Genomic DNA, 72,089 nt, shown 5'->3' on the forward strand with positions numbered 1-72,089 from the left:
ATCATCTTTTATAGGGAGAAAATGCCCAAAAACCACTCAAAAAACATCTTTCTGCCTCGTTTTTGGAGGCCATGCTACGCTTTTTGACCAGTCTTGGGAGAATTGATGTTTTAGGAGAAATATTTGGTCTGTTTTAGTGCTTGAGGACTCCATTGTGTAACAGACAGAAATAACATTCCAATGAGCTATCATGAGATCAATTTGAAGTTCAGGAAGACCTCCAAAAGTTGCCTTCAAGATCACGCCGCACTTTTTGCAGCCCACGATGCGCTTTTCACAGATTTTGCTACGCTTTTTCCAGGAGGCTGAATTTCATCTACAGTTTGACCAGTTTTGACTTTTCACCTATGTAAAGATGTAATTGAGCTTCTAATCATGTAACTAAGATCTAATTATGTTATATGAAAGCAAAATGAGGTATATTGTTACAAGGAAAAGTGTCTATATAGAACTGCTCTATCCCACTAAGGTGTGACAGCTACCTTAGAAACAAACAGAGAAAAGCTACTTATGTTTTTCCTTTATGAATTATAGATAGAGAGGAATAGAAAGACCAACCTCTGTCTTGCGCTAATCCCTTGATTCGATCCCTCTCTTCTTTGATAGTCCCCAGCTACCTGCTCCCTTGCACGCCCAGCTTCACAAAGTACCTATAAGATCACAGAAGCATAGAACTATACAAAGACATGGATCTATATTCATAAACAATCTAGGATCAGATGTAAATTGACCATACAAATGTAACAAGCATCAATGATACAAAAGCATGGAGGAAAACTCAAATAGCTTTTATTGATAAACAAGAAAAGATCCAAGAGGAGTTACAACCAGTTGTTCCGACCCAGCATCAACCTCCCAACAAAGAAGCCCCTCTTCACCTCAAACAAAGCTTAGATCACCCAACAATCTGATGTTTGTCTCTAGAAACCAACATCAAATCCTTACAATATGCAAAATTCTAGCCTCTGGATCTCTGGGATGAGGGATCCATATATAGATATCTGTAAGGGGGATGAGTCAGCTTCTGATTTGATTAGTGTCTTCTCTCTGACAATTCTGGCTTCCACTTGGAGACTGAGGGTCTCTTACTCATCCTTGGTCGAATTCAGTGAGGCAAGTGTCACAGGAGAAGATTCTGGAAGCTTCCATTGCCTCTCCACCTCGCGGAATGACACTGCCATTTGTCATTTCTCGCCCATCGCACCCCATAGAAGGGACTTTTGAAATGCAACACACTCTCACAATGCATTTGGGTGAGATGCAACGCACCTAGCCAGTGGAGCAGCTGCAATGCTCCTGTTTTGACCAATTCTGAGTAGTTTCTCATGGAGAACTTCTGGGAGAAGCTGTAATCTGTTGACCTTGTTCCTTTAGGGGTTAGAACAAAACTTTTAGGGACTTAGGAGCCCTTGGTTTATGGAAATTTCATGCTTGGGGTTGTAGGGCACAAAAATGTCTATAACAGTTGCCCCCTAAAGTATGAGGCCGTTAACCTTTTGGCGTCGGGTGAAATGCTTTATTATGAGGATCCGAAGTTCTTTCAATGCTGGGAGGAGACTTGTAATAAGATACAATACAATACATTATCTTCATAATATTTTCATGATATAGCTGAGGCGAGCATTCCCACGCTCAACTTTATAAATTCATTTTCATGTACATAGGACAGACAATCGTCTGAGTGTAGACTGATGATTCTGGTAGAGCCATCATCCTTTTGGTAGGATGATTATCTGTGCTGCAATGATGTACATTTAATGTCTTTATTTCCCTGAATATATATCGCAGCCCGGATGGATGAAACTAGATCCGGGGTCTTCAATCTCGTCTGATCTTCACTCGAAGTACAAGTCGATCCATGTGAGAAATGTTCTGAAGTCGAACATGGAAAGACATCGCTTGATTACCAGTGAATGATGTAAACTGTTAACAAGCGCGAGAGGAATCACCGATAATGATAATGACCCTCAAGGTACTGCAGTATAATTCACGTGGTGTGAATAAAGGGCTTGGCGTCGAACACCACGCAAAATCTTTCGGTCGAAGGCCATTGATGTAAACCTGTCGCCAGAAGTGAGAAACTTGCCATTGAGGCATGCAAGCTTCAAAGTACTGAATGGGGTGTTCCTAGATCATCTTCTTGGATAATGACCTGATGTCGACAAGAAGTGATCCATCACAAGAGGGCCTTAATGAATCCCACATCAATGACACATAACGGAGCAAATGATTTTAATGGAGGTGAAAACGATCTGATGATATAAGGTTCAGGGTGGTGGTCATGAAAGAATGGAGTATAATGTATGGTAGTGGGTGAGACACAGGTGAATTCTCTGAATGACTTCTCTTGAACATATCGGCGACACTGATGTGATGGATTGGAAGCATTAACCCCAAATGTGGATGGTATGGCGTGACCATGGTGATGTGACCGGTGAATGAAACAACCCAACCCGACACGGACACGGAACGGAAGTGTCATGTTCAAGAGAAACTTGCTACCAACAAAGTTTCTTTAAGTTTTCTTCCCAATTTTTCCCCAGTCATTGCTGACCAGTACCTCTTTATTTTTGTCAAGCTTGGGGAGGATAACATATGCTTGTTCTATAATTTACCCTTCGGGCAAACCCATCGCTATGTTTTAACGAGCCTAGCGATAGTGAAACTCGTTCTCGTCTATAGACAAGTTTGTCGCTATTAATCTTTTTAACGAGTTTAACGACAAACATAACTCGGTCCTTTTCAATTTTAGAGAGTCTGAAAAGGAACGTAAAGGTAACTCCAAAATTCCTTTTTCGTCATCTAATCCCTTAAGTCCGAAAAAGTATAAAACAATACAGAAGGGATGAATTTTCGATACTTTTAACAAGCCGAACAAAACAAGCGCTCGATATTTTTGTGTAATAATCCCTCAGGTCCAAAAAGATTAAAATCTAGAGGAGGGATAGCACTTCCTGTCCCTTTAACAAGATGGAGAGGCCAATGGCTCGGCAATATTTTCATATTTTACGAGTCAGTTGAAAAGAGCTTAAAGGAGACTCGTCTTTTGAGGAACGAGTGATAAAACGGGTAGCAGCTGATTCCAGGTAAGGTTTGGAATTTTCCAATCACAGCAGTGTCACAAGGATGGCTAGTGAAATCACTCTTCGCAACTGTTCCTCAAAATGGGTAAACAATCAAATGAAGGTGAATGATCGGCTAATGGAAAAAGTGGAGGTGACGGTGCAAACACGACCAAGGCTTTAATGGCTGAAGTACTACATTCATGATGGTTATTTACCAGGGAATAGTTCATTTTTGAACGAGCTTAAATGCGGGTGGAAACATTTGATCATGTCTTATGTTTATTTTTAAACGAGCTTGAACTATGTGCTAAAACTGCTCGATCAATCCAGTCGTGTGATAAGAATGTCTCATATAAAATGGAAACTTTTAGAGTTTTTCCCCACATCCTTTCTTTATGCAAGTTAGGAAACAACCAATCCTACGAGTTTAAAGGGTTAGAGGTCCTAAAAATTCAAAAAATAAATAGTCGCTCTTTGCTTGCACTCCAAAAGGTTTGCATGCCCCCAGGTATAAAACAGAGTTTCAAGGTTACCCCTTCTTTAGTCCGTTAAGTTTTTTTTTTTACCGAGAGAGGCCTACCTCTTACAGGTTACCAAAGATAGTTCTATTTACGGCATAAACAAAACACCTCTACGACGATGTCTACCGAGATAAACAAAGACGAGCGGCGATGCCCGCCAACTCACATAACTTTGACAAGAGAATATTGTTCCAGTGCAACTCCCTCTTCCAATCACGGACGGGAGTATGGAGGTCATATTCTCTCGCGGAAACCTACCCTATACCAGAAGTTTTCCTGCCGAAGCAGGCCAGGGTGCTTGCCCCCTGGGTTTCAGTCATGTCCCCCCGAATCACTCGCACTCATCGGGTGGACGGACTGGAGATTGAGACATTTCTTGCGTGAAAAGACCATTTAGGGATGGTATATGACTATTTGCTATGCGTGATCTGGGAAATGAAAGCTGGTCTACGAGCTTGACCACTCTTCCTTCGTGCAGAAAACACATCACTCTAAAGAGTGATGAGACAATAGCTCTCATGCAATAAATATAGTCTCGTCCAAGGAGTAGATTGTAATCCAGGGGTCCTTGAACTACCATTGCGTTCATGTGAACGGTTTTCCCTCTCAATGTTATGGGCACATTGGGAAGGATCCCTAACGGTCGACTGGTTCCTTTATCAAAGCCTGTTAGATTTCTCATCTCAGGCAAAAGCGATGGCAAACCAAGCGCTTTCCAAGCAGTTGAGGAAAGGATACTCACAGAAGCCCCCTCATTTATGATGGTACCAGCCATAACCATTCTATATATCTGGACAATGATTCGGAATGGTACACTAGCTGGTAGACGAGGTCTGCCTAGTTGATTCCAGTCGAAGGAGACAAATAGGTTGCTTGGAGGTGGGACCGAATAGACGGCCGGGTACGACTCTGACGAACTTCCTTCCTGCGGTAAAGGAGCGGGTAAATTGCCCCCATGTTCATTGGAGTCTGTGCTTATGAAAAGAATTTGGACGGTGTCATCCTTGTTCTCTTCAGTGACTGTATCATCTGAAGATGGAACCTCTGAAGGCAAGACCGGGTCAACTGCTGCCTCGACCTTTTGACTTTCGCCTGGTATGGATTCATATGGTTTATCTTCAATGATAGGTGCTTCGGCTGACCACCTGAGCGGGCCAGCCGGATTTTCAACTAGTGACAGACTTGGCAAGAGTTTTTTATATCCAGGAGGAAGTCGTAACGGTGAAACTGGACGATCGTCCAAAACTCTTTTAGCTTCGTCTAAGAAGGGACAACGGTGGACGGCATGATCACCTTCACACAGTTTAAAAGGAAATCTATATTTTCCTTTTTGTCCTGGGGCTTCACTTTCACTAGTTGACGGTGTGTTTTCAACATGATCATCAGAGGTTGACGACACCAGGTTGTGCAAACAAGGAGACCAGTCCCTTAAGATCCGAGGGATGCAAGGACAATCTCTGTGATAGTGGTCTCCTTTGCAAATGAAACATGGCGATTTAGGCCTGGTTGGTGCAGTGTGGGGATTTTTGCTAGACAACACTTGTTTTCCCCCATTCGCTTTTGGCTCCTTCTTCTTCTTTTCCTTCTTCTCCTTAGGTACTTGACTTTTGGATTTACCAGCCCCATGAAGTGAAGAGGAAGGAGGAGAGGAAGAATTGGCGGAAGTAGAAGGTTGGTGGGAAAATCTGGACTCGTCTAATTGCTGACTCGATTGTTCAGGAATTGTGGTGTTCTGAACGATAGAGGTTGAGAAGAGCCATACAGGCAAACCAATTGTCAATCCTGGAAGCGACAATGTGGCCATATGGGGTGCACCAACATCTCCCCAAGAGGAGAAGGGACTAGGATTTCCTCCAAGGGGAATTCCTTGGTTGGTGGATTCCATTTTCTCAACCCAAGACCAACGTAGGAAAGGGGTAATGAATATTCCGTTTAAAATAAATTTTAGACGCTTTGACACAACTTGTTTTTTCAGTTTTTAAGAGTCGAGAAAAAACAAAAGATGAATCTAGTCGCCTTCGATTTTTAATGAGCGTGAAGTGACAAGTGCTCAGATGGACCTTTTCCGTTAAGGAGTCTGAAAAGGAATGAAAGGGACTGCTCTGGAAATCTAGGTAGAGGGAGTACCAAACCAATCGTAAAACTGCAGAATACTTTTTACAGTACGGCAGTCAATCTTCCCGAATGTTGTGTTAAGTGCATTGCGATCGATAGGGCGGCAAACACAGCTTCCTATGGATAAAGGATTTAAGCCTATAGGGGTATCCCAAAATATACTCGACGGTACGTGGGAGCACAAGTTCGTACTGGCACTTATCGTCTCAAAGTGGAGGAATCACCCAACCATCAGTGAGAACAACAGTTACCAGGATTTACGACGCCGGAATACGTCTCTAGCCTAGACTTCTAAATGTTGTGCGTTAAGTTCCAAAGCGTTGTTAGATTCATTGAATTTATTTTAAGTTGATCTTGTTTATGAAGTTTTCCTTTCGGGTTCACCACGAGATGTAGATGTAATTCCTAAAATGCAATATAAGATGATAAACAAACTTTTTATCTTCTTTATGCAATGAAAATCCTAGCTACTAAGGAAAAGAAAGACAGAATCTTTTCACAAAGAGCAAAGAGCACACTGTAAATGCACTTTCCTAAATCAAGCCAAACAGACTGTCTATATGCAAATGCACATGCATGTATTTGTTTTTGACTTTCTTAGTATATAGATGCTAAAAAGAAATCTGATGCACAAATCTAAATTTCTTTTCAAGCGACAAATACAAACAAGCTTCTTTTCGAAATAAAAAATGGAGACGATTACGACACCTTACGATTTTGAAATGGATACTTGTTTTTGACACTAGAAAATTACAAATTCAGACCAAAAGCAACAGTAACAGGATAATCGACCATCAACAGCAATCAAACTCTCTCCTAGGACTGAAATTGACACTTGCGACAGTTTCAAATCAAAGGGCGACAATATGATTATGTTACTTTTGCAAAGGAGAACTGTAAACGACTCAACAAACACACAAAAACATCTACAGTTCTTTTGTACAAAGGAGGCGAATAAAAACAAGGAAAAGGGGTTTCAAACAGACATATACTGATCACAGGCAGCAAAATTCAGGATAGAACTGGAAAGAATGATCCACAGAAATCACAACTGCACAGAGCTAGTCTGATCAGCGCACCTGTAACACAGAGAATCTGAAATGCAACACAGGTTGTCCACTCGGGAAGTGCGCTGAAATTCAGAATCTCTGAACAGTACCTGCGCTGGGCTAGAAACAAGACTCTGTTCGGTCTCCGGGTCACAGTTTGCAGTTCAGTTCTTGGTTTTTGGCTGAGTAAAAAGCAATCAGTAATGCAACAATCAGGGGTAGATCTAAGGAGGATCTAAGAGCTATCACAAGGGCAATCAGATAATTTTTGAATCAGTTGTTTAAATCATAAACAGATCCAGTGGATGGATTGAAGCAGCAGTTACCTACTTTGCATTTGTTATGGAAAATTCAGTTCGAATGCTACTTATAAGTTTATGAAACAAACAAAAAAGAATGATAAACAAACAAACTAATTATCTCCCCAGCGGAGTCGCCATTTTGTTACAGGGAAAAGTGTCTATATAGAACTGCTCTATCCCACTAAGGTGTGACAGCTGCCTTAGAAACAAACAGAGAAAATCTACTTATGTTTTTCCTTTATGAATTATAGATAGAGAGGAATAGAAAGACCAACCTCTGTCTTGCGCTAATCCCATGATTCGATCCCTCTCTTCTTTGATAGTCCCCAGCTACCTGCTCCCTTGCACGCCCAGCTTCACAAAGTACCTGTAAGATCATAGAAGCATAGAACTATACAAAGACATGGATCTATATTCATAAACAATCTAGGATCAGATGTAAATTGACCATACAAATGTAACAAGCATCAATGATACAAAAGCATGGAGGAAAACTCAAATAGCTTTTATTGATAAACAAGAAAGATCCAGGAGGAGTTACAACCAGTTGTTCCGACCCAGCATCAACCTCCCAGCAAAGAAGCCCCTCTTCACCTCAAACAAAGCTTAGATCACCCAACAATCTAATGTATGTCTCTAGAAACCAACAACAATTCCTTACAATATGCAAAATTCCAGCCTCTGGATCTCTGGGATGAGGGATCCATATATAGATATCTGTAAGGGGGATGAGTCAGCTTGTGATTTTATTAGTGTCTTCTCTCTGACAGTTCTGGATTCCACTTGGAGACTGAGGGTCTCTTACTCATCCTTGGTCGAATTCAGTGAGGCAAGTGTCACAGGAGAAGATTCTGGAAGCTTCCATTGCCTCTCCACCTCGCGGAATGACACTGCCATTTGTCATTTCTCGCCCATCACACCCCACAGAAGGGACTTTTGAAATGCAATGCACCCTCATAGTGCATTTGGTTGAGATGCAACCCACCTAGCCAGTGGAGCAGCTGCAATGATCCTGTTTTGACCAATTCTGAGTAGTTTCTCATGGAGAACTTCTGGGAGAAGCTGTAATCTGTTGACCTTGTTCCTTTAGGGGTTAGAACAACACTTTTAGGGACTTAGGAGCCCTTGGTTTATGGAAATTTCATGCTTGGGGTTGTAGGGCACAAAAATGCCTATAACCTATATGCATGCTAGTAAGTCTTTTGTTTTGGTCAAATGAATCAGTTTTACTATATGGAGGGTTTGTTTAAACCTCCCTAAACATTAGGGTTTTGGTTGAGATATTTGAGGAACATCTCCAAAAGGCATGGATTCGACCCCTGAGAGTAGGGAATTGATGTTTCAGTCTATATGTATCATTTTCTAAGTCATTTGAATGGTTGGACTTGAGAGGAGAGAACTATTGTAGCTTGTACTTGGACATTTTATGGAAATCAAAGGATACAATTTGCAACTATTATCTAGGAATTCATGTGCAGTAAGTTTGTGGTGTTTTTTTTCCTAATTTATTACTTTATATGAATGATATTTATCTTCCCTTTCCTTTCATAATCTCTTCAATAGTTTTCCTTATAGTTTATAAACATAATTATTTTCACTAAGCTCTGTTTTGGTGGAAAATTATTATATGTTACTTTCACTCATGCTTAATGGATTCATGTTTTATGCTTATTAAGACCCTTATGCTTCATCTGAACACCATACTACACTGAAAAAACCTAAGATTCATCACAAAAGTGCTGCTACCTTGCTCCTTCATATCTTTGCTGCTGTAACCCTTTGACCCTCTAATCTAGCTACTTGGTTTTTCTCCCTTATCCAGCAACAAAACTCTAAATTTTCCAAAACCTACCTGAGCCTAGATATCTAGCCTAAAATCCTTTATATTCCAGTCATTGCTTGGTTGTGATTTCATAGAGAGAGCCCTCTCTTGTTTGGTAAGGCTAGCTACCAAACTAAAATCTTGGTTTGTGGTTACCTCCATCGATTCCTGTTAGCCTGGGACATTGTGGAGGATAACAAAGGCAAATATTTCAGATGCAAGCAATGATAAGAAATATATAGAGTTTTGCATCTGGATGTTTAAGTAGTCATCATGAATGTTAGAAAAAACAAGAAGCCATCATAGTCCCAGGGGGAGTATACAACAACATCCTAAGTCACATGAAGAATGTAATAATTATTGAAGATGAGTTACAACATAAAAAATGTGTGTTAAAAATCTTGAAAGTAAAGATAGGTTCGTAGGAATAGCTCTCAAGGAGAAGTAAAGAAGAAAGATATCAAGTAATGTTAAAGTAGGAAGACCAAAGTAAGAAGGATAATGTATAAGCTCATGCGGAGATGCATAAGATTTTAATGCTTAAGAAAAACAAGAAATGAAAGTGTAAAGTGTTTAAGAAGAGAATGATCAAAGAAGAAGATTAGTCAATTATTAGCTTCCTAATCCATGCACCATAGAAGCAACCATGGAGAGTGAAACTTCCAGGGGGAGAAGATCCCAAACTCTAGAGTCAATGGAGAATTTTATCTTCAAGAAATGGAAGTTATAGTAAGTAGATAGGGGGAGTGTGAACAATCATGTGAGAAACAACAATAGTAGCAAACGAATTTGTAGTTTGGTTATTGGTTCAAAGAGGAATTGAAAAATGAAAAGTGATTAGAAATTGACTTCTTACAAGCAAAGGAGGAGAATGAGTTTACAACAAAAGTGAAAAATAAGCAACCTATTATATCCTCTTACAAGGAGGATGCCTAAAGGAAAATTTAAGCAAGAGAGAATACAAGCCCTTTTCCATTGATGTAAAAGGGAGATAATTAGCAAACATTAGAGAATATCATATAGACAAAGATTAGAGAATGAGAAACCAATAGTAGCATGTCAGGAGGAGTGTTGTGAAGCATTATTGCCATTAATGACCATCAATGTTTGGTTTTGTTTCCATCAATGCCAAAGGGGAAGATTATTGATTGATGTCAAAGGAGTAGTCATGGATGTCGAGGAGTATCAAGTTTAGGGGGAGCTAGTTGAAGATTTTTGAGTAGGATGAAAATTTGTTGTCATTGACGTAAAAAAGTCTTGTAGTAGCTACAGATTGTTGGATGAAGGATCTAACCCTTGACCTCCTAGAACTGCTAAGACTTCGCTGGAATCCGCTCACCGGTCGAGCTACAGAGGTTCTTGTTAACGGATTTGTTGATTTTATATTTATTTTTGCGGGATTGAAGGCGCCAGAAAAAAGGGCTGACGGCCGGGGTCAACCCCAAGGCCGCGGGACCCCTTATTTGGTTATAGAATTATCCCACATCCACTGCAATAGATAACCATATATGGTATATATTACCATATATCCAATGTATAAGCCAACAGAGCATGGAGATACATGTCACCCAAAGTTTAATGCAGATAAATGTTACTATATATGTATATCAATCCATATCAAAACGCCAAAGTATCGGGCGGGGGTTTCGACTCGCCGACCTCCAACATTGTAATATATACCACACCTTTACACCTTCGGGCTAACCAATATGCCCATATGTTCAGACTTGAAATAGAGTCGAACTAAAGTCATTTTAACCTGTTGTTGAGCCGAACCGGCCAAATCCAGGGCGCGTAGACCGAGGTGGTTTCCACAACATAGAGGGCAGTTTTTGTCAGCAGAAAGTGGTTTTGCAGAAGGCAGAGGTGGTTTTTCACATTCCAGGGGGTCTGGAGGGCACAAAGGCCAAATACGGGTAAGTTTATACTCGTTTGACTTGAAATTTCGAGCTAAACGCAATCGTGAGATCCTTTTTCTCATTTGAGTCTCTGTTTTTGAGTTCATGTCTGTAAAAGATTTGAAGACTAATAAAGCGGTCACACTGGAAGCTAAGGACCCGGAGAGGTAGCCAAGAAGTCTGGTGAACTCCATTATCAAATTATCACTATGTTGATGCATATGTTTATGTTTCAATTTGCTTCTATGTTTATGTTATTCACAATCTTTTTGATCCGTTGCACTAAGTAACATAAGCAAACTTCACATAAAGTCTATAATACCCTTTTACATTTTCGGATCAGGGGTGCTGCTATTATCCTATAATTATTAAAAAACTTATGATAATACCCTGTCAACTTGAGAAATCCTCGCATATGCTTTATGGATGTGGGGATTTTCCATTCATTAATGGCTTTAATTTTGATAGGGTCTACCTTAACACCTTCATGAGATACAATATGACCCAGATATTCTACCTCTTGTAATCCAAAGAAACATTTGGAGGTTTTTTCATCTAATTGTTTCTCCTCCAATAGTTTGAGCACCCTGTCAACATGTTGAACATGATCCTTCCAAGACTTGTTGTAGATTAGTATATCATCAAAAAATATTAACACAAATTTTCTAAAGAAGGGTTTGAAAATGGAATTCATCAAACCTTGAAATGTAGAAGGTGCATTGGTAAGGCCAAAAAGCATGACCAAAAATTCATAATGACCCTAAAGATTTCTAAATGTTTTTTCTGGAATGTCTTCAATCTTCATTATGATTTGATGATACCTTGAGTGAAGATCGAACTTGGTGAAGTAAACTTTTCCATGTAATTCATCCATAATTCATCAATGACAGGAATGGGAAATTTATCTTTAATAGTGAGCTTGCTGAGATCCCTATAATATGGACACATGTGCCATGATCCATCCTTTTTGTGTACCAATACTACTAGATTAGAGAAAGAACTTTGACTAGGTTGAATTATACCAGCCTATGTCATTTTTGCAACCATATGTTCAATTTCACTCTTTTGGGCATATGGATATCTGTAAGGCCTGATGTTTGGGGGGACACTTCCTGGAATCAAATGAATAGCATGATCATGATCACGAATAGGTGGGAAGCCTTTGGGAGTCTGAAATACCTTTGAATGTGTTATCACCATAATATGACCTTGATAGGCTACTGATCAGACTATCTCAGTGTAACTATTTCAAACCAACTTTTGGCTGAGGCTTAGCCTCCTCAACCTGAGAGGGCTCTCTAACTGGATTAAAGATTTTGATAAAGATTAGATGGCTAACTCTATGAAACAAGTGAAAAATATGAATGGTTGAACATGATCAGTAAACATCCATTGGGCTATGGAGTCAAGAAATGCTTCCGTACAACAACAAGATTAATTTCACATGGAAGTCAGGGCATAGAGGGTTTTAACATCAAGCAAAATAGAGATATAATATAGAGAACACAACCTACAAACACATGAAGGAAGTTAGAGCATCATCAAATGAATTCTAAGTAACATGTGTCTATACCACTGCAAGTAAGTATATGAAGGAAGCCATGAGGAAAATCAAACATTGAAACCCTTTCTGAATCCTGAGTAGTGAAAGCGACTCTTTGTATTAACTTGAAAACATACAGTCACATACAATAGCACGATGTGCTTGTTTCTTTGAAAATTTCCAACCTTTTGTACATTAGATCTTCTTCTATATATAGAGATCTTTACATGACTGAGATTCCTCATCCAGCATGAGGGGATTTCAAATTCATCCTACTATGACACCTATTGATACTTAAAACTAACTATTAAATGCAAATGACACCTAACTAGCAGTCCTAGAGACCTAATACAACTAAGAGTGTAACTCCTTATCATGATTACAACAACCTTATCTAAGCTTTTAAAGTATTCTTTGACAACTTGCAACCTCAAGAAGTCGAATTTGATGAAGCCTCCCACGTGGTCATTTGACTACTGAAGACAAACCCTAGAAATTAGGGAACATGTTTCCCTATTTTTAGGTTTAGGATCCCTGAAAATTGGCACGTGGGACAGAGCCATTATCTCCTCATCCATGACACATTTTATGAAACTTAAGGAGGTTTTTGTATTCCATGCTGTCTAGAACAAAAAACTCTATTGTTTTTTTTAAATACTTTTCCAGCTGTCCAACATCTATCCTTGAAAAACACGTGTCAAATAGGAAAAATCCGTTCTCTGAATTTTGGGTTTCAAATAAAGCTTATTATCTCCCAACTGAAAACACTTATGAATAAAGTGAGATAGGTTATTGTAGATAGAGAGTTTATGAAGAGAAACCTCCTTAATAATTCCAAAATTCCTTTTCATGTGACCAAAAACTGATCTTGAAAAAGACTGATAAAACCAAAAGACCAAGCTTGACTTTCAACAGTTTCGTAGCGCAAGTTTAACCATAAATTCCTCCCACCTCAGAACGGATTTGAAGAAACTGAAAGAGGTTTTTTTAGTTTGGTATGTTAGGAAGAAAAGTATCTTTCCGTTTTCAAAATTGAGTTCTCAGATGCTCAGGACCCCTTCTGGAAGTTGACTAGTAAATGCAGAAAGCAGAGTTTTTTATGCTGAAACATGCTTTTTCAGGGATTTCGTAGCGTGCTATGAAAACTCCTAGTTCAGTGATTTCGTAGCTAGTTTCAAAATTTTTCCAACATGATGTGAGATATGACTTATAAACACCTGGTAAGGCTTCTAGGACATGGAATGAGGCTGTCAAACTTTATTTGGAAAAGAGATATGACCTTAAAAGACTTCTAACTTTATGACCTAACCCTTAAAGCATGAAATGACCTAGAGACCCTTTAACACCATGACTAGAAGAAGGGTTTGTAAATGAGAATGACACTAATTGCGATGAGATGACTCAAAACTTATAAGACTATGACTAAAAACAAGGCAACTTTCCAAAGCTTAGAGACAAAGATTTTAGGGTGATAATAGTGGCTCCACTAGGGATAGTGTGCCCTTGTGGTATACTAAGAACTTGTAGCTCCAGTGCCACTGTCCATCCTCTAGAATAAAACTCTGAACCTCTGCCCAATTTGCTCCTCAAGCCTTTAATGATTTCTAAACGAAAAATTCAAACTGCACCTACTGAAACAGATGCTCAGTCAACCTACCCTGAGCTTATTTTCACATTCCTACCTACCCTATCAGCTGCAATCTCTACTTGTAGCTCAAGGAACATAAAAATTCCAATGAAGCCAATCGTTGATCTGATCTGACACTTGAATCTCTTGACTGTGCTTGAAGTAAAAATAAACCAGATACTGAAATAACCAAGGCAACATGAGGTGTAACTATTCTTCAAGATGAACATATAATTGGAGGCTTGAACAGTAAATCGTTTCCATGTAGTCAGCTATAGGGTCAAAAAACACATGGTTAGTTTGATGATTCTTATAACATTCTATATCTTCAAACAACTGATCCTCAGCCACACAAAATTTATTTGATATGCTATCCAACTGCCTTTCTGAATGATGCCCACAAACAATGTAATTTTCTTCATTATAAATATCATTCTTTGATGCAAGCTGCTGCAAGGAATTACAAAAATGAACAACCTTTTCCTCTGCCTGAGGGTTATAAAAAATTTCTTCCAGTATTTCTTCTTGGTGTTTGCAATCAATTTCATACTCTTTATGATCAAAAGACTGGAAAGTTTGCTACATCTTCTCATTCATATCAGAGGATTGAACATGGTTTTCATAAGTAAACCCCTGCTGGCTTTCATATTGCATTTCATGGGATGTTATACTTTCTTCTTGGTGTTGAAATGTATTGTTATGAAGAGCTTCTAAAATTTCTTCATCCATAAATTCATCATCATCATAACAATCCTCCAAATATTGAATAAGACTCGAAGAATGTTTACAACAATCTTGGACCAGCAACAAGGAGGGATGACACTCTTTATACATCTCATAGAATTCATCATGAAAACTAGCAAGTGAATATATTGAACCATTTTCCAAACTTTTATACCAAGACCATGCTTTTCCTTCTAAAGTGGTCATAAACATCCTCATGAGACAATCTTCAGGGATCTGAACCTTAAGACTGCGTACATGCATATGAAACCTAACCAAATGAAGAGCAACATTGTCTTTCTTTTCATCTTTGAATATTCGAAGATCCTCTAACCAATCAACCTTTGGCATATGATTTGGAAAACTAGGGATATGAGACTGATTCATAGGAGCATACCTGGCATTCATTCTTGCAGTGGAAATCATCTTGAAACTTCATCAAGCTACTGATCTTCTAGCAGTGGAGTCACCTTCCAATCTCTTATTCGATGGTGGAGTCGCCAAGGTAGTTTTGCAGCCTCAAAAAGATGTCTGAGCTCCTGCTACCTTCAGAAGTTCAACCTCTTAATTTTGGGAATGAATAGACTTCAGGATCCCGGAAGACGCACCAAAATGTTATCACCAAAATAGGACCCTGATAGGCTGCTGATCAGACTATCTCAGTGTAACTATTTCAAACCAACTTTTGGCTGAGGCTTAGCCTCCTCAACCTGAGAGGGCTCTCTCACTGGATTACAGATTTTGATAAAGATTAGATGGCTAACTCTATGAAACAACTGAAAAATATGAATGGTTGAACATGATCAGTAAACATCCATTGGGCTATGGAGTCAAGAAATGCTTCAGTACAACAGCAAGATTAATTTCACATGGAAGTCAGGGCATAGAGGGTTTTAACATCTAGCAAAACAGAGATATGATATATAGAACACAGTCTACAAACACATGAAGGAAGTTAGAGCATCATCAAATGAATTCTAAGTAACATGTGTCTATACCACTGCAAGTAAGTATATGAAGGAAGCCATGAGGAAAATCAAACATTGAAACCCTTTCTGAATCCTGAGTAGTGAAAGCAACTCTTTGTATTAACTTGAAAACATACAGTCACATACAATAGCACAATGTGCTTGTTTCTTTGAAAATTGCAAACCTTTTGTACATTAGATCTTCTTCTATATATAGAGCTCTTTACATGACTGATATTCCTCCTCCAGCATGAGGGGAATTCGAATTCATCCTACTACGACACCTATTGATACTTAAAACTAACTATTAAATGCAAATGACACCTAACTAGCAGTCCTAGACACCTAATACAACTAAGAGTGTAACTCCTTATCATGATTACAAAAACCTTATCTAAGCATTTAAAGTATTCTTTGACAACTTGCAACCTCAAGAAGTCGAATTTGATGAAGCCTCCCACGTGGTCATCTACTGAAGACAAACCCTAGAAATTAGGGAACATGTTTCCCTGTTTTTAGGTTTAGGATCCTTGAAAATTAGCACGTGGGACAGAGCCTTTATCTCCTTATCAATGACACATTTTATGAAACTAAAGGATTTTTTGTAGTCCATGCTGTCTAGAACAAAAACCTCACTTGGTTTTTTAAAATACTTCTCCAGCTGTCCAGAATCTATCCTTGAAAAACACATGTCAAACAGGAAAAATCTGTTCTCTGAATTTTGGGTTTCAAAGAAAGCTTATTATCTCCCAGCTGAAAACACTTATGAAGAAAGTGAGATAGGTTATTGTAGCTGGAGAGTTTATGAAGAGAAATGCCATTAAGAATTCCAAAATACCTTTTCATGTGACCAGAAATTGATCATGAAAAAGACTGCTAAAACCAGAAGACCAAGCTTGACTTTCAACAGTTTCGTAGCGCAAGTTTAACCATAAATTCCTCCCACTGCAGAATGGATTTGAAGAAACGGAAAGAGGTTTTTGTAGTTTGGTATGTTAGAAAGAAAATAATCTTTCAGTTTTCAAAATTGAGTTCTCAGTTGCTCAGGACCCCTTTTGGAAGTTGACTAGTAAACGCAGAAAGCAGAGTTTTTTATGCTGAAACAGGTTTTTTCATGGATTTCGTAGCGCGCTACGAAAACTCCTAGTTCAGTGGTTTCGTAGCTAGTTTCAAAATTTTTCCAACATGATGTGAGATATGACTTATAAACACATGGTAAGGCTTCTAGGACATGGAATGAGGCTGTCAAACTTTATTTGGAAAAGAGATATGACCTTAAAAGACTTCTAACCTTATGACCTAACCCTTAAAGCATGAAATGACCTAGAGACCCTTTAACAACATGACTAGAAGAAGGGTTTGTAAATGAGAATGACACTAATTGTGATGAGATGACTCAAAACTTATAATACTATGACTAAAAACAAGGCAACTTTCCAAAGCTTAGAGACAAAGATTTTAGGGTGATAACAGAATGATTGTCCAAAACTTTTTGGAGATCTGGAGAAATAGATGATTTCAATGTGGGAACCTCTAGTGAACATAATTGTGCAATTACACACTGTTGTTATTTCTTTATAATAATTGTCATGCTGTTAGAGCTGGTTAACTTTCTCGGTTTCCCTACGATACCCTTTAATTCAACTTCCTTTCCTTCCTAAAAAAATTCAAGAAAATTTATTGAAAATTAAAATCTATCGTAACCAAAGATTGTAGCCATTCGACTCCTAGCACAACATCAGCACCACCCATCGGAATGGAAATCATCGAGCTATTCAATACATATTATCCTATGGATAAATTGATATTATGTCACTTTCCAGAGGAATTTATGGTTCCTCCATTTGCAACCATCACTTGAAACTCTAGTGCTGGAAATTGGAAGCAATTCAATTCCTTGGCTATCTTACAATGAATAAAATTATGGGTACTACCTGAATCAATCAACATTATTACCTTTTTCTTCTTGATATGTCCTTCTATCTTGAAAGTTTGAGGAGTGGTAATTCCTGCCAATGCATTACAAGATATGGTAGGATTCATTTATTCTTTCTCTAGGGTTGGTTCCTGGTGTATATCCTCTTCTTTTGATGTTTATTGTTCCTTTTCTTCCTCATGTTCACAATCTATGTAAAATAATTTCTTGTTAGCACATTTATGACCTTTAGTGTATTTTCTATCACAACTGTAACAAATCCATTTTGCTCTTTTTTCTTCCAATTGTTGTGGTGTCAGCTGTTAGAAAATTATAAATTACAGAGCAATGGAACACATAGAATATAGCAAAAATATAAACACAGAAAACACATAAAACTAGAGAGACACATATATACGTGGTTCACCCAGTTTGGGCTACTTCCACCTTGAACAACCAATCCTTCCTCTTTATTATCCAGCAAAATGAAGAGACACAACCTATAGCAGATCCGCTGTAATATCCTCTATTTTCTCTCACAGTCTCGCCTCTCTGTTTCTCTCTCGGAGAATACAAATCTATTACACAACCTCAATACAATGCCCTCATACAAAGAGAGGGGTTGCCTTCTAGGGCAAAAAACCCTAAACTAAACATAAGTTCTACTGTCATATCATTCGCCTAATAAACGGCCTAAATTTACTAGAAATTACTATATTTTTACAAGGCAATTTTACATCTGTTTTTAGCTTCGAGGGTGCTGCCCCCTAAACCCCCATCGAGGGACCACTGGCCCCTGGACCCCCCATCCGGGGGGGATGAGTCCCCCCGAAGACAAGTCCCTCCCGCACCCCCCCGTGTGGAGGGGTGTACAAACTTCCTGGGGTATACATCCAGCTGAAACAAAGACCTCTAAATAATCATGCTCCACACCCAACATCAAACTTGTAGGTTGTGGAAGGATAGGGAAACACCACTTCCATATTTATAGTTTTGAGTGGTAGGCTTCCTTGTTGCCATACTTTTTCTTTCAATTTTTCTTGCCAACCTGAATGTCTTCTCCAATGAATCAGGTTCCCAAAGGCGAACCTCATGTTGGATGTTATCCTTTAAATTCCCCATGAACACATCAATTTTATGCTCCTCTAGAATATCCTTTACCCTTATATTAAATTTTTGGAATTCCTTAATGTGCTCCACCATTGAACCCTTTCGTTTGAGATTTATCAATTAGCTAAAGAAGGTGTTGTTTTTGTATCCTCATAATGTGTTATCTTTTCTTCCATAAAAATTGACCAAGTGACAATTTGTTTATGACAGAAAAGCCATCGATATCATACAAATTTATTGGGTTCTAAATATGAAGTTGAAATGTGTACCTCTTGTGTGTTTTGACCATTATGGAGATCGAAATATTGCTCCATCTGTAGTATCCATGTTACGAGAACCTTGCCATCAAACTTCCTCATATCGATATTTGGAACATGGTGGGTCTTCAAACAAACATTAGATTCTATGGAATCATGATTAACATTTTTTTTTCTCATCATGAGTTTCTGCTACTACCTTTTCGCCATTAGGAAGCATTTCTTGAAGCAACTTTGCCAAACCTCCTTTCAAACCTTCCATGTCTTTCTTCAAATCTTTAATGTTTACTTATAAACCATCCATCTTAGATTCCACGACTTCCATCTTAGTTTCCATTCCATCCATCTTAGCTTCCATGCCTTTCCTTAAAGCATCCATCTTAGCTTTTGTTAATTTTTGTGAGAGTGAAATTTGTTGCACTTGGTCTCATAATTTTGATATATCATGTTTCGTTTCTTCCTCTTCTTCATGAGTCATGGTAGAGCTTTCTAGTTTCTTACTAGGTGTTTCCATTTTCTTTCTCCAGGGCATCAATTAATAATAATTATGCTTCACTATGCCCTTTGAATTACTTCAAACTAATGTTTCAAACCAAAGTTATGCAAATTTAAAAAAAACTACAAACCTTTTTTCACTTTGTAGGAGCTCAATATTGAATCTGTTGTATCTCTGTAATTTTGGATCTCTAAGGTCTGAAATTTCATTTTGTGGTGGCCCTCTTAGTCCTCGTTCCAACCCCACAAGTTTGATCAATATTATATTCTCCAACAAAGAGTTATTCCAAGTCTCCCATGATGACTTGATTATATATTGGTTCAGTAGAGCGAACTTATACGAAGTGCCACATTTCACTGTTTCAACCTTCAATATTGGAAAACTGATGTCCTTCCTCTTTCTATAATTTTTTATTAAATTTCAATATGATGCTCAGAGAGAAAGTTATGAAGATTTTCCCATGGTCAACTATTTGAGATATAATTCGGGAGCCTGCAAAAACCCTAACTTCCTTGGATCATATCTCCGAAAATATAACAATAAATGATCTTAAATTTGGACCCGAGGTTCAAAAATCTTTCGGTTCAAATGGGTTTTAATTTCAGCTTCTGAAAATGCATAGAAAAAAATTATAGTGAAAATACCACGATGACCTATTTGAAGTAGAAAAACCCTAGAATCCAAAGCTCTGATACCAAATGTTATGCAACCAGCTCACAAAAAGATAGAAAATATAGATCATCGACTTCAAAATCAACCTCTTTAAGGGGGGAAAATCCGTTACATTACATAAATGAACAATTCTTGGATGATACAAATGACAAGACCTCCTTACTATATATAGGAGTCTAAGGGGTCCCAATACAATCAGAGTCTACATAACAATAATATTGTAGGGGCACAATAATAACAATAGTGAGCTTCTATGGGGCACAATAATAATAACATGGGGACTACATGGGCACAATAATGCAATAAGGCAGTTGCAAACCTGATTATCTTCTTTATTCAAAGGTATCACCGCATTGGATCCCAGTTTGTAATGTGGCGGCAACGCCGCTCATAAATGATTGCCACCAGGGGGGAGACGACTAAAAATAGATGTAAAATTGCCTTGTAAAATTCTGTAACTTCATAGTCAATCTGGGCCATTCATTAGGTGGAAATTTGATGGTAGAAATTATGTTTAATTTACGGTTTTTTTCCCTAGAAGGCAACCCCTGACTATATATGAGGGAATTGTATTGTGTCTATGTAGATGTCTATTTTGAGCGAGAAGGAGAGAGGATATTGTGTGAGAGCAAAGAGGGAATTACAACAGATCTGTTGTAGGTTGTATCACTTTAGTTTGTTGGATAATATAAAAGGAAGGATTGACTGCTTCTCCATGGACATATCCCAAACTGGATGAACCACGCATATCTGTGTCTCTCTTGTTTTATGTGTTTTTTATGTTTGTATTTTTGCAATATATTTTATGTCTTCCATTGCTTTGTAATATATAATTTTCTAACACTAATAGAAATAAGGGATTACACTAGTAGTATAGGGACCTAAGAGGTTCCTTGGGCTTCTTACCTTTCTCCTCACCTCCTTGAGAGTCATCTAGCATGTCAGCCTTCTTCGTGGCCCCTAAGAGACCAATGCACAGTTCCAGTGGGCAGTGACAGTTGCAGGATGAGGCCCTTGGAGGAAACATCTGCACAGTTTTAGGATGCAAGGCAGACTTGGCAGCTGAGGGATAAAAATGCGCAGTTCTAGGATGCAAGGCACTATTACGGGATGAGGCCCTAGGAGGACACATCTGCGTATTTTCAGGATGCAAGGTGAACTGGGCTGCTGAAACGCTTGAGGGACAAAACTGTGTAGTTTCTGGAGATAGTGGGTTCCAACTGAGGGAAGGACACTAGAGGAAAACACTGTGCAGTTTTGAATGCTAAGTGAGGCTAGGATTTATGTGCATTGTGAAGTTCTTACAGGGAATGGAAAATCTTGAGGGTTACATATGCGAAGTGCGTGGTTCAAGAAAGATGGATGAGGCTAGGTTGCTAGGGAAACTCTGAAATTTGGCTAAGTGTGGGATCAGTGAAACAGTTGTGAACAGTGACAAAAATTGACTATGATCACACACTTTAACACTTAGTGATACAACATAGACCATCCAGAACATATAACACATACTTCACTTAATGTAACAACCTTTGTGGAAACTTACATCAAGTGCAGCTCCGGTTATAGACTTTGAGAGGATAATGGTGACACTTGTGCAAAGGTGTGTGAAATGAGTGTGAAACATGTCTATGTGGGGAGGTGTTGAGGCCCCGAAAATCGAGTCGACAACAAGGGGGATACCCACCTGGTCCGGACCTTGGTTGGCAGCTCCTTATTCGTTTGGTATAGCGGGTCTGACTGGGGATAATGGGACCAGTTTCCCAATCTAAGGGTGTGTGTATGCAGAGTTGGATTATGCTGATCTAAGAGTTCTGACCTAAGCTACTTTAATCTAATTCTATGCTATTGTAATCTAATGAAAACAACACATCTAATCTATGCTAACCCGGGGTGTATTTCTTCTATTATGCGATCTAAAGAGATTTCAAACAATAACTGGTAATAAAGATCATTCAGCTATCATAAGAATGGAAATCAATTAAGATGAACCACTTTGCATAAAAAGTTAGGCAAAACAGTTGTGAACAACATATCGCATAATAAGTTATTCATATATCAAACATAAATAAATGACTCCACCGTACAAAAGTGCCAAATGGTAACTCACACATTCATGCAATAACATATAAACAACTAAAAACTGTATATCACTTTAAGAATATAAGCAGAAATGATCAAGAGATAAAAGTACCATTTATGACTGGTTCTACTCATAAGCTTCAGGTAATAATGATTTATCTCTCCTTGTTCTGATATCTACTAAGAGTACAGAAGTGCAACATCAGTAGCAGACATCAAATGCAAAAATTTAATAAACCTTGATCCATTCATTCATCAAAACCTCCTTTGAGGGTGCAGAAGTGCATGTTCTGAGGACAAGTTTTTGAAAAATTTCCGGACCCTTCTCCAAATGCATGAGAAGGGTTTAAATACTGCTAACTAAATAACTTAATTCATGAATTTCGGATACGGTTCAAAATGACCGCCCTTTATCTAAGTAAACTTATTTCTAAAAATTGAATCTAATTTCTAACTCTTTCTGCATTCGCTCCTTAGTGTTGTGAGTATGCAACATTTGCCTGGGAAGAGTCGGCTGGTCGTCTTCTACTTTTGTTTGAGCTACGAAAATAGAAATGACAAGCGCTGGCACCTCTTTTTAGTAAACTGGAAGATATTTTTGAGAATTATCTCCTGGCTGAGCGAATTTACTGCGTGTATGCTTGGTAACAAACCAGATTCCTCTTAGCTGCCTCTGCTTTTGCTATTTAGGCTTTCCGGACTCGTGGATGACTAAGCAAGTTAGGGACTTTGCTTTCTGAACAATTTTCTTAGCGATGCGCGATTAGCGCTAGGTGCTAATCGCGCATCAAAAACTGCCTCCATTCTTTGATCCGGGCCTTTCTGGTGCGTTTTCCGTCTTTAGCGCTTTTTCCTTTACCGGGCATGAGCTTCAAAATTTTGTAAACATGCTGCTTTTGTGAGTTTCTTGACCTTGAGTTTCGAATCGCCTATTGATATCAATATTTGTTCAGTAACACTCTGAAATCTGCGTTTCTGTTGTATGCGGCATCCGTGTATGAGAGCATCTCTTCTCTGTTCTCCGAGCATTGGCGCTTTCCCCTTTTTCCTTAGATGTTTCCTGCAGTTCACGCAAAGGAAAAAGTAATGATAATAAATTTTGACATGAAAGCTTCAAGTTCTACGAATGTGTAAAATTATGACACCCACAGTGAACTGACTGTTTGAAAAACACAAAACTGTCCTCCATGAATACCTTGGCGTACATTCATTAATTTTCTTTAAGCCGTGCGCTTAATTTTTGGTTTAGGGACAACTTTTCTTGGGTGCTGAGCCGAGGAAATTTGCGATGGGTGATTTCTGCGACTCGCAGATCGTAGATCGCATTGATCACAGATCGTAGTTATCACAGTGTCGTGGCATCGCAGATCGCAGATTGCTACAATTTCTCAAGTTATTCATGTACTGCTTATGCGACGCTGCGATATGCGATATTGCATATCGGCCATCGGAGATTTTCTTAAGATTAGTCATTTATGGGCACTTCTCAATGTATGCGATGTGATGAATTTCGTGCCGCTTCTTCGCAGTTGCTTTAATGTGCTCATCAAGGAATGCTTGACTCTTCTCCGTGCGATGTATCTTTGAGGAGTATAATACAAATTTTTTTTATAAAATCTTTTTTGGATTTTTATTACTAAGGGTCCCCACTTCTTTAGCGTTATTGCTAATACTGAAAAGAAGTAGGGGGTTGTTGGTGGCCACCAGTTATCTCTGCTTTTCTATTGAATTCTTTAAACTTCCAAAACAGAAAAATTTTCATAAACCTAAACTTTGTTATGGACAGATAGAGTACATTATGCCTTATTCTATCAATGATATTTTGTTTCAACTTCTTTCTTTTCTAATTGTTTGCTTCCTCAGTCTTGTCCTTGTATCTACTTCAGCCATTACTTGGTCATGTAAAGAAAAAAAAAAGTTTTCTCTGTGTGCTAGCCTTAAAATATGCTTGTTTGCCATAGGTAGAGCCTCTGCTGCCAACAGGCGTCCATAGCCTCGACAGGGTTACCTATTACCCAGCAATGATCCTTTATCCTGTTTAAGGTTACCTACAACCCTCAAAGGAAAATCCATTTTGACACTTTTTCCTTTTTTATTCTTAAAGAACAATGTCTTGGTTTGGTAGCCAAATTATGACACAGTCATTCACTTGATTTACACTTTTGCTGAACAAGCTGGCTCGTGATGAGACCCCTTGTCTTTTGATTTTCAATAATCTTGAGTCATTGCCCTGTTTTGATGGACAGTGTTTGGCAAAGTCAGCAAAGTTATAATATCTGTGATCATGATAAGCCGGCTCGTGATGAGACCTCTTATTCTTTGAGATATAGTGTTTCTTGGATTGTCCCTCTGAATGCTGCAATTTTCTTTAACAAGGAGGATATCATTGTTTTCCTTAAGAAAGCTCTGGACGACAACAATAGAGTTTGCAAATAACAGTTTTACTGATACCTTTCATTGTGCTGATATAAAACAATTCCTTCACTAAAGGTTGCTTTCATCGAATTTTTTGAAGTTGAAACTAATATCATATCTAGGTTAAAGTTTTTAACTGTGTCTGTCAATAATAAAGATCAGATTTTCAAAAAAATTTCTGTTTATACAAGCGAAAAGCTCAAAATCTGAAAGAGAATTGGTGTCTTTTTTGCGAATACCGATAGTAACCATTAACAGTCGGTTTTATTATGAAGGAAAGAAAGAAACTATTCTACAAAATAGAAGAATAATCTTCTATGGAAAATATATTTTAAGGATTTGACCATTCACAGGCAAAGAATCCCTTCTACCTGCTAGATCCTGTAAGACAAACGTTGATGGACCTATGACTTCAACAATCTGAAAAGGACCAAGCCACATCTTTTGAAATTTTGTATGTTTGCCCTTTTCTTCATGAGATTTATCCCATTTTAAAACTAAATCTCCCATCTAAAAAATTTTTCTGGTCATTTTGTTTGAATCAAAAGAGGATTTTATTAGAGCTTGATGATGAGCATGGGTTCTTTTAGCTTGTTCTCGCTGTTCTTCTAATTTGATTATTTCCATTTGTCTTAGCTGTATGGAGGAAGTAGGTACTTCATCAATGTACTGTATTAAAGACAAAGAGGGAATGACTAAGTGAGTTGGAAGAACCGCTTCTTTCCCATAAACTAAATTAAAGGGGGAAGTGCCGATCGAAGATTTTTTTGTTATTCTATCTGCCCATAAAGCGTTTATCAAAGCTTTATGCTCAACTGTTATTTTAATAATCCTGATTAGGTTTTTATTTGTTGACTCAGCTAACCCATTACCTTGCGGATAGTAATTGGCCGAATATTTTAGTTTGAATCCCCTTTTAAGTGTGAACTCAGTCATTGCATTTCCAAAAAAGTATGATGCATTATCAAATATTAAAGACGTTGGCAATCCAAACCTAGTGATTATAAATTGATCTATGAATTCGATAATATTTTCAGAATTAGCTGTCTTGAGAGGAACTGCCTCTACCCATTTAGTAAAATAATCTGTTGCCGTGAGGATGTACCTATGCTGCTTAGAAGAGTGAGGAACGATCTCACCTATTATGTCCAAGCCCCACTGGCTGAATGGTTGCTCGATGTTTACCGGTTGTAGTGGCAGGGACAGCTTCTTTTGTTTTCCAGCAGTAGTTTGGCAGACTTGACATTTCCTCACGTAACCGTGTGAATCTTTGAACAGCGTAGGCCAGTAATATCCTGCACGTAAAATTTTATGTGCAGTAGCATCTCCAGCATAGTGTCCGCCTGCTGGTCCATCGTGGAGTTCCTGCAAAACTTTTTCGGCTTCAGTTTTTTCAAGACATCTAAGAAGAACAGAATCATAATTCTTTCTAAAGAGAATATCATTTATGAGATGATATTGTTTAGCTTTCAATCTCAGAGTTATTTTCTTAGTGTGATCCAGGTGTGATGGAGCATACCCATTCTTAAGATAATAAATGATATCAACATACAATGATTCTGCATCGTTCAGGCTTACCTCATACATTTGTACCTCTTCGGATGGCATTTCAGGGATTTGCGATGCTCCAACTAACATCTTGCAGAAGCCTTGACCTCTTACAATGTTTGCTGGTTTGATCTCAAGATCATATTCCTGTAAAGCAGTGATCCAATTCGCTCTTTTCTCGCCCATATCCTTTTGTACTAGAAGATTTCTTACCACTGGAAACGATACTATGATCTTAATATTGGTTTTGAGTAAGAAAGGTCTAAAATATTTAACCGCTTTGAAAACAGCATAGGCCTGTTTCTCTACGTTTGAATAATTGAGTTCAGCACCTTGTAGATTCGAGCTAAAAAACGCAATTGGAGCTTCTGTTTTTTCTTGATTGTCTTAGGTTAGAATCGCAGCATATGATTTTTCTGAGGCAAATGTGTATAAAACAAAAGATTCTGAAAAATTCGGGGTTGCTAAAGATGGAGCATTAATAATAGCTTGTTTGATCAGGTTGAATGCTTCATGTTCATCTTTACCCCATTTGAAAGTTGAATTCTTTTTAATCATGGTTTGTAAAGGAGACACAATTCGTGAAAAATCTGGGACAAATCTTTTTACAAAATTGATTTGACCAAGGAAAGATTGCATGGCTTTTTTATTATGAGGTAGGGATATTTCTGAGATTTCTTTGATTCTGTCAGGATCAATGTGAATACCAGACTTTGACACTATGAATCCTAGAAGTTTTCCTTCACTTAATGCGAAAAAAAGATTTCTTCGGGTTAAGTGAAATCCCATACCTTAAACATCGTTGAAAATTTTTCTTTAAATCTCTGAGATGGTCGCTTCGCTTCTTGGAATACACTGTTATATCGTCCAAATAAATCACTACAGATTTGTTGACTAAACCCTTAAATGCGATGTCCATGGCTCTTTGAAATGTAGCGCCGGCATTAATCAAACCAAATGGCATTTTCTGATATGCGTATGTGCCCCATTTAGTTCTGAATGTGGTTTTCAACTGATCATTGGGATGCACCAGCACTTGATTATATCCTGAAAATCCATCCAAGAAAGACATTAGTTCTGAGCCTGCTACTGCCTGTAATATCTGTTCCATAGGTGGAAGAGGAAAATTGTCTTTTTGACAGGCTTTGTTAAGATTCCGAAAATCGATACAGATTCTGATATCTCCATTTTTCTTTCTAACAGGTACCATATTGGAGACCCATTTGGAATGTCTGACGGGGAAAATTATTCTGGCTTTTAATAACTTATTTAGCTCAGTCTTTATCTGATTTTCTAAATTGGGGTGGATCTTCCTCAGTTTCTGTTGGACAGGTTTTTCGTTGTCAATCATAGGAATAGTGTGTTGAATGATAGAAGTGCCGTATGTCTTCAGCTCATTGTAATTCCAAGAAAAAACATTTTTATATTGTCTCAAAAGACGAATATACGCTAGTTTTTCTTCAGGGGTCAGGCCTATGCCTAGATTAATGTTTTGTGGTTTATCATCGGTTCCTAGGTTTACTAATTCGTAGTTCAGAGTTGAACTGTAGAGCTTTGAATTGGTAGACCTTTTAAACCGATTTTTCAAATCGTACAAGTCTTCTAACTTAACCACCGATTTAGGTATAGCATTATCAGTGCTATTTTGTTGTGTTTGTCGATCGTGATGGTCTTCGTCAATTATCTGATTGGAGTAGGATCCTTCAGAAGTGAGGAAATTTACAATATCAGGATCATCATTGAATACTCTCCAATTTGTAATGTTGTCAGGGATGGATGGTCTAAAGATTAATTCTATTGAGAATCTATCTGGACTAAAATCTTTGGAGGGAATAAGCCTAGAGGCTACGTTAGCCAAAAGGTCTGCACTCGTGTTTTGGAGTCTCGGGATTGAAGAGATATTAAATGCTATGAAATGCTCAGTCAGATCTTGTACTAAAGATTGATAGTGTTTTAAATGACCTGATAGGCAATGTATAGTGTTACGTACCTGTTTGATGATAATCTCAGAGTCCCCAAAGACCTGAAGATACTTGACGTTTATCCCAATTGTTTTGTATAGGCCTTGCACCAAGGCCTCATATTATGCTGTGTTGTTTGTGCAATTGAATTCGAGCCTGCATGTAAGCATGGTCTTGTTTCCTTCTGGACTAATCAGAACGCATCCTACTCCTGCTCCTTCGTTAGATTTAGAGCCATCGAAATATAATTTCCAAAACAAAGATGTATTTACAGGTTTGTCTACAAAATTAACACACTTTGAACTATCAGTTTGGGAAAAAATTTAGACTTGGGACAAAACTGGATTTTCTAAGTAAGGTGATGGGTGAGCATTGAAATTACCGAGAAAAGAATCTACCGATTAATTGCCTATGATACTGCTGTTATACGATATTGCTTCATTTTCTCCTTCTAATTCCGTTACTATGTACTTCTGGTGTAATTCTCGTTCAACCTTTATCTGATTCGGTTTACCGTTATAGGGTAAGCACATGTGCAACCAGTCAGTTGCAAAGTATCCATGGAGTTTCTTGGACCAATCCCTGCTAAGAGTTAATCCATAGAATTCTAAGATATCGACCACTAGAATGTCAATAACCTGACATACCTTCGGGTTAGATGACAATCTTATGGTTACTTGATTAATTTCACCAATCACTTCGACTTGAGATCGATTAAGCTGAACTATACGCACTGCGGATTTTTGTGGTTGAACATTTAGCTTAGCACATATTGATTTGGGTAAAATATTCGAAGAAGCACCGGAATCTACCAAACAATTGTGCACATTTTTGTTGAAAATCTCGTAAGTGAGAAGAAACGCGGGAGTGTGAGATCTTGATCTTCCTCCAATTAAGGCGATATCATTTGGATCAATCTTATTGATCGCGTTAGTTGGAGGTCTTCCCATGTTATGGGAAGCTTGAGAGAGTACAACGGCAGGCAAAGGTACAATAGGCACAACGTGTAATTCTTTCATCATTATCTTCTGTTGATGCTTCAATTTGCTCAATTCATAAAGGGTAATATTAGACCTAGTCTTTTTCATGTCATAAACAATATTGTACTCCATTTCATCCGACACTATCAGTGTTTTTGATGGAGTTGTTTGATCTGCTTGGACTGGGCTAGGCTGAGTCGCTTTAGTTGTTGCTTTCTTTGTTGCGAATTTATCTTTTGTTGTAGGGCTTGCGCCCTTCTGCTTAGGGGTAGTTTGGGGAGGATCAAGATGATTTTTGCTTCGTGTGCTAACCGGAAATATTTCTTGATCCTCTTCTTGTGGGAGGATGAAATCCCACATTCCTTGTAATTCCACGACTTCTTCGTCATCGGTTTTCCCTTCAGTGGCACTTTCTTCTTCTTCCTCTTCCTCAGTTTTAGCATTGGAGATGGCATTGGGTGGTTTTGTATCCGTTGAAGGACCTCTTTTAAAAGTTCTGTAGGGCTTTTTTAAAGAAGTTTCTGCTACTTGTTTTTTTATGTCAATCATCTCATTAGACATGGTCTTTAATACTTTCTGCAATCCTTCCAAATCGAAAGGGTCTTTTGTTTGTTTCTTCTTGGGATCTTCCTTGAAGGTGACTTTTTTGGACTTTCGTTCCTCTATCGCGGATCTCTTTTCCAGGGATATTACGCATTTCTCTACTGCTATCGCCTCTGTCATATTTTTAACTAAAGTTGTTTTATTTGCTCTATCCACGAAGATTGCTATGTTTTATGGTAAAGCAGTAATATACCATTCACATCGTACTTCTTCGCTGGGTTGGGAAGCAGTAGGAATTTTGTTGAGAAAATTATTGAACCGTAAATCAAATCTTTGATAGGTTCTTTAGCTTGGGCCTTGAGATTGGATAGGTCATTGATTAATGTTGTTGTTGATCTGTCATCACCAAACTTGATAAGGAATTGATTGTGGAAGATATCCCAACTTATGATAGACCCGGAAGGTAATGAAAAATACCATGACTCGGCTGTTCCTTGCAGTGTGTAGGGGAAAAGCCAAACGACAACATCTTCATTAGTAACTCCGTTGAAATTGATAGAAAGCATGAAATTGTTTATGTGTTCTTATGCTAGCATGCCTGTTTCTGGATTGAATTTAGGCAGCCATTTCTCAGGATGGGCCGGTATTGGGCTCAAGGGTGCAGGCATCAAGACTGCCCCAGGGTTGTTCCATGGAGATTGGGCCATCGTTGAGCTGCTAGTAGAGAAAAGTGCAGGAGATGATCTCTGTGATTGGGAAGATGAGGATACTATGATCGTGGATGATTGAAGAGGGATTATGGTAGACGAATGAATGATGGTTGGGAATGGAGGTGTGGGTGGTTGACTTCGCAGTGGAGTAGTTGAAATGGGTGATGAAGACGAAAGAGTCTCACTGTCAGACTCTTGTGGTGATTTCCTCACTCTTTTCCTGGGGGGAAGAGGCAACTCAGTTGGCTGGATGCCAAATTTTTCGCTTTTCAATCTAGTTAGGGGATGAGAAGGATTGTACTACGAAGTCACACTGCTTTGAGAGTTATCAGACCTCTGAGGAGAAATGGAAAATCCCTGAAGTTTGTGAATTAGAGATTCGACTTCGGGAGGTTTTATGGTAAATTGGTCTGAAATATCAAGGTGTGCAGCAGCTATTGATGCTCGAGTGACTTCCGACTCTGGATTTAAATATACTGGAGAAGTTGGGGGAGATGATAAGGGCGATTTACTCTCAGAATGGTATTTAGATTTTGATTTAAGTGCCATTCATAGTTCGGGCCCTCCTTCTAGCGCCAAATATGTTGAGGCCTCGAAAATCGGGTCGACAACAAGGGGGATAACCACCCGGTCCGGACCTTGGTTGGCAGCTCCTTATCCGTTTGGTATAGCGGGTCCGATTGGGGATAATGGGACCAGTTTCCCAATCTAAGGGTGTGTGTGTGCAGAGTTGGATTATGCTGATCTAAGAGTTCTGACCTAAGCTACTTTAATCTAATTCTATGCTATTGTAATCTAATGAAAACAACACATCTAATCTATGCTAACCTGGGGTGTATTTCTTCTATTATGAGATCTAAAGAGATTTCAAACAATAACTAGTAATAAAGATCATTCAGCTATCATAAGAATGGAAATCAATTAAGATGAACCACTTTGCATAAAAAGTTAGGCAAAACAGTTGTGAACAGCATATCGCATAATAAGTTATTCATATATCAAACATAAATAAATGACTCCACCATACAAAAGTGCCAAATGGTAACTCACACATTCATGCAATAACATATAAACAACTAAAAAATGTATATCACTTTAAGAATATAAGCAGAAATGGTCAAGAGATAAAAGTACCATTTATGACTGGTTCTACTCATAAGCTTCAAGTAATAATTATTTATCTCTCCTTGTTCTGATATCTACTAAGAGTACAGAAGTGCAACATCAGTAGCAGACATCAAATGCAAAAATTTAATAAACCTTGATCCATTCATTCATCAAAACCTCCTCTGAGGGTGCAGAAGTGCATGTTCTGAGGACAAGTTTTTGACAAATTTTTGGACCCTTCTCCAAATGCATGAGAAGGGTTTAAATACTGCTAACTAAATAACTTAATTACATGAATTTCGGATACGGTTCAAAATGACCGCCCTTTATCTAAGTAAACTTATTTCTAAAAATTGAATCTAATTTCTAACTCTTTCTGCATTCGCTCCTTAGTGCTGTGAGTATGAAAAATTTGCCTGGGAAGAGTCGGCTGGTCATCTTCTGCTTTCGTTTGAGCTACGAAAATAGAAATGACAAGCGCTGGCACCTCTTTTTAGTAAACTGGAAGATATTTTTGAGAATTATCTCCTGGCTGAGCGAATTTACTGCGTGTATGCTTGGTAACAAACCAGATTCCTCTTAGCTGCCTCTGCTTTTGCTATTTAGGCTTTCCGAACTCGTGGATGACTAAGCAAGTTAGGGACTTTGCATCAAAAACTGCCTCCATTCTTTGATCCGGGCCTTTCTGGTGCGTTTTCCGTCTTTAGCGCTTTTTCCTTTACCGGGCATGAGCTTCAGAATTTTGTAAGCATGCTACTTTTGTGAGTTTCTTGACCTTGAGTGTCGAATCGCCTATTGATATCAGTATCTGTTCAGTAACACTCTGAAATCTGCGTTTCTGTTGTATGCGGCATCCGTGTATGAGAGCATCTCTTCTCCGTTCTCCGAGCATTGGCGCTTTCCCCTTTTTCCTTAGATGTTTCCTGCGGTTCACGCAAAGGAAAACGTAATGATAATAAATTTTGACATGAAAGCTTCAAGTTCTACGAATGTGTAAAATTATGACACCCACAGTGAACTGACTCTTTGAAAAACACAAAACTGTCCTCCATGAATACCTTGGCGTACATTCATTAATTTTCTTTAAGCCGTGCGCTCAATTTTTGGTTTAGGGACAACTTTTCTTGGGTGCTGAGCCGAGGAAATTTGTGATGGGTGATTTCTGTGACTCGCAGATCGCATTGATCGCATATCGTAGTTATCGCAGTGTCGTGGCATCACAGATCGCAGATCGCAGATTGCTTCAATTTGTCAAGTTATTCGTGTGCTCCTTATGCGACACTGCGATATGCGACATCGCATATCGGTCATTGGAGATTTTCTTAAGATTAGTCATTTATGGGCGCTTCTCAATGTATGCGATGTGATGAATTTCGCGCCGCTTCTTCGCAGTTGCTTTAATGTGCTCATCAAGGAATGCTTGACTCTTCTCCGTGCGATGTATCTTTGAGGAGTATAATACAATTTTTTTTTATAAAATCTTTTTTGGATTTTTATTACTAAGGGTCCCCACTTCTTTAGCGTTATTGCTAATACTGAAAAGAAGTAGGGGGGTTGTTGGTGGCCACAACAGGAGGACAACCCATTCTCAGAAATATTTCCCCTTGAAGCAAAACAAACTTCCCTTTGCAAGACAAGCGATAATCCCCATGCCCAAAGATGACACATACTATATAAAGATAAAAGTGTGAACGAATCTTAAGATTAAAGAGGGAATCTCAAGATCATCATCTTACCAAATAAATGACCAAGGAATGACCAATCACAAGATCCACAGTAGGCTCTGAAATTTAAGTATAGGCCAAAATTTTGGAGGGTATTGTAGTCGCTACAACACTTGGTGACACACTGGTTGAATACCATCTTATCTGTCTTGGTTCGTTTTGGTGCAGGGCCTTGGTCTTCAAGGAGTATTGATTCATCGTGCAGATTACTTTGGCTCCCCCACTTACCCCATGGGAAGACATGGTCCCCTTTGTACCTTCTTAGATGAATACAACATAAGATTCAGCCAGATCATAGTATTTCAAATTGGGAATGGTAGTTTAGCTTGTGATCTTAAGATTTTCAGGGTATATTTTTTTCATCTCTATTGTTGCTCCGCTGCCAGCAGACCTGGACAGTACCTCGATGGAGTCACGCAGGAACACAAGCATTGCTCCACTGTGAGCAAGCCTAGACAATACCCTGGTGGAGTTGCCTGCTTCACCTCTCTACGTAGGAAGCCTTTCTCTTATTTTTCCTTTGTTATTTTTTAAAGAGAACTGTGCATAGGCACTTACCTATTTTTCGAGTGGAAGAGGGATCCCGACTTATTGATAAAAGGAGAGGTTGTTTCTTCAGAGAAATTTATAAATACCTCTAATTTAGGTTTGCTCATTTATATTTTTCCCATTCTCCATTCCTACTAGTTGGATAAGCTTGAACACACCAAAGAAGAAAACTGAGTACATGCATGAGGTTCCCAGACTGGACACAGGTTCATGGTTAGACCAAAGCTCTCCTTACGGATGGATCATATTTTCTGTCAAGACTTCATCAGCCAAAAGTTACAACCAAACACAAAGAAGACAGACACAAGACTAGCCAAGGGATGCAGTGTCACAAGACTCTTTGAACTTTAGCCACATACACATTCAGAAGCCAGGACGCAGGTCTAGGCACAACACTTATTCACGTAGTGAAAACAAAAAGAAAACTTAACAAGGAAGAAAACAAAGAAACAAGAAGGAAGACACAGAACCAGGGAAAAAAATCAAAAGACAAGAGAACACAATGACTAAAGCAAACATGATGTGAAACCAGAATAAGAAAACCAGAACAAACCATCACGAATGAGTTCAAGATGAGTTCAAGGAAAGGAAATATAAGATGCAATTAATCCTACTCCTATCCTAATAACTAAACAGTCGGGTTTACATGAAATGGAATTTCCAGTGAAGCCACCATAGTCATTCTTGACCTACATCCACAAATATATGAACAATTAAAACAGATAAAAAGTGATATGCAACAGAAAATACAAAAACTTAAAAAACTTGCACATGGGAAGGAAGGTCTTGCCTGTGGGTAGAAAGACGTGTCATAACCACTACTTTTACCCAATTCAAATGCTTACCTCTTTGATGGATACCACTTTTCAACAAACCTCAGAAGCCTCTTGCAGGTGCGTCCTCGTCTGCACCGAGCTTCTTAGCAAGCGTGAGGAAGGATTGAAACATGTTGCCTACAACAGAGCTTGTTAAGTAAGATTGTTCCAACCATTCAACGATTGTATCATAAAATTCATGATGGCTGTCTAGAAAGCCTTGTGATTTTTGAAAAGAGGAATTTTCGATTTGAGAGGCAGGATTATGATGGGAATCTTGTAAAAAAAAATAGATCTGATCAGCCTTGGCAGTCATGCCAAGACAGTGAGGACCTACCATAAGAATCAATGAAGGCTGAAGTGCCTCACATGCTTGATGGAAATATGAAGATAGAGATGTTAATAAATGAAGATCAGAGAGCGTGAAGAAACTATCATCAGATGTTCTGATGGGAAAATGATAAGATGAATGATAGTCACCCAAGGTAGAGAAATGATCAGATGAGCTAGTTGAGACATCAGATTCCTAGTTTGCAATGAAAAAAGAGAAATCCATTTGAGCAATCTTGCAAAATGCTCTGAACAATCAAACCAAGTTTGCTATGAGCTAGATATGATGGACCACCTTCCTGCAATGGGTGACCAATTGTGGAAGCATCATAGTCATCACAAGAATTTAAAAGGGATGCTAGCACTGCGAATGCGTAAAACCAATTGAGGCATGGTGAATGGAGGGGAACTTGATTTGTGTGATAGCTTGTGCGTTCATCATCACCCAGGGATATTTTTGGTGTAATGAGAGGTTAGATTTGCAGTGTAAGATTCACAAAAAGACCAAGGAGTTGACCATTAAGGGAGAAATTTGATAAGTATGATTGTGGGCAAAGATATTCTTTGAGATGATCAACTTCACAATTCCATGACTTCGTGAGAGACATACATGCCCAACCTGAGTTTGACGTGAGAGATTTGCATGAAGACGGATGTGCCGTAATGGATTCATGAATTCGGTCATAAGTGAAATTTTGAAAATTTGGGAGATCACACCTAGAATACCAACTTTTTTTTACACAAGATTCACACCAAATGAAACCATGCAGAGAGACAGATTATGCGTGAGAAAATAGATCTTATTTGGTTTAGGGGTCTTACCAAAGTCGTGAAGTCCAGACATAACCATCAACAGATGTTGAAGTTCCTCAAATCCCTGACACATCCCAAAACTTTCCAGAATTGTAGAATCACATTTTGAAGCTTGAACCAGAACATGCATGGTTTGAGGGTGTCTCTTGTTGCTAATTTCGAAACTGCTCTCCGGATGGCAGCCATCTCTATCACAGATTTCACCAAATTTTTTAGCCTCAAAAACAATGAGATTACTCAATTGAAGAGGCTCTTCTGATGGTATGTCCAAATATAAATGAATTGGTGAGCTCGAATGAGCAAGATGAATTGACGAGTTGTCTTCATGAAAAAGAAGGGATGATGGGGAATGGGAAGGACACTCTATGATTAGACTGTTTTCAATTTTATCATGGACAACCTCACCGTATTGTGTTAATCGAGGACATAATTCATCGAATGGAGAAACAAAAGAGCATGGAGTATCTCTGTCACATGTAGATGCGTTGCAAATGGTAAGACACAAGAGAAAGTGAGGTGAATAGGAAGTTTCAATATGGACATCTACTTTGACTAGAGCACATTCTAGATCTGAGTTAGAGTCTTCATGAGAAAACCAAAGATCACATGATGTGCTTGGGCGTTTGTCACGACATATGGAAGCATCGGAGTGATGGCTGCCCAAGACTAGGTTATCAAATTGAGAATCGTTCAAGAATGGAAGCTCATGATTTTGATGTAGACAATTTTGAAACAGAGAGGGAAGATTGATAGTGTCCTTACCTTTCTTCTCCTCTACTTGTGTAATGTGACTGCCTTGCACCTAATCATAATTTGAGCTAGAAACTTGAGAATCAAGAAAATACGAACAAATGGCTGGTGAAGCAGATTGATCAAGTGAGTCATGGTACAAGGAGTAATGGCTTGTAGATGATAGAGAATGGAAGAGATGTAGATTAGATTCTAGACTTGAGTTATGAATGGTGATGTCCTCTTATAGAATGGAGGAGTGATTCTTCGTTGTAGGCTTCCTGAGCCATTTTGGAATGTCCTCCATTGAAGCGGGAGACAGATGAATTTGGGACTTGACATGCAGATTTATTAGCTTCATGATCACCACAAGGGGGTACCCACATTAGGACCCGAAAAGGAGGGTGACAATGAATAAACGGGATGGTGGGATCCTCCTTTGCAATCTGCAGTGCCTCATGATCCGCAAGAGTTGGGGAGGAAGGGAAATCAGGATGTTCACCGTGTTGGGAAACATGAACCAAGCATTTAAACTATTATCTCAAGAAATCCGAGTTCAAAAGTTGGTCAGAAATTTCACAGTAGAGGTGAAGGAACCAATCAGCAAAGTCCTCAACTGATTCATTAGGATCCATTCTTAAATAGTATATTCTTTCATAGACATCTTGGTGGCTATACTTATGGAAAGTTTTAATATCATCTCGGCAAGCTGATCAAATAAACCGATAGAAGCAATGGGTAATGTATGACATCATTTTCTAACAAAAACTTCGAATGTGAGGGTGAGTAATATAGCCTAGACATCTTCAGACTTTATTTGGTGATGAAGACAAAGAGACATGAATTGAAGCAGATGTATATGAAAAGGTTATTCACCCTCACCATTGAAATTCAACTCGGATAGGTCATGAATAACTTCCGCAGGGATGGTACAATTAAGATTTAAAAAAAAAATCTCGGGATTATGATTTCGAGAAGAGGCATTTTAAATAAGAGATTCAAATGGAACTCTACGGGCATAGCCTATCGTCTGGCCCTCCTTCTAGCACCATTTTGTTGACGATGCCATAAATGCATCAACCAAGGGGATCTCCCCGATTGAAGTCCCAACTAGACCTCACACAATTTGGTGTAGGAGTCCCATCCAATATAAAGTATCAGTTTCTACTCAAAGATCTGCCTTGGCTCTAGCTGTCAGTACATGAGAGTGTTACACTAGTATCTTCAAACAACAAGGTAAGTGTTCTTGGTGAGTGTGTAATGTAACTGTGTCAAGGTTCTCTTACTGTAAAAGGGGGATAAAAGTGAGCCTCTAAGTGAGAGGTAATAGTACCACCTAGGAAGAGACACACGCGAACCAAGAATTGTCTGTCAAACATCCAGCAGAATAGTCCATAACAGAGGCAGTAGTCGTTAAAACCAAAGTACAAGGGAAGACCCATCCACCATCCAGCGGAGTAGCCCACAACAGATGTGACGATCATTATAACCAATAAGCAAGGAAGATATGTCTAGTATCCTATAGAGTAGTCCACGAGGATGAGATAACAATGATAACCAATAAAACACATTCCAAACAAGGTTAGTACTAAAACAACTGAAATAGTTAAACTATCTTAGTACATGTGAAACAAAAATGAATTAAAAAAGCCGAAAAAATAGTCTTACAAACATCTACAAGACATGCACGAAAATGTGCTAGCCTAAACAAGCTTCTGTATTAAGTAAAAGTTCTAAGACACATATGTACATCATACATCACTAGCGCTTGTAGTGGGACATTGGAGCCACTCCTTGCTCCTCAAAGAACAGACTGAAAACTCTCTATGCTTCATGGGAGAAGCCAAGGTGAAAAGTCGTTGCTCATACAATGGGAGGGGTATATATAGATAAGGGTGATTCTTGACCCTTGCGACTCTTGGACTACCCTCATGACCATTTAAATTCCTATGACTTGTAGGTTTTAACCCTGTACAGAAATTACCTGCATACGAATTCTAAAACACATAAAATAAACAATGTGAGAGCATACCACATAAAACACATATACACAGAGATTTTCCCATGGATCCCAAAATCGGGACTACCAGCTTGATTTTTCATTATGTTCCTTTCAATGTTACAACACATATTTATACATGTCGAAGCATCCAATACCATGGACCGAAAAACCATTGCGTCCAAAACCATGGACCGAAAACCATCGCGTCCAAAAAACATATGCGAAAATCATGCACAAAACCATAGGTGGGTCTGCCCAACCTAACATAGGGTCCAAAACCAAAATTTTTGGGGCGCTGCCCGGAGCCCCATAAAGTGGGGTTACGAGTACGCCTCAAACCCCCTGTGACCCCCCCCGGCTACACAATCGGCACAACAAAGGGGGGGCTCCGCCCCCCCTCTAACCCCCCAGTTAACTACGTGGGCTAGTCGTGGAAAGAATATAACACAACCCAACATTCTCCCACTTGTTGTTTTCTTTCCACAGTGGGCCACAAGAGAGCTTAGTCATTTTTCTAGCCCTCCAACGGCCATTGTTTCTCTACACCAAGAGAACTTCTCAGAGCTCACAGATTTTGTAAATGCATCTACAATATTCTTCAAAGTGTCCACCTTTACCAGCAACACCTTTTTGTCTTCTATCATATCCCTCACAAAGTGATATTGAACATCAATGTTCTTTTTCTTTGAATGATATGCATGGTTCTTTGCCAAGAAAATTGCACTTTCGCTATTACAGTCTATCCTTATAGCTCCCTATACTAACCCCATACTTGAACACAATCTCTGCAACCAAACTGCTTCCTTGCTTGCATGAGTGGCTGCCATGTATTCTGCCTCTGTAGTTGATAGCACCACTATAGATTGTTTCTTACTCATCCAACTGACTGCACCTCCAAATAAGTTAAACACATACCCAATTGTAGGTCTTCTCTGATCCAAATCTCCAACCCAGTCTACATCAAAAAAGCCACAAATATCCAACATTTTGTCCAATCCTGGTCTTCCTTGGTAGCACAAACCATAATCACTAGTGCCACACAAATACCTGAAAACCAGCTTCACTGTTGTCCAGTGCTCCTTCCCTGGTTTTGACATAAACCTGCTCAATACTCCCACTGTATGTGCAATGTCTGGTCTAGTACAGACCTTTGCATGCATCAGGCTACCTACTGCAATTGCATATGGAACATGGGACATGTCCTCTTCCTCTTCTTGTGTCTTGGGACACTATTCAGTAGATAACCTCACACCTACAGGAATAGGAACCTTCACCGGTTTACTATCCTGCATATTAAACCTCTACAGTGTTGTCTCGACATACTTCCTCTGGTTTAATTAAAGCTTCCTCTTTGCCCGATCTCTTTTAATTTCCATGCGCAAAATATACTTTGCAACACCAAGGTCTTTCATGTCGAATTTGGAGGACAATTGGGTCTTCAAATCCTGGATAATTTCTTTGTCATTTCCAACCAACAACATATCATCCACATACAAGACCAAGTAAATAACACAGTCGCCAATTAATTTAAAATCCACATAGTGATCTGCTTTGCTTCTGGTGAAGCCAAGTCCCCGTATAAATGTATCAAATTTCTGATACCACATCCTTTGTGACTGTTTTAACCCATACAGAGACTTCTTTAACTTGCATACCGGTTCTTTCTTACCCTTCACCGCAAAGCCTTCAGGTTGCTTCATGTAGATTTCCTCTTCCAGATCCCCATGAAGAAATGTTGTCTTCACATCCATCTGCTCTACCTCAAAATCAAAAGCAGCATCAATATATAAAAGTAATCTAATAGAAGTTACCTTGGCAACAGGAGAAAAAATATCACCAAAATCAATTCCCGGCACCTGGGAATAACATTTTGCTACCAACCGAGCTTTGTATTTCTCCACCTTTCCTTCTGCATTTGTCTTCTTCTTGAAAACCCATTTGCTGCCAATGGGTTTCCTCCCAACCAGTAACTCCACCAGATCCCAAGCCTCATTTTTGTACACAGATTCCATTGCATCAACCATGGCCTCTTTCTAGAGTTTTCCATCCTCTAAATCTATTGCTTCTTTCACAGTTCTGGGATCATCATCAGTAATAGATAAAGCAAAATTTGAACAAAAAGCAAATGGACTATACCTTTCTGGTTGCCTTCTTTCTCGAACTGATCTTCTCACACCCGAAGTTTGTGGCTCTTCATCTTTTGATTCCTCCTCTGCTATAGAGTCTGATTCTTCCTCCTTTAGCTCAAACTCTATCTTCTCAGGTTCCTTTGGTTGGACTTCATGTTTAATAACATCTTTCACCTCTCTGAACACCACATCTCGGCTGTACACAACCTTCCTTGTTACTGGGTTCCAAAGCTTATAACCCTTTAAACCATCCGTATACCCAATAGAGATGCATTTTTCAGATTTACTATCCAACTTGGTTCATTTCTCCTTTGGAACATGTACATATGCATCACATCCAAATACCCTCAGATGTGAAAGAGAGGGTTTCTTACTAGTCCATACCTCTTATGGAGTCTTATCCTCCAACGTTGATGAAGGTGACCTGTTGACCAGGCAACATGCAATATCCACTGCCTTTGCCTAGAATTCCTGTCCTAACCCAGCACCACTAAGTATGCTTCTTGCCCTTTCCATCAACGTCTTGTTCATTTTTTCTGCAACTCCATTTTGCTGAGGTGTATATGGAGTAGTCTTCTGCCGTGCTATACCAAACTTCTTACAAAATTCTTCAAATTCCTTGCTACAAAACTCTCCACCATTATCTGTCCTCAACACCTTTATCTTCTTCTCTATCTGATTTTCCACGAGAGGCTTAAATTCTTTAAACTTGTCAAAGACTTCAGATTTCTTCTTAAGGAAATATATCCATGTATTCCTTGAGAAGTCATCTATAAATGATACATAGTACACAGAATTACCTAATGATGGAACTTTCACAGGTCCAAACACATCATTGTGCACAAGCTCTAATATCTGTTTCGCCCTCTTACTACCAGAGGGGAGACTCACCCGATTCTTCTTCCCATATACACAATTTTCACAGAAATCAAAATCCAAATAGCTATTACTCATACCTTCTACCATACCTTTACCATGAAGTATTTGAAGGCCCTTCTCTCCAATATGTCCAAGCCTTTGATGCCACAACATGGTCTTCTCTCCAGAGACCACTAGATTTTCTCTTCCACTTTCAGGAACCACAGAACTGTTGCACCCATCAATAACAGTGCTACCTTGCAGCTTGTACATAGTTCCAATCCGAACTCCCCGCATCAATACCAGTGCTCCCCGAATCATCTTGCAGGTATCCTTCTCGAACACTGTTTTTACACTTGCATCATCCAGCTTGCTTACAGAAATCAGATTTCTGGCTAATGTAGGAATATGTAGAACATTGGGAAGTGTTCTAACCCTTCCACCTTGCAACTTCAACTTTACTTTCCTGTGACCAATGATTCTAGCCTTCCTGTCATCCCCCAAGAAGATATCACCACCATCATATTTCTCATACTCGCAGAACCACTCTCTATGGGGAGTGAAGTGAAAGGATGCACCTGAGTGAATCAACCATGCTTCATGATCTACATGTGTACTTGAAGAAGCCAAGTACACATCCCCACCTTCATCTAAGGTGGTTTTCACCTCTGTAGAAGGAGGATCATCAGATCCCTTCCTTTATCAGGAGCTTTAGATTTACAGTCCCTTTTGTAGTGCCCTTCCTTTCCGCGTTTCCAGCACACCACCTTTACAGGTTTTCCTGGAGACTTAGATCTCCCTCTAGATTTAGATCTCCCACTTGATGACTTATTTTTGTTTCTGTTCTGGGACCATCCTCGTATAGATAAGGCATCACCATTCTGGCTCTCCATATTTTTCCGTCTCATCTCCTCCGTCAGCAAGGATGAGACTATTTCATCAAACTGCAAGGCAGTTGCATTGCTACCTATTGCAATAACCAGACTATCCCACGAATCTGGTAGAGAACACAACAAACTGATGCACTTATCTTCATCTGAAATTTTAATATCAACAGATACTAACTGACTTACCACAGTATTAAATGCATTTAGATGCTCTGTCACCGAGTCTCCATCTTTCATCCTCAGGTTATACAACCTTTTTTGCAAGAATAGCTTATTCACCAGAGACTTAGACTGGTCCAATGTCCCTAACTTGTCCCACAAAGCCTTCGCTGTAGCTACGCACAATACATTCAACAATATTGAATCTAAGACACACAATCTTATTGTGCTCTTTGCCTTCCGATCCAACTTCTTCCATTCTTCATCGAACACTCCCGTTAGTTTAGTACCCGGATCTACCACGATCCACTGATCTTTATCCACCAACAAATCCTCCTTCTTGAGTTTCCACAACTCAAAGCTTTGACCATTAAATTTCTTGATCTCTATCTTTCCACTGCTCGCTAACTTCTTTCACCACCAGAATCGATCTCGTAGATCTCCCACTGAACAGGGTCTACCACAGGCCTGAGTGAAACCCCTCAGTAATAAAGGCGTCCCCTTAAAGCCAAAACAACTCTGATACCAAATGTAGGTTTTAACCCCGTATAGAAATTACCTGCATATGAATTCTAAAACACAAAATAAACAATGCGAGAGCATAACACATAAAACACATATACACAGAGATTTTCCCCTGGATCCAAAAACCGGAACTACTAGCTTGATTTTTCATTATGTTCCTTTCAATGTTACAATACATATTTATACATGCTGAAGCATCCAATACCATGGACCAAAAAATCATCGCGTCCAAAACCATGGATAAAAAACCATCACGTCCAAGAAACATGTGCAAAAATCATGCACAAAACCATAGGTGGGTCCGCCCAACCTAACATAGGGTCCAAAACCAAAATTTTCTGAGCCGCTGCCCCGGGCCCCATAAAGTGGGGTTACGGGTACACCTCAAACCCCCTGTGACCTCGCCCACTACACAATCGGCACAACGAAGGGGAGGCTCTATCCCCCCTCTAACCCCCCAGTTAACTATGTGGGCTAGTCGTGGAAAGAATATAACACAACCCAACATGACTTTTCAACTGATAGGACTCTTCATCTTCATGTGTGCATCCATTGGACTTTCACTTTAAATTACATTCGGTTCCAATAGGTATGGCCCATAGTAGTGATGTGGTCTTTACAACTCATGACACAAATTCAAATGACACTTATGACATGGGATGGCTGGTTGGTGTGGAAATGTCAAGCTGTTGTTATTGCTAAGTGATGGAAGTGATCTTGGATGTGCTTTGTCTTCATCTCCGCATGGCTTGATGTTGTTAGGTCTTCAATGGTCTTGGTCTTGTAAGATGGTTACATGAATTTGTTCCTTTTTCTTGGGCTTCTTTCGTCCATCCAACTGAAAATAATTCTTCTAGCATGTTCCGTCCTTCTTCATCCCGTTTGTCGTCTCACCATGATCTCTCAGTGTACCTATTCTTGCAATTCACTCATTATGGGACGACATCAAATAAAAAACTCCTAGTCCAAGATGATGCATTTTTTTCCATGGTCTGGGCCCAGGACAGATGATAGGCTGAGAAGAGGGCCCAACAACTACGCACTATTCATTTCTAGGTGATAGGGAGGGAGATTGGTCACTCAGACTATGTAGAGCACAACTTAGGCTTGGATGAGGAAATTCGAGGCACAGTCTTCACAGTTGGGGAAAATTGCGCAGAGGCCGCTGGGAGGCAGGATTGCGTAGTTGAAGTCACCAGTGGCAACAACAATTTGGGATCCTGAGGGACACCTATGCTCATTTTTTTGAGAGAAGACAAGACAGGGAAGAAAAGGGAGCAAAGGGGACAGTTCTACGTAGTTTTTGGGAGAAGTGAGTCCTGGATGAGGGAGATCATTGGGAGGACACCTATGCACAGTTTCTGGGATCAGTGAGTCCTGGATGAGGGACATCACTGTGAGGACACCTATGCATAGTTTCTGAGAGAAATTTAGGCTCAAATCTTTGTTCATTATAGGGTTCTTGCAGGAAGGGAGGAGGCTTGATGACTGATTTTGCGAAGCGCGTAGTTCAAGTTAGGCTTTGGGGTATTTTTTGTACAATTCTTGGAAGGAAGGTAGGTTGCTCACCTCTGGGATTGCATAGTGCAAATGTCCTAAAAGAAAACCTTAAGTACTGCATAGTTCCAGGTGGCAGATCAACACCACTAAGGGATGAGATTGTGTAGTGTAGCTCAGTCGGGGTCCGGTGAGAGGGGGTTGTCCAATAGGAAGCATTTTAAGAAAAATGGCTAAGTTTGGGAGGCAAGTCAACTTGTGAGGACTTGACATTGTAATCACACACTTAGAAAAATTTGAAAACATGACAACATAGACCATTGGGAAAACAAGAAAAGGCATTCCCTTTGTGAGATTCTTTAGAGTTAAAAGTGACAAGTTCGACACTTGGGATAAACCTTTGGATGACCGGGACGACACTTGTGCGATAGTTCTTACAACTTTGTGTATGAGTGTGATAAGTGTTTACATGGCTAGGACAACTTGTATACATAAATAACAACCTTCAAGGTCACTAGAATGGTTCACAAACATGGCATAACAACCAAACATGTGAAAAGATGACAATTGATCCAACAAGCGAAAGGGAGCAAGACACGTAGAGGAAACACATGGGATGAATTTCAGTTCTTGCAACCATGCATGTCATTTAAGACAAAATGATATGAAAATGATAAGAAGTCCTTCAAGCTACACTAAGAGATGTATTTCAAAATATGTGCTTTGTTTTCCATACCTACCCTCCAGAGGGTTATGCATCAAATTGAGTCTTCATGCAGTCCCGATCTTCTATCGTACTTTACATTCCTTGGTCTACGTATATTTCTCCTCGACTCCTTGAGAGCCATCGAGCATGTCATCCTTGTTTGTGGCCCCTGAGAGACACAATTGCATAGTTTCATCAGGTAGTGACTACTGCGAGATGAGGGTCTGGGAGGACACATTTGCGCAGTTTCAGCATGCAAGGCAGAATGGGAAGCTGAGGGACAAAATTGAGTAGTTTTAGGATGCAAGGCACTGTTGCAAGATGAGGCCTTGGGAGGACACATTTGTGCAGTTTCAGGATGTAAGGCGAACTACGCAGCTGAAATGGATGAGGGACAAAAGTGCACAGGTTCTAGAGACAATGGGTTCCAACTGAGGGAAGGACATTGGACGGTGAATGATATCCATAAAGTGCCATAAATGGGGTCATTTTTGCTGTGGTATGGAAGTGTTACACCACCATTCTACCAGATGTAAACACTTGACCCATTGTGTTTGTTTATCAGAAAAAAAGCAACAAATATATCCTTCCAAACATTTTTTGACTATCTCAGTTTTCCCTTTAGATTGAGGATGATAAGATGAGTTGTAAGCTAATTGAGTACCAACAAAAGAAAATAATTCTATCAAAAAAATTCCAGTGAAAATGGGATCTTTGTCACTTACAATAATCTTTGGGTTTCAATGTAGCTTTTGAATTGTTTCCATAAATGCAGTAGTGACTGTACTGGATTTGAAAGGATGAGATAGTGCACAAAAATGTGCATACTTGGTAATTCTATCAACTACCACCATGATGACACTCTTTCCTTTGGACTTGGGTAAACCTGTGATAAAATATACTGAGACCTCCTCCAAATGTTGACTTGGAATGGCTAGAGGTTATAACATACTTGGGGTCTTAATTATCTCAAATATGTTTGGATGGAAAACCAAACATTCTACAACAAAATTCTGGAATATCATATTTAACTCCATCCCAAAAAAAATCCTTCTTAACCCTATGTTGGGCATGGAATCCCCCCACAGCATATTTTGGGGCTCAAAGCCCAAGTTTTGGTCAAAGGTTTTGTAAGACTCTGCGAGTTGTGGGGGCATAGCGTGAAGTATATGTTAGGTCATAGGGTTGTCCACCCTAAAGTAATGTAATGTAATGTAAAGTCATGTCGGCCTACCCATGGTATGCGAACCATGGGATTGTATAAATAGAGTGAGGCTCTAAGTTGTAAAGATAGAGAAGAAATAAAAGATAAGAGTACGAATGGTTCAAGCTTAGAGTAGGATTCTAAGTGTATTGGGTCGTAGTAGTAGGAAGAGGCTCTGCAGCTGAGTGCATAGAGGCCTAGTAGAGTCCACAGTTGAGTGCGTGGACCCCTACAGCTGAGTGTGTGGACCCCTACAACTGAGTGCGCAGGGCAATGTCAAGTCTGTAATCTGGATTGAAGATTAATAAAGAGAAGTTGATTCCTACTTCTGTGTATCTGCTGTGCATTGCCTTCTTTACGTTTATACTATTTTATTTATCACGCACACTGATATGGTTGATGAATATGCTGTAATAATCATTAGTCTTACATAAACAAGTAATCGGGTAATAATAGATTAAATAGCAAGGAACTTGGTTATTAGATGGGCTGCACGAAAGAAGCATCATAGGTTGCGAAGGAATAACAAGTGCGCGTAGCGACGTGCATGCAGGGTAAAACCATGGACCTCTAGAAGCCCCTTATACATCCCTAGGGTGCGGAAACCGAGTTCTAGCACCCTCCCAAACTACTTCGGGTGAGACCTCAGTCCACGCTCTGCGGACTAATGCCGAAAGGGCCAGTAGTCCTGGGATTTGCTTGGCTAAATCACCTCTGAACCTGGGTCAGGCCCATACAAGCCAACAAATGGTTCTGTTGCTGAGACCGAGATCTGCATAAGGGATGTCTGACGTCGTGCCACTGGATTCCAACAAAGAAAGAAATTGAAGAATGGTTGGATAAGAAAATTCACGAGTTCGCGACTCAGGAAAACATAACTCTCTGAGTATCTAAGGAACAGTGGTTGGAGCGCTACTTGTATATGGAAATCCATGAAATTTTCTTTGCATCCTTTCCTTCTGAGCTATATGAGTGGATCGCGAAGTTAGTAGATAGCCAAGGAAGGTGTAGGCTTGACAAACCAATAATGTGGACTCTGGAATTAGTGCGCAGACTAGAAACGTCAGAAGATAAGATCGCTTGAGCTGTGGACCATTGGCTCGACTGGATAATAGGAGGATTTATCACTGAGTTTGTGGTAGACATGACCATCAGCTGCAGTGAGGCAGAGTGACGTTTTCTCAAAGGATCGCGAGGTAAGTACATTAAATCGTTGAACACTTGGATTAAGATGCTATTGTGTGAAAAGGGGGTTATGCGAATAAATTAATGTTTGGGACTACGCGGAGCGGGAAGATATACAGAAGTGGAAGTAATGTAGAGTTAGAAACCAGTCCCTTAATTTCACCCTCAGGGGAGAGTGAGGAAGAGCTCACGAAGGTTTCTCTGAGAAGCGCGGTCAGTTTGATAAGACAGTGGATTCCACGTTTACCACCTCCACCCACACCCCCACCCATTTCACCATCCTCACCTCCATCTCCACCCACTCCAACTCCGCCACCACCATAGTTCAGTTTGGCAAGTGTGATCAAACTACCGATATTCAGAGGAGTAGGGAATGAAGATCCAGACTAATTCTGGGTTGTGGTAAGAGCAGTATGGGAAGCACAAGGTGTCGTGGATGAAAATATTAAGAAGGCTACGCTGGTGAGCATGCATTAACATGGTATATCAAGCATTCTAATGACCACCCAAATGCAGGAATCACAGAGATCTAGGTCGCACTGAACAAGGAATTTAGTAGGCCAAAGTTGGAAAAACAATTAATCATCAGGTTTAAAGAGATCACGATGCTCCCGGGCAAGAATCCCTGGGATCTGGATCAAAGGTTGAAGAGTACGATTCATGAAGCCAATATGACATTGACAAATGGACAACATCATGCATGGTTTGTAGCATCTCTGACACCACACCTAAGGACGGCGTTGTCACAACAAAAAATTTCCACCCAGGCCGAAGCGTTGGAGATGGGAATGAGATTACATGAGACCCCTATACATGACCCTAGGTTGGGAGACCAACAAATCCACGCACAACTACATAATCTATGTCTGGAAATGCAGAGTTTGAAATAGGATAGGGCACTGCGACCAGAGGCACACGAGGAAGTATGGTGCATAAAATGCAAAGGCCAGGGGCATGACAAAGATCACTGTCCAGTGTTCACAAACTATTTGGCAGGAGATGGGCCGATGCTGTTGAGACCAAAGGCACACGAAGGGACAAGTGCGGCCCTTGCATTATGGTGCGCGATATGCCAAATAGGAGGAAAAAACACCACAGATAATTGTCATCTGTTGCAAAAGTATACGCAGATGTCCCAACAATTGTTTTGTAATTTCTGTAGGTCGATAGGCCACGATGAACGCACCTGCCGAAGTTACGAACTAATGATGGATCAGACCCCTGCCTATAGGGTGCAAACCGAAACGTGAGCCCTCGACCCAAATACATGGATGGCATGCATTGGATTTTAGGGGTGTGGTGGAGGACGAGGCGGAATGGGACCAGGAAGGGGTCGTGGACAACTAATTTGTTACAATTGCAGAGGGCTATGGCACTATGCCCGTGATTGTACCAACCCGACAAGGATATCATGTTTGTATTGTACTCAGTTTGATCATGAGGCAGAAGATTGCCCTTCGATGATCGTAAGGATGCATGTCCAGCCCCCTCCAACTCAAAATTTACAAATGATGAGGTCTGAGCTGCGCGAAGAAGACCCGAATGTAAACATGATGCTCAGAAGCAGTATGACCACGGGAGATGATAAGAGGAAGCAACCAGAAGAAAGTGCGTGGGTTCGCAAGGCTCTATAAAGGAACCCGAGTTTGATTTAGAATGCATGAAGGAGACATTCATGGAAGCTAAGAAGAGCTTCATTGAGGCCTCCAGTTTAGGTAATAAGGATCAACTAGAACCAGGAATGGATCCTTCAATGCTCACTACCTTTCTGGAGACATGCATGAAACTATTGTACGACAGAAAGGCAGTCAAAGGACTTCAGGAACTTATCACTAGGTGCGCGGGGTCAAGAGAACCACACGTGGTCCAGAAACTGGGGAAGCATGCATCGCGCACCGGAAGGAAAATTAGGTTGACTGCGCAGATTGGTGAGTATGAAATGGATCAGGTAATCCTAGACCTAGGTTCGGACGTGAATGTACTCCCAAAGCAAACATGGGAATGCATGGGTAGACCCATGTTACAATGGTCCCCTATTCAGTTACGAATGGCGAACCAACATAATATTTTTCCCATGGGTAGATTGCAAGGGGTGACAATAGATATTGAAGGTGCAAGTGCGCAGGCGGATTTTTAAGTGATAGAGATTGTCGATGAAAGTAATCCCTATCTTGCGCTACTAGGAATAGACTGGGCCACTGATATGAATAGAGTCATAAATCTGAAGAAGCACAAAATGATCTTTGAGAAAAAGTCACTACGCGTAGTAGTACTGCTGGATCCAACCAAAGGAATGCAATACACTGAACCAGTGCATGACGATGATAGTGATGACAATCTCGATTGTATTTACAAGATAACTACGTGAGAAGAAGATTGGGTGAATCTGACTGCAGATGGAAGGATTTCATGGGAGTGTGAAAGCTCCTGCACTTCGGATTTAGACAAAGAGATAGAGCGATGGCAGAATCAGCTACACGAAGTAACAACGCTAAATTGCAACATGATGATTAGATCATTGCGCTGCATGACAACAGAGGCAAGGGAGTTGTCGACATATGATGGATTAACAGTGGTGGATGAATTTCTGAGCAAATTTGAAAGCACAGTACTAGAATAGCAGCAATTCGATGCGATGAAGTGGGCACTATGCACAACACCCACACGATGGTGGGGTACGCATCAAGGAAATTTTGAGGACTGGCGTTAATGCAGAAGGATGATGCGCCTACGTTTTGGGAAACCCCAGCTTCGAATGAAAGTTAGTCAGCAAGAGCGAAACAACTTGCATGCCCACCTTTCTCGATGGGTACAAACATATGCTGTACAGCCCGCACGAACGCACACCAGCCCCAGAATAGAGAATCAGAGCAAATCACAGTAGCAGGAAAGGCGACGCGCACTACCAATTATCCATGTTGAAGCATTTGATAGGGTCTGCAAAGTATTAAACAAGGTTGACCAGGCGAAACAAACTGATTGGGACTTGCACGTTCTAGCGGTTCAATGGGCCTACCAGACCATGTGCGAAACCCTAAACGCAGAGATAATTCCAAAGGTGTAGAATGGAGTGCTAGCCAAACTTACAGAAGAAGATCCAAAAATGAATCTGCACGTATTGGCTCCCGCAGTGGCGGCAATGCGCGGTTGTAAGAAGGAAGAAATCACCCATCTATGTGAGGATGAACATTTAAGGATTCAAGAAGCCATCCAGTGAGGGAACCTGAGACTTCGCGAACTCAAAAAGGATTGGGTACGATTGAGGAAGAAAATCATTTTGATGGACGTTGAGATCACGAGGCTAGAAAATGAGATCGCACAAGAATGTCTCGTCGAGAAACCAAAAATGACATGGCCAAATACGGATGATCATACCACTACATTAGATGAGTGTTTCCAGGAATTTATGACTCTGCTGCCATGGCTATGATCGCACCTCACCAAACGCAGTAACTAGGGGAGCGCACTACATACAATAGACCATGCGGTGCCAGCTGTCATGAAGGAAATTGAGGAGTTCCCGTGAACTACACTGAAGGAAGAATTGAAGTCTCACACAGGTGGCACGACCACCTAACTAGCCATAGGGGGCACAGTCTCAACACTCCAAGCAGTTGAAAGAGAGCACAGGACTCTAAAAGAGTCTGTTTGCGAACTACGCAATGAGGAAGGTGCGCGCAAAATCAACATGTCCCAAGGTTCACGCTTGCACATGGGGGGCTGCGCTGCTGTGTGGGTAGGCTAGGAAGTGACCATTGGTGTCAATATTCATGATGGGATATCCGATTTAAGGCAAAAGGGATTGGGTGGCAGGCATTTAAGACACAAATTAAGAGCTAGATTTAGGGCAATCTGCGGCAAAGAAAGCAATGATGGCTCGGAATTGGGGGGAACGAGCGGATTTGAATTCAAAAGGTGCTATAAAACTCCAAGGGCTAGCCATGAGGTAACACTTGTTCATTTGAGATCTAAGAAATTATGTAGAGCACAGAGTTTTGAGCGCCAAGCGAGATTTGAGCCCTGAAGTTCGTGAACAACCACAGAAAGCTCAAGCAAGATAATAACTACTAGGAGAGGTTTGGGCTATGCCGAAGGAACCACTAACGAGGCCGCGCGGAACCCTGCAGTGCATGATGTTCACGGAGACACTCGTGTCACGCCAAAAATCCTGAAACCACCTCAGACGCCGAGGCCCAAGAAAGATAAGCAGGCGGTGGGACCAGTCCGCATGTCCCCGCGGAATCCATGGTTCGGTAAACTCTCAATGGAAGAAAAGGGCAAGGCTGTCATCATTGAGACAGATGATGAGGAGGAGGATCTACAGGCCCTCGTCGATGAGATAGAGGTAGATGAAGAAATGGAAGAAGACATCCAACCAGTGCACGTTGCAGCTTAATTTCCTAAGTACGTCCCTCTATGGAAAGGGAAAGCTAAGGTACCCAAGGATTTGTATGCCATTAAGAGCACACTCCAAACCCCACTCCTCCTCGATGGAATTATGTTTGAGAGCTTGGCCCTGGGCTGCATGCCCATAATGAAGCTTGAATATTGGGACCTCGTAGACAATGAGAAGTTCCCACATTTAGAGACTGAGCACCTTATGAAGCAGAGCACGGAGGGGTCAGTTACAACACTAGAGCCGTAGAAATGGCTGTGCGGTGTGGAGAAGGCCGAATTACTTCATCTACTATGGATTCCACACTTTCATCGTGCGCCTATCACAATTTTCGTTATCAGATAGTTGCTTTGCCTAGTGCACGATGGGTACTTATGGCTAGACGAGCATATTCCCATCACGGCGGATCTTATCCACAAGATTTCTCGGCTCCCCTGTAAGGGAAAGGACCCCACAGAGATAGCTAGAAAAAGCAGAGATTTGGTGCTTGCAGAGGCCATGAAGAAGAAATACAAACTAGAAAAGAAAAAGAGGGGTTACGCAATCAATAACATTAAAGATAAGGGGGTGCGTGTAGCCACCCAACTCCTAGCTAGGAAGGTAATGAGGAAATACCGCGAAGATGAGGTACCAGCGTCAGTAGTTGCGCTGGCAGAACATTGCGTTGAGGGGGTCCAATTCAACTGGGCCGAGTTCCTCTGTGAGGAGTTCCTCACTAACTGAAAGGAAGCTTAGGAGCAGGGCAAGACCTTCCACTACGCGTGGTTGCTCTTGTCTATCTTACTGTTAACCGGGGAACTGCCTGAGGACAGTCAATTCCCTAATATTGAACAAGACTTACTAGAGGCCACAAAGTACGCATCACTCTAGGCTACTAAGGACGCTACGCGGATCCGCGAAACTAAGATCTTTTGGGTGCTCATGGAGGTGAGTGTCCGAATGTGGATCAACAGGAGGCCGCGCCTGTCCCCCACAGTGTAGAACAGTCTGCGGAGCTTTGTAGACTTTAAGGCAGACATGCACAATGTGTATATCAAGGTGCGTAAGGATCTGGCGCAGAACCAGACCAAGTTCCCCTTCATCGCCATTGATGATGTGATCTTCTCAGTGCTAGAATCATGGCCTTCCGAGTGGCGCGCCTCGGATCTGGCGGAGAAGGAAAGAAAAGCAGAAGGATGCAACCAAGTTGCATATCACCCAGTTGGCCCAGAAAAAGCGCAATGAACAATTGGCCGCAGAGGTAAGGGTTGCCCGCGAGGCAGCGAAAGCAGCAGCAAAGCAGGCAAAGGTCGCCAAAAAAGCAGCAGTAGCGCAGGCAACAAGGGCCACCACGCCACAAGAGGAAGGGGGCCAGAACTTGTCTATAGGACAAGGAGCAGAGGACACAGCAGAAGGCACGGACTCGAGCACAACATCCACCCAGCTGAAATGGCTGCTCATCATGGAGAGATCAGGTCCATAAAAAAAAGCCAAGGCATCCAAGCTGGACATCAAACTGATTACCTTGACAGAAGGCAACCTCTACAACATTCGCGACACGGTTCGCGAGGTCACCAAGGAAGTGCTCTAGGAAGCCATGTCAGAGCAACAGATTATGTTGGGGGCCCTAAGGGTACAGCTGCAGGAACTTCAGGTGTGGCCCCCACAGGAAGGAGCAGTAGCTGCCTACGGCACCGCAGGTACATCAGCAGCAGAGCAGCTGCTACGCACAAAGATGGCCAACACCATAGTTCTACTAGAAGGAGCGCTAACAGTGGAGAACGAGGACAACAGAGCCATGGTAAGCAGGATCAAGGGAATGGGCCTTAACTTGGCTGCCCTTCCGTGGGATACATTGTATCAACTACAGGATGGCATCACAACAGAACTCTGCTCCAGGGAGGGCTGTGCAATCCAGGTATTGAGTGAGCAAAAGATCAACATCAAATAGCTCAGCCTGTAGCATGAAGATCTAGTGTCACAGAATCAACAGATCGCGCAAACAGTTGATGAATTCCAGAATTGTCCATCGCCACAGACCTACCTACAAAGATGCGGATCCACTGTCTAGCAAGTGGAGTTCGAAGTGCGCACAAGGAAACCATGCGAGTGCAGCTGGAACTGAACCTCCAGATTGTTGAGCTGTAGTTGAAGGCATAGCCTTCCACTCCTCTGGAAGTTAAAGAATAGTGCATTAGCGCAATTCAAATAGGACTGGAAGAAATTGGACGGGTAGTGCAGGATTGTATCGATATGTTGGACCAAGCTTTTGACGTCCTCACATCCTTGCGGGAGGACCCCAACATACAGCGCCTAGAAACAGAGGCGTGCGAACTGTAGCAACAGTATGACATTGTAAGGGGAACTGCGCAGACAGTCGTCCTCACCCAACGACTAGAAAAGATGCAACAAGCAAGGGCACTGAAGGACCAGATGGATGCTGCAAGACAGAAAGAGGCACTTCTCAAAGCACGCGTCCAGCCTTGGATTAATGAGGTCTTCACCATTATGGCTAATATTGAGGGAAATCTTGCCCAGATGTAGGGATTATATGTGCTAAGGCAGATAGCAGATCCGCAGAAAGAAGCATCGAAAGAGGGCATGCAGCAGGTCCAGCAAACTGCAGAGCAGTGCGCCGCAGACCTCCGAGCAGTATGGGACCAGTTGGAGGCACTTTGTGCCAAGATCACCGCACCAGCAGAGTGACTCAGGATGAGTCACGATAATTGTGTTGGGGTCCTGTTGGGCATGGAATCCCCCCACAGCATGTTTTGGGGCTCAAAGCCCAAGTTTTGGTCAAAGGTTTTGTAAGACTCCGCGAGTTGCGGGCACGAAGCACGAAGTATAGATTAGGTCATAGGGCTTTCTGCCATAAAGTAATGTAATGTAATGTAAAGTCATGTCGGCCTACCCATGGTCCGTGGGCCATGGGATTGTATGATCCGGATTTAAACAGGAACGTAATAAAATACAGAGATAACCATAAAGACAAATATGCAGCGGAAATAATACTTCATTTCATTACTGTAAAATACTGAAATATGCTTACAAATCGAAATGGAAATAACCCAGCTAGGGCGATGGTAGCTTATCTCTGAGAAGAGATGTGTCGGCTACATGCCTCTGAACTGTTCTCCAAAAAACTGTGTTACAATGAGGCTCGAGGGCCTATTTATTGTTGAGAAACAATGGAAACCCTTCACATTCCAAAACCTAACCCTAGAAGATGAAATGCCAAATTGTGGGCCCCATTTTTGGGTAAGTTGGTACATCAACTTCTCGGGGTCGCGAATTGGTCGTACTATCTCCGTTTGACGCGCATGATAGCCCGTTGGAAAGATCTCTCCGAGGGCTATGGCGAAAAAGACAATTTTTAGTCAGAAAAAATCGCTGACAATGGATTTCCAAAAAAACGTCGTTTAGGGCCTCAAAACGGCTCAGGAATTTTAGGACCCGAAAAACTACTAAAAATAGTAAACTGTGCTATAATTAAGGAAATAGAAAAACTGAAAGAGACAGTTGTGGGGGTCCAAATGGGATAGGTGGGTGGCCACCAACATCCACCTGGATCATTCCTCCCCCCTTAGGAAGCAATTGTCCCCATTGCGTTGAGTTCCTCCCTGAGATGAGGAAGATTCTACTGAGCTTGGTCTCTAGTGAGCTGTTCTGCAATCTCTGATGTGTCCAGAAATGGTGGGGAGCATGGTCGGCGACGGTCCACATTGAACACTCAGTGCAAGCGAAGGAATGGAGGAATGCTGTGCTTCAAAGCATTTTTTCCCGTAGCCTTGTTACTGGTGTAAGGACCATGTCGAAGTGGTTTGAGTTTCTGATGGGTTCTGATAGGGCGCTCCCTCTACAAATGTAACCAAACTTTGTCGCCCACCTAAAACTTGTGTGGCACCCCTCCGGGTAAGGAGAAGTTGTTCCTATGTTCTGTCATGACGGTATCCCTCTGTTGCTGCTGTTGTGTGGAGGAAACCTTCGCGGGGATCATGGATGTAGCAACGATCCTCCCCTTACTTTGGGAGCGAACCAGACAGAAAATAAATTTCCTAGTCTGTGAGATGAGCTTGCTGCCTTTCTTAGTAGCGATCAAAGAGGTGGCGATAGGTGGGGCTATCTCCGGTATCCTGTATAATGAATTATCCAAAGAAATGATGACAGCGCGAGGCCTTGACTCATACACAGCATGTCGCCTCCACAAGTATGGATGGCCTAATAGTACATCACAAACATCCAGAGGTGTAACATCACACAATACCTCGTCTGTGAAGGGCTTGATGTTGTAGGGAAGGCGGCACTACTGGCGAACTTTGAGATATCGTCCTTCGTGAAGCCAACCGATACTATACGGCTGTGGGTGTGGTGTAGTTGGTAGGCCCAACCACTTCACGACCTCTGCTGAAATGAGGTTCTTTTGGCTGCCACTGTTGACAATGAATTGCGGCGGCGAACCCTTCACCCACATCTGTGAGTGGAAAATACGTTCCCCCTCCTCTGGATCTTCGGGCTCATTTTTTTGGATCTTGGCAGTAGCAACAGTGGCACTGGGATCCGCATCAATGATCTGCTTCCCTTTGTCATTCCCCTTGTCGGGTTCTGACTCAGAGTCAGAACATGCATCTGATTCGGAAGCCTTCAACTCGGCCACCAGCGACTGCTTGGTCCGACACTCACTTGTGTTATGAGTGGGACTCTTGTGGAACTCACACCACTTTCCTGTGTCCTTCTTCGGCTTCATGGTGTTGTTCTTTTCTTGCGACTTCGACGGGTTGTCTTGGGTCACCCCGCCTTGGCTTTGTCCTTTGGGCTTTGGATTTGCAGATCCAAAGTCTCGCTTCTTCTGTTTGAACTTTTGCTCGATTTTGACAGCGTATCGGTATGCTGCGTCGAGTGAGGAGATGTTCAAGAACTCCATCTCTTCCTAGATGTATTTGTGTGGGCAGCCGCAGTATTTGAGTACCAGATGCAGCTCAGAATCTTTGATACCCAATTGTGTGCGAAGGGTATGAAAAATGTTTGTGAACTCTGGCACATCTTGGTCTCGTCCCTGCCGCAGTGTGGTCCATTTGATGTATTTGTCCTCATAGCTTTTGACAGGGTAGTACTGCTCCTTGATGGCATCCCAGAAGTCATTCCAAGTGGGTGCAACTGAAAACAGTGAGCCTGTACTTTCATCCTTCTGTTCGCAGTAGGTTTCCCACCAGTCCTTGACGTGGGGGGCTGCTTTGAGAAGAGCGAAAAAAATCTTTTCCCGACTTGAAAATTCATGAACAAAAAAATACCCATCGAGCAGATTTAACCATTTATCTACGGCATCTGCGTCTATTTGACCCTCGAAGATGGGGATTTCAAAATTAACTTGTACCTTAAACGGTGTGGCATTTCCAGAGTAGCTGTTGGAAGCCGATGTGTCGCCTCTAGGTAACCGCTGAACGATTTGGGCAAAGCTGTCCATCATCGCGTTCCTTTGTCGCTCGAGGGATTCTTCGAGCAAGATTTTGATAGGATCTCCTGCCCCCTCGTTTTTCTTCTCATCCGCCATGGGAGGTCGTCGAGATTTGCGAGGCTGGTCTTGCAAAGGTTTGACCAGTTCCAGACCTAACTCCTTATATCCCGACCTCGTTGGGGACATGCAAAGAAAAATAGAGAAAAAGTAGACTGCTCTGATACCACTGATCCAGATTTAAACAGGAACGCAATAAAATACAGAGATAACCATAAAGACAAATATGCAGCGGAAATAATACTTCATTTCATTACTGTAAAACACTGAAATATGCTTACAAATTGAAATGGAAATAACCCAGCTAGGGCGATGGTAGCTTATCTCTGAGAAGAGATGTGTCGGCTACATGCCTCTGAACTGTTCTCCAAAAAACTGTGTTACAATGAGGCTCGAGGGCCTATTTATTGTTGAGAAACAATGGAAACCCTTCACATTCCAAAACCTAACCCTAGAAGATGAAACGCCAAATTGTGGGCCCCGTTTTTGGGTAAGTTGGTACATCAACTTCTCGGGGTCGCGAATTGATCGTACTATCTCCGTTTGACGTGCATGATAGCCGTTGGAAAGATCTCTCCGAGGGCTACGACAGAAAAGACGATTTTTAGTTAGAAAAAATCGTTGGCGGTGGATTTCCCAAAAACATCGTTTAGGGCCTCAAAATGGCTCCAGAAGTTTAGGACCCGAAAAACTACTAAAAATAGTAAACTGTGATATAATTAAGGAAACAGAAAAACTGAAAGAGACAGTTGTGGGGGTCCAAATGGGATAGGTGGGTGGCCACCAACATCCACCTGGATCATTGTATAAATAGAGTGAAGCTCTAAGTTGTAAAGATAGCAAAGCAATAAAAGAGAAGAGTACTAATGGTTCAAGCTTAGAGTAGGATTCTAAGTGTATTGGGTCATAGTAGTAGGAAGAGGCTCTGTAGCTGAGTGCACAGAGGCTTAGTAGAGTCCGCAGTTGAGTGGGCATACCCTTGCAGCTGAGTACGCAGGGCGGTGTTGAGTCTGTAATCTGGATTAAAGATTAATAAAGAGAAGTTGATTTCTATTTCTATGTATTTGTTGTGCACTGCCTTCTTTACGTTTATAATGTTTTATTTATTGTGCGCACTGATACGGTTGATGAATATGCTGTAATAATCATTAGTCTTACATAACCAAGTAAGTAATCGGGTAATAATAGATTAAATAGCAAGGAACTTGGGTATTAGACGGGTTGCGCCCCGAGTAGGGCTGCATGAAAGCAACATCAAAAGTTGCGAAGGAATAACAAGTGCGCGTAGCAACGTGTGCGCAGGGTCAAACCGTGGACCTCCAGAAGCCCCTCAGACATCCCCAGGGTGTGGAAACCTGGTTCTAGCACCCTCCCATACTACTTCGGGTGAGACCTCAGTCTGTGCTCTACGGACTGTTGCCGAAAGGGCTAGTAGTTCCAGGATTTTCTTGGCTAAATCACCTCTGAACCTAGGTCAGGCCCATACAAGCCAACACCCTATGGTAAGTGATCCAGGTGGCTCTAGAAAGACACACAGGACAAAGAGGGCTTTTGAACGCTCAAAAATCAAAGTGCTCATAATGACTTCAACCCAGGACTAGAGCATAGATATTGTCATCCTAATCGGGGAGGTGCGAATGGTTCGCCAAACCGAGCTCGTATGAGGGAGAACGGGCCAGTCAAATTTTTTGATCAAAGTTGGTCTGTGGGCCAGGTTTAAGTGTCCTACAATTTGACCGACCTCGAGGCATGAACCTAGCTCCCGAAATTGGTCGAAATTGTTGCCTCGTTAATTTGCCCAATGACCCTTATTTTCTAAATATTTTAAAAACACCTCTTCTTTAAAAAAATCAAAGAAAATAATTATTATGAGGTGGCAGGCCTCCACCCCCACCACCCCAGAATTTCATAACAAAATTATTATTATAAGGCCGATAGGCCATAACTCCCCACCAGCCTAATCGTCCCTACCCTCCATTGCATATTATTAAACATATGTATTTTTAAGGTTGACGGGCCATAACCTCCCACCAGCCAAATCACATCAATATATATATGTTTAGGATCGGCGGCCATAACCCCCACCGAACCCTCCAAACTGCCACATACCATATATATTAAACATTGTATTACAGGGTGCACAGGCCACCGGCAGTGGACCTGGCCCACACCCCATCAGCCCAACCTTCATACCTTAAATACGCCGACACCCCAAAACACTGTCGATCGTTGATTTTATATGCCACCCATAAATACACGAACAAAAGCATCAATCACTGATTTTATATGCACCGACACATATTTAAATACGTCGACCCCCGAAACACGCATACGCCGATACCATATGCGTCGATAATGATGTAACACCATGGGAGGATTGGGGGCAGGCCGCCCAATATGGATTTGACCCCCCATTAATATATGCGTTGGTTTTTAAAATATATCATAGGTAACTAAAATGAGAGGGGTGGGATTTGATCCCCCGACCCCTCCTCAACCATATTCTTATTTAACCAATATGCCAAACTGCTCTCATTGAGAAATCTGTCGGTGAAAAGTAATATAAACTCATTTTTTTTACCAGAGCAGAGGAGAGAGACTGCAAGGCACGGATTTCGAGGCAGAAGGCGGGCATGGATTTCGAGACAAGTAATTGATTTTTTTAATGCAGGAACCATGAATTTTGCAGGAGGGCAAAATTTTCACTTTGTCAGAATTTAGCAAATTTGATATGGATTCTACACCTCTCATCGCCACGAATGCAATGGCACTGTCCATTTCTTCATCAGAGTTCTACATTTTCTCGGCCATTTTTAGAATGCACGTGGAACCATGATTGATGCAAAAACAGGGCATGGAACCATGAGCCTTGGAATTTTCCCGAGGAGGTAAAATTTTGACATGTCAGAATATAGTCAAGTTTATACTTGTTTTTCATGGTTTTCCGTAGGGATCGTAATGGCAAGATCAGATTCGCTATCTAAGTTGCAGATTTCTAGTCCATCCATGGAGTAGAATCTTTGAGGAATCTCGGGGGAATCTAAAAAATTCCTTGAGCCCCAAATTCTTAACTTTTCAGAATTTGGAATTTGGACAGTCAATTTTGCACTACTCGATGCCACCAATCTGATGGTGTATTCAGATTTCTCATTCTCTCATTCTATTCTTCAGCCACTTTTCTAAGTGCCGATGCAGATGTCCACATTCATGTGTGAGCAGTCAACTTCATATGATTGATGCCGTGAGATCGATGGTCCAAACAGCTTCAACAGTGTGACATCCACTTCTTTAGATGGCCCTTGGTTGTGAGGTATATGATGTGTTCATGTACTTCTTATTTATGCATTATGCTGCACAGATCCTTGATTGATGTTGATGCAGGATCTTGTTTATTACATGTTGTCATGATTCCTTGCTTGATGTGACTCAGAATCTTCTATGTGATGTACTTGCTGTCATGATTTGTCATGTTATGATTTGAGATCCCTTGTTGTATGTTGATGGGATACTCTTGTTGTCGTCATGCATTTTTCTTTTGAAATCCCTTTTATGCCATGTTGGCGGGATGTTCATCATGCATGTTTTTGTGTCATACTGATAGGAGTCTTTTGACTGAGAGTTCATGTAGTGGAACATCTCTTAGAGCCACTCCTATGTGAGGGAATTTTCCTTGTATGATCGCAACATCATCTATTGTGTACATCACCATTATTGACAACACTTAATGCAGTGGCCTACACCATCTTGACATCGAGGCCCGGAGATGTAGTCCCTCCTAGACGAACTCCGTTATCAATGGCTTATGTCTTTACATTGCTGATGATTGTTATGTTCTTCTTCTTTTACAACATGCACATGTATTCACCCATGTTCTTTTAAAAATTAAATTTAACACATCACGAAATTAAAAGGTCTTGGAAGGATCCTTCGTCACACCTAGACTTGGATCAAGTGGTATCAAAGCGATCTTTGCGTTGATGTGAATTGCAGCATGAACAATGGAACATGCAGCGATAGAGGATGAAAAAGTGACGTATAAGACCATGCTCAACATTGCCAAAAGAGTGGAAATCATGTATGAAACTCTACAAAAAGAGACTGAGGAAAAGGAGCGATTGCAACTTCAGTTGCAAGCCACAGAAGAGGCCATGGAAGAACTGAAGCAAAACAAACATAATCTTCAAACAGAGAACGTTGAATTGAAGATGCGGCTACATTAAGAGAAAGAGGAAAAACAAAGTTTGCTACTACAGCTGCAAGCAAAGGATGAGGCCTTGGAAAAGCTGTAGCATGACCCATGTGAGGTAAAATTTAGTTGTCCATCTTCATGTATATTTCCTGATGATGATTTCCATGTTTTTGAAAATCATACCACAAGAATTGGCTCCAAAATATTGAAGAGAATGGGGTATGAAGGAAAATTCTTGGGCGTTAATGGCCAAGACATTGTCATCAAAATGGAGGAATTACCTTGTCAGGCAGGACTTGGGTATGTTAGAAAGGAAGTTGGGGAATGTGGCATGACAGTTAGCGAACCACCAACAACGGATGATGAGAAACCGTCATCAGTTCTTTCCAAATCGAAAGAGAAGGTAAAATATGTTGATTTCCTTTCAATTTTGCCTTCACATAGTGTGATGTCTGTTGGAGATTTGGAGATCCCAATTATAGGGACCAACATGAGGCTCCTTACAAGGATGAGGCACGAGAAGAAAGAAGAACTTGGTGTTAATAACCAAGGCATAACCCAACCTTTGGAGGTTGTGCCCGAACATCGATTTGCAGGCTCGAGATACACTAAAGGAGAGTGCTTGAAGGTCTTAGAATCATCTGAGACATCGTTGAAATCATCGAGGAAAGAGAATGATGGGAACACATCCCCATCATCCCACGACAGTGCCCATTGCAGGGAGAGAGCTGAGGCAAGCTCTCATCACCATAATGACATCAGAGACGGTAAGGGAAGGTATAACCACTTTCGATCTTCGAATGTTCATTTCGATTTTAATCATGTTGTTAGAGATGAACGTAAAACATGGCATCAAAAAACAAGCACCTTTTGTGGATTCCATAACCATACATTTTCTAAGTGTTGGAAAAGAATGGAAACACTCAAAAGGATGAGGCATGAAAGACCCTCTCAACAACATGAAAAGAAATAGGTTAAGTAGATATGGAGGAAGAAAATCTACTGCAGTCATTGCGACAGAAATGGCCATCAAAGAGCCACTTGTTGGAGGCTCCATCTAGAGCAGTGCCTTAAAGACAAAGCGTTGGTGCATGAACCAAGTGAATTAGTTGTTCGACAAGCGAAATCACCTCAAGGAGGTGACCCATTCACATTGATAAGTGAAAAATGGTTTCTAGACATGTTGTCATTTCATGGTCATTCTTTTGTAAATCATTTATTGCATTTTAAAGTGTAAAAGTGATGATGTGTTTTCCATCACTTGTTTAGCAACAATGATGTCTGGTCATGTTTTGAGTCATATTTTACACTCTGAAAGTGATGTTATGTTTCCATCACTTGTCAAAACAATAGTGTTTGGCCTTATGTATGTAAATCATGTGTTGCAGTGATGATGTGTTTTCCATCACTTGTTGAAGCAACCATGATAGGTTGGCCTTGTTGTCATAGCTGGGGTATTGCGTCCATCTTGTTGTAAACTTGACCACCGAGTATGTGTTATAAACTCATGGCAAGTGTGGGACGTTTGGGTCATTAGTTGGTCATGTCATTCAAACATGTAATTTGCAAACAATGTACTACAGGTTGCAGAGGTAGCAGGTGTCGGCTCGTCGCTTAAGGCTCCGAAGAACAAAGGTGAAGGAGATGGAAGCGAGACCTTTTCAGGACGCTTGTGATGTAGACATGTTATACAACAAAATGACCTCCTCATCAACTCAGAGGTGAAATACAAGATGACTGAAGCAAAGACCACAATTGCATGCTTTGATTCCACACTAGCGCTCCTTGCACACTGCTAACCTGCTTTTTAAAGCTTGTTACCAAGCATAGAGGAGCGTTAGTCACCCTGCTAACTCAAGTTGTTAGACCAGGGGGAGCGTTAGTGAAACTAAGAGATGTTTAGTGGGTCAAGCCAAAAATTCTGCTCACAAATATCTAGATATTTATCCCTAAATTTGCTCAAGAAAAAGCAAGGAAACTCCAAAAATCAAATTATTTGGGGAAATTCCAATCTGAGAATGAAGGAAAATGGGAAAAAGCTTGAAAACAGGGCAGGTTCATGGATTTTCCCCTAATGAACTCTAGGAGGAGCTTGGTAGCCCTAACTCGATTGCTATATAAGCAGTGAGAGGGCCATTGTGAAAGGGGTCAGAGCATTTGAAAGGATAGCCCATTAAGCTGTTGTGAACTGTCATATACTTGAAGAAGTGAGCTGAAAGAGGGAGAGAGACTGAGGAATAAGGGGCAAGGGAAGGCTAATACAACAAATGGTTGTAATGACTCTTCCATTATAAATACAAAACTACAATTGTGTTCCCTACTCCATAGTGTCAGTAACATTGTTCATTGAGTTGTTCATTTCTATACTTGTCAAGTTGAGTAGTTTAAGTTGTATGCAAGTATATGTTCATTGTGCATTCTTATATTAGTTTTCTAGATTGTATGTTGTGATTGTGTTTGCCTTTCCTTTGGTAGGAATTGTCTTGGAGCTAGCTTTAGAGGAGTTCTTCTTGGCTGCATAGAGATATCCAAACAAATCTAGAAGGAGATTTGAGGTAAACACTCCTTCCATACTTGGTTAACTGATATTTAATAGATGAACATGTGTATAACTTGGTAGCTTCTGCAGATAATCTTACAATTTATTGAAGGTCCTTGGAAGGCCTTTGAGGTTAGTTTTCATTCTCCATACACCATGCATTTTACCCCATAGCAGAATTGGTGACCTCGCTGGGGACTATACATCTAGTTCTCGGTTTACCCGGACTCCTCTCAGTTCTTCTCTTTCTTATAAGAGCTCCCTACTTCTTCAAATCCTTTTCTGATCCACCAACTATCTTGTTACATCCTACTAGTTTGCATTCACCTCAGAAACCGATCCTAAAGGCCCTCTGTTTGAGCTATTTCCCTCACTAACGTAGGTTACCAGGCTAAACAAAGCTTTATAAAGCACTGTGCCTGTGTACAGGGAGCGTTAGTGGACCAACTAACTCTCTGTTTACATTGAAACAGAGCGTTAGTCCCCCATTTCCATGATTTCTAGAAGAGTTTGTGGACCAAAAGGGGGGGGATTTTCTCATGGGCTGAAGTAATATCTGCAACTATATTATGTTAGCAAATTTGGTGTCCTGAAAAAAATATTTTTAGGAAAATCTTTTAGTTTTTTTTCTCTTAAAATACATTTTTTTTGAAAGAAAGATTGATAAATTGTATTCATCCTTCTATCGAAATAGTTGTAAGCCGCTTCATTTTGGTTTTCAGTAGTTGTTAGGAAATATTGGAAAAATAATCTTTTGGTTATGCAAGTGTTGAATTGCTTTAGATGCACAGACGAATCTATGAATATGTGAAAAGATGAATATGTAGAATACGACTTGTTTGCATAAAAAATTGAAAAAAAAATTCAGAGCATTGTTCTGCATGATTTATTGAGTCAAGAGTCTCACCATATTCATACGTCCATACCCCTACCGAAGACAAATAATCAAGTACACTTAAAATTTACATTAAAATCAATCAGTTACTCTTTTGAGCAAACCAACATTAGCTAGGCTAGGATCTTGGGATAAGCATGTGAGTGAACTGCCCAAGGTTGAAAACCAAAACTAGTGTCGTTAATGAGTGAAAAATTCTTCTGAACTCATATTACTAGGACCACTCCACTAACAACGGAGCGAAATACGAGACAACATCGGACTGTAATTGAAGGTAGATCGCCTTCTCATACAAATCCTTTGGGCATTCTGTGTACTGTGGGTCCCTTTGGGGATTTCGGAACTGAGTTAGGGACTCAGGTTTCCTGCCCACACAACATGCTATCTACGACTATGGGCCCCCTGGTAATGTCTGTGATTTGAGGTATCTCTAGTGGCCAAAATTTCTAGCTACTTACACAAGGTGACTGGGATGGGCTGTCCTTGTACCTAACACAGACAAATCTACTCTGTCTTCAGTTTTTGGGAGGGTGCTCGTCTTCACGAGAGTACTTGGCCCCTCAATCTGAGGTTTGGGCGAAGCTCTAGAGTAACCATAACCGTACATTTGGCCATCCTTCTCTATTATTCATTGAGATACTGGGTTTCATCTCTAGTGATCAGTGCTTATCAGACGAGGTACTTTCCCTCTGTTTGCTGATTGATATATTTAGTGTATTTTTTATTTTTAGGTACCTAAGTGCTATCATTTTTGAGACTTTAAAGAATATCACATTAAAATTTATTTGATAAAACTTAACGGTCACCGTGGCTACATCCAGCCCTCGTCATCACTCCAGACGATTGTTAGGACTTCCTCCACTCATTGTGGAAGATCCGCCGAGTTCCACTGACTCGGATTCCTCATCTTTGAGGAATCAGTCTCCTAAATCTCACACGGGATCTGTGTGGACAACCGATGATTCAAGTTTTCCAGAGGATTTCTTCACGGAAGGATTTCTTCCTCACTTTAACACTCCGCTCACAAATCCGTCGAACCCTATCGTGGTTCCCATGGTACCTGTACTTCCTTCTTCAGTAGGTGGAACTTTCCCATCTATCCAGTCGATGACTCATGGGTTGTGGAATTTTAGAGACACTGTTGGTCCTCTACCACTTCCCTAGTCGACAGTCATCACAACACCAGTAATGTGGAATCCCGCTATCCCGTTTGTCCCAGGTATGACAACTCACATAACACCCTCTATAAGTGGAACCCAACAGATGCCAGGTTCCACTCCTATGGTGCCACAATGCATACCTTCGACAAGTGCCACATACAGTGCTCCATATAACACTCAATGTGGCACTATGGGCGCGGTTCCCATTTACCAACAATATGGTCGGCCGCCAATGTACAGTTCCAACCCCCAGATTCAGATATCTAGGGGGGTTCCCAATATGCACATGCCAGTAGGGAATGTCACAGTTTCCCCTCCGTTCTCAGGCATGCATGGATAGTCACTAATTGACATGAGTGTTCCCTCTGTCAATCAAAGCCAAATGGTTAGTTTTGTGTCGGTCGGGAATCCACAAGGGGTTCCCAACCAATCCATGGGGGCACCCTACTCACAGACTCAAATGAGTCAAGGGGGCACCGCTTATACTGGGGGCAATTTCATACCCCAGTATCAAAATCCTCATGGAAATCCACTCTAAAACATCATACTGCAAAGCAACTGCTACACCACGCAACCCATGTACACTTTGGGGAACCAAATGATGGGAGGAGCACAGAGCTATTCAGGTCATCCGTCATCACCATGGTCCAAGTCGGGGGCACCCAACTCTCTACCTTTTTGGCAACATTGGATATTCCCGACTTATACAAACTGACAAACGACCCCATCTATCACAACTTACAATGGCCGCCGATCTCGCATAAAATACCAACGGACATTCCCAAGTTCGATGGCAAGCAAGGGGAGGATCCGGGCACCCATATCACCACCTACCACCTTTGGAGTGTTTCTAACTCCATGGTGGATGATAGTGTCCGGTTATGTCTTTTTCCCCGCACCCTTACTGGAAATGCAACAAAGTGGTATATTGAGTTACCACGCACGTCAATAAATACCTTCGATAATTTAGCGATGGAATTCCTGAAGCACTTCCAGCTACCTATCCACTATGAGACTGGGATAGAGCTCCTCACTTCATTTCGTCAGGATACCGCCACCCACATCTCTGATCATATTCATGAATGGAGATGTAGACGGAGGTTAATCAAAGCTCCCCTCCCAGACTTTCTCTTAATGGACTGGTTCTGTAGGTCATTACTTCCACAAATCACTAGAGATGTTGCTCTAGGTGGTGCGGTCACAGAAGACCAATCCATATGTCGTTCCCAGCACTTAGATTTGATATATTCACAGTCTGGCACTCTTTATGACATAATCCCCAATGCCCCTGGCAATCCCAATGCTTCTGCTACCACCAAATCCACTGCTCTTCCTACCACTGCGATAAACTCTGTGCAGTCTACACAGAAATCCGGTGGTAAGAAAAAGAAGAATAAGAAAAAGACTGCTCCTTCTGAGGAGCAGTCAATAAAGTAGCCCAACCCAAAACAGAAGGCCGTTGCACCTACTGCTGATGAAAAGGATACACCTACCAGATTTCCTTGCAAACTCTATGTTGAAGACCACGTAACTTGGTGTTGTTCGCGTCTTCAAGAATGCATAGAGTACCTGCCAAAAGGGATACTGGTAAGACCCCCGTTGTCCTTTGGGATCCTTTTCCCACCCAGCAGCAACAAAATCGTATGCAAACTAACAACAACCCATGCTAGGGGGCAACGATGGTTCGCAACATCCTTCAGCTAGTGAAGGATCTTCTACCATTTTCACATTTGAAACGGTAGAACTCGCCACAAGAGCCAAATCTTATGGAGCTCCTATCGCTCCTGTAGTAGAACCATCCTCAGGTCAAAACCCATCACCGCCCACCGATTTGCATATCGAGAGGCCGATTGAGGACTTTGTAATTCGACCCCCAAAAGGGGCACTTTGATGCACAATGCACAATACATCTGCACGTGCCGCCCAACACTACAACATCGTAGAGGATTTGGCGCAAGCGCCGTCAGCTATGTCGGCGCTCGAAGTATTACAAACATGCCCCACCCAATGGAAAGCTTTGCTTTCGGCTATCAGAGGTATTTACCCTACTGGTTCCATGCTTGCTATTTCAACATGGACAAGTGTAAACCTCCCCTTTCTCACCAGCTTGCATTTCATGTGCATATCACTTCGAAAGGTAAAGGTATACACAGAACTGTCATCGACGAAGGTGCTTCAACCTAGGTGATGTCAGCTTCATGTTGGCTCACCCTGGGTTCCCCAACCCTATCCCTGCTGTCGAACTCCCTTAAAGCTTTCGACGGCCACACCTTTATCCCAAAAGGATACCTAGCCACTTTTCCCATCACTTTGGCTGGGAAAACCATAACGGTGGATGTAGAAGTCGTAGATAGAAAACTCGACTATAATCTCTTTCTGGGTCATAGTTGGACATATGCCATGACGGCCGTCATATCTACTGTCTTTTACATCATCCAATTTCCATTCGATGGAAAGGTTATTACAGTACATCAGTTGTCTTTCTGCACCCCTGATTATTCACTATTACCAAGTGGCTCTATACCCCTAGTAGGAGGTGGAACTGAAAATTATGTTAGTTTAGGTACCGGTCTACTGAAGGCTTCTTCCCTCATGGGTTGTTTCCCTCTTCAGCTACCGAAGGTTTCTCAGATGGTCAATATGCTTTCATATTTTCCTCATGAACAGACCGATCCATGGATCCTATCGGCTCCTTCAGACATTGACACTTACGGAGAAAAAATGCTACTATCAACAGCTGAATTGGCCTGTGAAGCCATTCAAATTGCATCCAAATCTCTGGTCACTTTGGTTTCGGCCAATAGTACCACTGCCCCTCCCATAACTGCTCTTTCTTTCGATCCACTCAATCAAGTCCTACCAATTGACGAAGCTATTAGAGAGATCATGGGCTTAGAAGAGCAACCTTGGGAGGATTCACACCATCATGTTTCAATATCTGATTCAGACATGATGCCTCTTCAAATCCTATCACCTGACACACATGAAATCATTTCCTCACCATATACGACTATCCAACCTTTGGACTCGGAAGGAAACAAGGGAAATATTTCAAAAACATTGCTCCTCAATATTTCTATCATGACAGGCATCATGGAAAACATATAGATTGGAGCCAATTGCAATCCTGACGAAATTGTGAGCTTCACCTACCCATTTCGGGACTTCCGTGATGTTTTTCCTTGGTCTTATGAGGAAATCCATGGCACAGACCCTTCTATTGTCAAGCATGAGATCAAGGAAGGTCAAGCGTTCTTTTTATGGTATTTTTCTTTCTTGTTAATCCGAAAAACCTCAAGTCTTCTTCTTTGGGCTCGTTAAACTACTACAAAGATGAAAAGAGAACTTTAAGGGATATTTTATTGCTCTTTAAAAAATATAAACATCTCCGAGTTTTTATGATTGAGCTCGTTAAAACTATGCAACGATAGTCAGAGCGCTTTTTGTGATATTTTGTTGCTCTTTAAAAAATATAAACATCTTCGAGTTTTCATCATTACGCTCGTTAAATACATGCAATGATGCTCTGAGCAACTCTTTTTTGATCTTTTTCCAGCTCATAAACTGAAAAGGACCAAAGAATCATTCTTTTTAGGCGATTTTTTCTCGCTCTTTAAACTGAAAAAATCCTGAGCTATGTCTTGCTTCTCGTTAAACTTGATAAAAATGACTCGAGCTATGTCTTGCTGCTCGTTAAAACTTGCTAAAGATGACCTGAGAATTCTTTTAGGTACTTTTCTCGCTCGTTAAACTGAAAAACCCTGAGTTTTTGTTACCGATCTCGTTAAAAATAGACAACAGCAACAAGAGCACTTTCTTTTTTGGGACCATTTCTTGCTCTTAAATCGAAAAATCGCTATGTTTTTTCCCTCCTTCGAGCTCGTAAAACTATGAAGAAGGGATGAGCCGTTATTTTCCCTCTTTTTCTTGCTCATTAAACTGAAAAAGATACCCTGAGTTTTCTTTATCTAGCTCATTAAAATTTTTGATGAAGTTATTGAGTTTGTCATCATCTGACTCATTAAAAATTCACAACGAAACACGAGTTTAGTCCATCGCCTCGTACTCGTAACAAAATGAGGTCGACATCTATTGGAAAAAGGTTTCTCTTTATTTGGGTTCAATAGATTAAAAGACGGAAAAGTAACCGATCCGGGTATACTATTAACCTTTTGTCTCACCCAGTTAACAACTATGACAAAGGGACCACCATGGAGTCTCTCTTTACGATATTTTCAGAATCTCTAAATATGAAAAGACCACTGAGTTGTCTAGTCTAGACTCTTTAAATTACACAGACAAGATATAGAGTCGTTCTTTTTACGATACTTTTCAGACTCTTAAAACATGAAAAAATTGACGATTTTACCTATCTGGACTCATTAAACTAATCAGATAGGGCAAAGAGTCATTCTTTTTGCGATCCTTTTCAGACTCTTTAAACATGAAAAGATCAATGAGTTTACCTATCTGGACTCATTAAATTAATTAGACGGGGAAAGTGTACAATATAATTGTATTCCATATTTGAAAGTGTGGTTTGGCAGCAATCGTTCCCTTGAACATGGCACTCCCTCAGATAAACCTTCATTTTGATGGCCTCTCAATATGAACCCTACCAACCTATGAGTTTTAGCCTATATACCCTGATGTAATTGCATCTCCGTATCCTAACACTCTGTAGTGTTCATGAGTCTAGTGCTGTCTGGTTAAAACCATTGTCGTGCCTTCTATTGTTCAAGGGTTCCCATTTGTTTCCTCTATCAACTGATCATACATATCCTTTCATCATGCCCTCCGTTGTTTAGACCCAAATGCTCAAAAGATTCCTCAAAAAACAAAATCATTCTTGTCTAGTTTCATGTCGACTGATGTAGGACACGTCATTGCCTACCTTTTGACATGTTTCTTCCTATCGACTTCAACACTCTATCTAGGAAGATAACCCAGAAACACATTCAGTGCCTTGGTACTTGCAAACATTAGTGGCAGGTTACCTTGTGTTTGATCACAGGTTTTCATTATTGGCTCCTAGTTAAGTGATTCTACGAGTGTTCGACGACAAAGAAATCTTTCACACTCGCTAGTTTGCACTGTGCATCTTGGATACCATCACCATTATCGGTGGCCTTCCTCGCATCTATTAATGGTCTCCATTATTCACTGGTAATCAGATGATTTCGTGCATGTTTGATGTCAACACATCTTATCACATTGTTATAGACATTTTTGTGCCTTACAGCTATAAGCATGAAATGTCCATAATCTAAGGGATCCAAAGTCCCTAAACATGTTGCTACCCCTAGAGGAACAAGGCTAACAAACCACAACAATTCACAGAAGTTCTCCACCAGAAACTGCTCAAAAACAAGTCAATTCAGAGGCTCCACTAGCTGTCTGCGCTGAAATACAGAGATTACACTGGCTAGGTGCACTGCAACGCAGGTAGAAGCACTACCAGGGTGCGCTGAGCGGGAAGTGACAAATGGCAAGTTCATTCAATGGGGTGGAAAGACCCTGGAAGCTTCCAGAATCTTCTCCAATGACACTTGCCTCAATGAATTCGACTAGTGATGAGTAAGAGGCTCTTAGTCTCCAAGTGGAAGCAAGAACTGACAGAGGGAGAGGACACTAGTCAGATCTCAAGCTGACTCATCATCTCTCCAAACATCTATATATGGATCTCTCCTCCATGAGATCCAGGGGGCTGGAATTTTGTTATTGCAAAGAATTGTTGTTGGTTTGAGACTGGAATCATTGGGTGCTTGATGCTTTGAAGGGAGGTGAAGATAGGAATTTCATTTGCTGGGAAGGAGATGCTGGATTGGAGACCTCTTGGTTGTATCTCCTCCTGAACCTTGTTATTCATCAATAAATATATCTT

The sequence above is a fragment of the Pinus tabuliformis genome, chromosome 2_1, assembly GCF_031772625.1.
Source record: "Pinus tabuliformis cultivar Carrire ecotype Pingquan chromosome 2_1, CPIR1, whole genome shotgun sequence".
Taxonomy (NCBI): domain Eukaryota; kingdom Viridiplantae; phylum Streptophyta; class Pinopsida; order Pinales; family Pinaceae; genus Pinus; species Pinus tabuliformis.